Here is a 72089-nt window from a genome sequence, read left to right as displayed (position 1 = left end):
AGTACCCTACTGTACACCTATATTGCTCTGTCTCCCTCTTTCTGTGCCTCTCTTCTTTTTGTCAATATTCCTCTTACCCACCCCCTCTCCTTGCTCTATTTTTCTTTTTTTTTCTTATCACTCGGTCCTCCTTTCTTTCATCCCTTTTTTGCTCTTCAACCTTCTCACCCTTCTGGTTCTGTAACCCTTAGTCCACAGGCATGAGAACATAAAGAGCAAGAGGAAGTGAAAGGAAAATTAGGGCAAGGAAACAGATAAAAGAAATCACTCGTGAGGAAGAAACAGCAGAAAACTCCAGGCAACATGAAGAACCAGTCCAGAACAACCCTGCCAAGGGACTATAAGGTAGTTACTGCAGATGATTCCACCTATAAAGAAATGTTAGGAATGACAGAAAGGGAATTTAGAATACACATGTTGAAAACAATGAAAGAAATGATGGAAACAATGAAGGAAACTGCTAATAAAGTGGAAAATAACCAAAAGGAAATCCAAAACAGAATCAAAGAAGAGATGAACGATATGAAGAATATAAAAAGGATATAGCAGAGCTGAAGGAACTGAAACAGTCAATCAGGGAACTTAAAGATGCGATGGAAAGTATCAGCAACAGGTTAGACCATGCAGAAGAAAGAATTTCAGAGGTAGAAGACAAAGTTCTTGAGATAACTCAGACAGTAAAAGAGGCAGAAAAGAAGAGAGAGAAAGCAGAATGTTCACTGTCAGAATTATGGGACTTTATGAAGCATTCCAACATACGAGTTATAGGAATTCCAGAAGGGGAAGAAGAATGCCCCAGAGGAATGGAAGCCATACTAGAGAATATTATAAAAGAAAATTTCCCAAATATCACCAAAGATTCTGACACACTGCTTTCAGAGGGATATCGGACCCCAGGTCGCCTCAACTCTAACCGAGCTTCTCCAAGACACATTGTGATGAACCTGTCCAAAGTCAAGACAAAAGAAAAGATTCTGCAAGATGCCAGGAGTAAGCGCCAGTTGACCTACAGGGGCAAATCCATCAGAGTGACCACAGACTTCTCTACTGAAACTTTCCCAGCAAGAAGACAATGGTCATCTACCTTTAATCTACTTAAACAGAACAATTTCCAGCCCAGAATTCTGTACCCTGCTAAGCTAAGCTTAAAAATTGACAGAGAAATCAAATCATTTACAGATATACAAACACTGAGCAAATTCGCCAAAACAAGACCAGCTCTACAGGAAATACTTCAACCTGTTCTGCACACTGACCACCACAATGGATCAGCAGCAAAGTAAGAACTCAGAAATTAAAGGACAGAACCTAACCTCCACACTGATGCAAAAGATAAAACTAAGCAATGGACTCTCACCAAATAAGACGAATAGAATACTACCACACTTATCAATTATCTCAATAAATGTTAATGGCTTGAATTCCCCACTGAAGAGACATAGATTGGCTGACTGGATTAAAAAACACAAGCCATCCATTTGCTGTCTGCAAGAAACACACCTGGCTTCAAAAGACAAATTAAAGCTCCGAGTCAAGAGTTGGAAGACAATTTTTCAGGCAAATGGAATTCAGAAGAAAAGAGGAGTTGCAATCTTATTTTCAGATACATGTGGATTTAAAGCAACTAAAGTCAAAAAAGACAAAGATGGTCACTTTATATTGGTCAAGGGAAAAATACAACAAGAAGACATTTCAATTCTAAATATCTATGCACCCAATTTAAATGCTCCCAGATTCTTGAAACAGACCTTACTCAGTCTGAGCAATATGATATCTGATAATACCATAGTAACAGGGGACTTTAACACTCCTCTCACAGAGCTGGACAGATCCTCTAAATAGAATTTAAACAAAGATATAAGAGATTTAAATGAGACCCTAGAACAATTGTGCTTGATAGATGCATATAGAACACTCCACTCCAAAGATAAAGAATATACATTCTTCTCATCACCCCATGGAACATTCTCCAAAATTGATCATATCTTGGGACACAAAACAAATATCAACAGAATCAAAAGAATTAAAATTTTACCTTGTATCTTCTCAGACCATAAGGCACTAAAGGTAGAACTCAACTCTAACAAAAAAGCTCGACCCCACCCAAAGGCATGGAAATTAAACAATCTTCTGTTGAATAACAGATGGGTGCAGGAAGAAATAAAACAGGAAACCATTAACTTCCTTGAGCATAACAACAATGAAGACACAAGCTACCAAAACCTGTGGGATACTGCAAAAGCAGTTTTGAGAGGAAAATTCATCGCTTTAGATGCCTACATTCGAAAAACAGAAAGAGAGTGCATCAACAATCTCACAAGAGATCTTATGGAATTGGAAAAAGAAGAACAATCTAAGCCTAAACTCAGTAGAAGAAAAGAAGTATCCAAAATCAAATCAGAGATCAATGAAATTGAAAACAAAAGAATCATTCAGAAAATTAATGAAACAAGGAGTTGGTTTTTTGAAAAAATAAATAAAATAGATAAATTATTTGTCAGACTAATGAGGAATAGAAAAGTAAAATCTCTAGTAACCTCAATCAGAAATGATAAAGGGGAAATAACAACTGATCCCACAGAGATACAAGAGATCATCTCTGAATACTACCAGAAACTCTATGCCCAGAAATTTGAAACTCTATGCCCAGAAATTTGGATCAATATTTGGAATCACACCTTCTCCCTAGACTCAGCCAGGAAGAAATAGAGCTCCTGAACAGACCAATTTCAAGCACTGAGATCAAAGAAACAATAAAAAGTCTTCCAACCAAAAAATGCCCTGGTCCAGATGGCTTCACTCCAGAATTCTATCAAACCTTCAAGGAAGCGCTTATTCCTGTACTGCAGAAATTATTCCAAAAAATTGAGGAAGAAGGAATCTTCCCCAACACATTCTATGAAGCAAACATCAACCTGATACCAAAACCAGGAAAAGACCCAAACAAAAAGGAGAGTTTCAGACCAATCTCAGTCATGAATATAGATGCAAAATTTCTCAACAAAATCCTAGCCAATAGATTACAGCTTATCATCAAAAAAGTCATTCATCATGATCAAGTAGGCTTCATCCCAGGGATGCAAGGCTGGTTTAACATACGCAAGTCCATAAACGTTATCCACCATCTTAACAGAGGCAAAAATAAAGATCATATGATCCTCTCAATAGATGCCGAAAAAGCATTTGATAAAATCTAGCATCCTTTTCTAATTAGAACACTGAAGAGTATAGGCATGGGTGGCACATTTATAAAACTGATTGAAGCTATCTATCACAAACCCACAGCCAAAATTTTACTGAATGGAGTAAAACTCAAAGCTTTTCCTCTTAGAACTGGAGCCAGACAAGGTTGTCCTCTGTCACCTTTACTACTCAACGTAGTGCTGGAAGTTCTAGCCAATACAATTAGGCAAGACAAGGAAATAAAGGGAATCCAAATGGGAGCAGAGGAAGTCAAACTCTCCCTCTTTGCTGAGGACATGATCTTATACTTAGAGAACCCCAAAGACTCAACCACAAGACTCCTAGAAGTCATCAAAAAATACTAATGTTTCAGGATATAAAATCAATGTCCACAAGTCAGTAGCCTTTGTATAGACCAATAACAGTCAAGATGAGAAGCTAATTAAGGACACAACTCTCTCACCATAGTTTCAAAGAAAATGAAATACCTAGGAATATACCTAACGAAGGAGGTGAAGGACCTCTATAAAGAAAACTATGAAATCCTCAGAAAGGAAATAGCAGAGGATATTAACAAATGGAAGAACATACCATGCTCATGGATGGGAAGAATCAACATTGTTAAAATGTCTATACTTCCCAAAGCAATCTACCTATTTAATGCCATTCTTATCAAAATACCAACATCATACTTTCAAGATTTGGAAAAAATGATTCTGCGTTTTTCTGGTATGGAACCAGAAAAAACCCTGTACAGCTAAGGCACTTCTTAGTAATAAAAATAAAGCTGGGAGCATCAGCATACCAGATTTTAGTCTGTACTACAAAGCCATAGTGGTCAAGACAGCATGGTACTGGCACAAAAACAGAGACATAGACACTTGGAATCAAATTGAAAACCAAGAAATGAAACTAACATCTTACAACCACCTAATCTTCGATAAACCAAACAAGAACATACCTTGGGGGAAAGACTCCCTATTCAATAAATGGTGTTGGGAGAACTGGATGTCTACATGTAAAAGACTGAAACTGGACCCACACCTTTCCCCACTCACAAAAATTGATTCAAGATGGATAAAGGACTTAAATTTAAGGCATGAAACAATAAAAACCCTCCAAGAAAGCATAGGAAAAACACTGGAAGATATTGGCCTGGGGAAAGCCTTCATAAAGAAGACTGCGATGGCAATTGCAACAACAACGAAAATAAACAAATGGGACTTCATTAAACTGAAAAGCTTCTGTACAGCTAAGGAGACAATAACCAAAGCAAAGAGACAACCTACACAATGGGAAAGGATATTTGCTTATTTTCAATCAGACAAAAGCTTCATAACTAGGATCTATAGAGAACTCTAATTAATCCACATGAAAAAAGCCAACAATCCCATATATCAATGTGCAAGAGACATGAATAGAACCTTCTCTAAAGATGACAGATGAATGGCTAACAAACACATGAAAAAATGTTCATCATCTCTATATATTAGAGAAATGCAAATCAAAACCACCCTGATTTATCATCTAACCCCAGTGAGAATGGCCCACATCACAAAATCTCAAAACTGCAGATGCTGGCGTGGATGTGGAGAGAAGGGAACACTTTTACACTGCTGGTGGGACTGCAAACTAGTACAACCTTTCTGGAAGGAAGTATGGAGAAACCTCAAAGCACTCAACCTAGACCTCCCATTTGATCCTGCAATCCCATTACTGGGCATCTACCCAGAAGGAAAAAAATCCTTTTATCATAAGGACACTTGTACTAGACTGTTTATTGCAGCTCAATTTACAATCACCAAAATGTGGAAAGAGCCTAAATGCCCACCAACCCAGGAATGGATTAACAAGCTGTGGTATATGTATACCATGGAATACTATTCAGCCATTAAAAAAAATGGAGACTTTACATCCTTCATATTAACCTGGATGGAAGTGGAAGACATTATTCTTAGTAAAGCATCACAAGAATGGAGAAGCATGAATCCTATGTACTCAATCTTGATATGAGGACAATTAATGACAATTAAGGTTATGGTGGGGGGAAGCAGAAAGAGGGACGGAGGGAGGGGGGGTGGGGCCTTGGTGTGTGTCACACTTTATGGGGGCAAAACATGATTGCAAGAGGGACTTTACCTAACAAATGCAATCAGTGTAACTGGCTTATTGTACCCTCAATGAATCCCCAACAATAAAAATAAATAAATAAATAAATAAATAAAAATAAAAAAAAAATGGTGTGCTATTTAAAATTGCACATGAACTTTATGGCAACCCTGTATAATAAATATTTGATCAGGGCGGTGCCCATAGCTCAGTGGGTAGCACACCAGCCATGTACACCCAGGCTGGGGAGTTCGAGCCTGGCCCTGTCAGCTAAACAATAACTGCAACAAAAAAATAGCTGGGCATTGTGGCGGCTGCCTGTAGTCCCAGCTACTTGGGAGGCTGAGGCAAGAGACTCGACTAAGCCCACAGTTGGAGGTTGCTGTGAGTTGTGATGCCACAACACGGTACCAAGGGTGACATAGTAAGACACTGTCTCAAAATAAATAAACGAATAAATCCAATCAATAAACCTGTAGTAATTTATGTGTCTAAATTTAAACAGACTGAATGGTTCCAGCATAACTGAGAGAAAATAAAATATAATTTCTGACACCTGTGCAAAATGACTCTCTGCATATTTAATCTATACAGAGGTCAGTGAGACTCAGCTCAGCCATTGCTACCTTTGAGCATGTTTCCTTGATCATCCTCTGTGTCTTCAACTATGAAATTTAGGAAGTGATAGTATCAACACTGTGGGGTTTATGAAGATTAGATGAAGTAAACCTTACAAAATAATCAAACACATAGGCTGGCACGTAAGGTAAACTAAAAAATTGTTAACTGTTTTATAAATAATTATTACATAGAATCAATTTTAGGTTACTTCCCTATTAAAGAATTAGAGGGAAATTATAAAATGGTAACAACAACCTTTGTGTAAGTTTTTTCTCAGATTTCTTTAAGGCTATTGGAGCTTGGGAATGTATAAATTGTTTATTACTCAGTAAATGAGAGACCGGTCACAGAAGCTAAAAGGTGCGTTGGTTAGACTGATGACTTTAACTGTTTGGACTCTTCATCTGCCTGGGCACTGATGTGTCTTATTGTTATTACAGCATCCTTTTACTTCTTGCATTTCTTTTTCTTTGTACCACATTTTAGGAGCCAGTTTTGACCACAGAGTTTTACAATGTATTATTTTTGCCTAAAGGCCAAGAAAGAGCCTCAGTGCCCTTAGTGAAGCTAACCAGGCTTTGGACTTCAAGAAGTGACCAATCTGTCACCTTTGGTATGTTATTTTAGAACAAGAACCCACTGGCCACCCAGCAGCTCACCACACAGAAATAGTTTCCAGCCACAGCTCTCTCTGAGCTCTTTGCAGAGCTTTCATGAGGTTCCTACACCTTGCTTAGATCCCATGTGATGCATTAAGCTATTATTCAGAAAAGATGTCCAGGAAGGGCTGAAATTAAGAAACTTTGAAGCAAGTTATATGTTTTTTACATCTTGCTTTATAAACCTCTTTCTACCTTAAACAATCAGGGGGACTGCCAATTCTGTTAAAAATATATGCTACCACTATGTCACCACCATTTTGGACACTTCTTTTATTGTAGACATCTCTGTTTTGTAAAATAATTTTAGACATTGTCAGGTGCCATGAAAGACTTATGTATATTCATAACTTGCTTGTTTCTTCTTGAGCCTGAAAAAGCATTTCTGAACCACATTGGTTTTATTTTATTGTTTGTTTACCTACTTATTTCTTTTAATGAGAGGCAGTTGTCCTGGTACTTTTTAACTTGACGCAGAGGCAGAAAAGGGAAATTTTTTCTTGTCAAATGTCTCCGGTCAATCTCTATGAATGAGTTTGTAACTTTCAGTTATAATTGCAACTGTAAAATGATACCATATTTTTTAGAGCAACAAGGCAGTGTTCACAGCCCACAATATAATGACATAGGATAACATATCACAGATCAAACTAAAACAGTGTGATGTGTCTCAGGGAATAGGCAGGCCTGAGGAGGGGAGCGAGGCGGGGAATGATCAGTCAGTGGAAAGGTCAGAACATACACAGCACTGTCTTCTGTGGGTATGGTTCGTGGCATCTCAAAACAATTACAATAGCAGTGTCAAAGATCACTGACTACAGATGTCAATAAAAGGCCAGTGAGATTTGCGGAGGCAAAAAGGGAACTTTATTAGCTAAAAGGAATCTGCAAACTGGGGAGGCACAGCCTTCCATGTAAAACAAATGTGCTCTCCACGAGGGAGTTGTTGAGTTAGAGATTACTAAGGTGAAAATTATAGGAGGGGGAGGGGAGTCGGGACTGAGGAACAGAGTCCTGACTGGATGACATTAAAGCCCCAATTTACCAGTCACTCTTAATTGGCTTGTTCCAAGTGGTGGGTTGTTTGGCACCAGGTGGTCTGTTGGTGGTTGCTTGGGGAATTTCCAGTTACAGTCAACCATTAACAGGAACCAGTTTGGCTTGGTTGTAGAAAGGGAGGTCCTGTGAAACTTTTGCAGCATCTCTCTGAGAACACAGAGTGAGTGACCACTTTCTCACCCAGCCATGGCCACTTCCTTCTGTTTAAACACTGAGCACCTGGTTAGTCCCAGCGAGTCCACTGTTTCTGTGGGCTGGGGGTATAATTTCACACAGATCTCCAGAGCAGATGCAACAATGAAAACATCTGAAATAATGTGAGATTTACAGATGTGACAGAGAGACATGAAGTGAACACACGTTATTAGGAAAATGGCATCTATAGACTTGCTCCATACAGGGTTGCCCCACGTTGTATAAAATACTCTATCTGCAAAGCTCAACAAAGTGGTGTGCAATAGAACTAGGTGTGCAACAGAGGAAGGTGTGCAACAGAGCAAGGTGTGCCTCTGCTTATCCGTATAGTCTGGAGCTGGGTGGTCTTCAGGTGCTTACTCAGCTCCCACAGTGACTCAGGACAGTGTGGGAGGGAATCCCAGTGTGAGTGGCAGATGGGTCGTCCAAGGCTCCTCTCTTCTCACAGCACGTTCCTTTCTGTCAGAGGCTCTCAGTCCTGCTTCTCTGACGTCTCTTTTACCTGACGCCCCTCAGCCTCCATTACGCTTTTATAGTTATTCTCCTTTCCCTCATATCAGCGGAGTTTTTCCTAGTCTTGGGGATGAGAAACGACCTTTTCACATTGTAAGGGAGAGAGAAATGGCTTCTCCTCATGGATTCTTTGGCATAAAGCAGATCAACAGCAAGAAAGCCTGTTTGATCATGTGTGTGTACTCACAAGGGTCCCACAGAAACATGAGGTTCCAAGAAGGGCTAAAGTTTCTAAGGCATCCTGAGCTACTGAGAGGAATAGTGGAAGGGAGACGAGGGGTGGAAGGGGGAGGGCAGGAAATGCGCGGGGAATGAAGGTTTCCTTTTTCTTGCAGGCAAGAATCTCGTAGGCCATAAAATTTGTCTAGGAGAAGCCCCCTTGGGGATTCAGATAATTTTGCCAAGGTAGATTTATCTTATACATGTAAGGCAGTTTTTTTAAATGAGCTGCCCCTGTGCCATAGTGTCTCACAATAAAGCAGCTTGAAATGTGCCAAAGAAGAGTATTTTGGGATGGCATGTTCTGGTTTCCTACAGTCTTGGAGTGGCATGTTCTGCGCTACAACGGTGCCCTCCGTTTTTTAAAGAAGTGGTCTCAAATAGCCCTTGCATATTAGAAAAGCAAAAGAAGCTGAGATATTTATATATCAAGTCCTGAGATTCAGTGATGTGAGGGCAGCCAGGCTTCCATCAGCCCTAGGAGGATAAGAAGGTCTCAGTCACAGAGGTGCAGAAATTTGCCCAAGGACAACAGAGGTTTCTAGGGGCATGAGAGGGGCACTGGCAACTCCTGCTGTAAGTCGAGACACAGGTTTTTCATATGTTTGAGTGATTTGATAGTACATGTGCCACTGTATGCATACCTCTCATTATACATGTGCACAAAACTTACCAGTTTGTCCAGTATTTATCACAAATCGAATCGTCAAATCAGATTCACAAACATCTTCAGGGATTTCACCCAGTATCAGGCTTTGCTAATAATCTCTGTGCTGCAGTTATTGCAAAATAGAGCAAAACCAGTGAAAAGTCCAGGCCTGCCTTGGCTGTTACTCCAGTCTCCTTCATTTTCCCTTAGGACAGTGGTTCTCAACCTGTGGGTCAAGACCCGCAGGAACTGTATGAAAGGGCTGCGGCATTAGGAAGGTTAAGAACCACTGTGTTAGGACATGCTCTGGCCAAGATTAATAGATTAACATATGAGGTCTCTAAATGATGTTTGTGGCAGCATCACTTACACAAAAAAGTGTTTGGTCATGACACATCTCCATTTTATACTCAGATGATTACATACCTTATGAAACATTTTTAGGAAGATTTACCCAGTAAAGCAATAGATTCTGGTGTTATTTTTTGTTTTTACCTTAAATAAATTAGACAATCTAATACATCTCACTAAAAATATTCCATACGTAAAGGATTTTGGCAAGCAAAACCCATCAGGGTTTGCTAGTAGATTTGTTATTAGCCTATTTCCTGGGAGATTTTACCAGGTCAAAATCCTTTTCTTTTTTTTGTTCAGGGAGCCTTCTCTTTCTTTTAAAAAGGGACTTATTTACAGCATGATGTTAGCTATTTTCTTTTTTTTTTTTTTTGGTGAAAGTTTTTTTTTTTTTTTTTATTGTTGGGGATTCATTGAGGGTACAATAAGCCAGTTACACTGATTGCAATTGTTGGGTAAAGTCCCTCTTGCAATCATGTCTTGCCCCCATAAAGTGTGACACACACTAAGGCCCCACCCTCCTCCCTCCATCCCTCTTTCTGCTTCCCCCCCCATAAACTTAATTGTCATGAATTGTCCTCATATCAAGATTGAGTACATAGGATTCATGCTTCTCCATTTTTGTGATGCTTTACTAAGGATAATGTCTTCCACTTCCATCCAGGTCAATACGAAGGATGTAAAGTCTCCATTTTTTTTTAATAGCTGAATAGTATTCCATGGTATACATATACCACAGCTTGTTAATCCATTCCTGGGTTGGTGGGCATTTAGGCTGTTTCCACATTTTGGCAATGGTAAATTGAGCTGCAATAAACAGTCTAGTACAAGTGTCCTTATGATAAAAGGATTTTTTTCCTTCTGGGTAGATGCCCAGTAATGGGATTGCAGGATCGAATGGGAGGTCTAGCTTGAGTGCTTTGAGGTTTCTCCATACTTCCTTCCAGAAAGGTTGTACTAGTTTGCAGTCCCACCAGCAGTGTAAAAGTGTTCCCTTCTCTCCACGTCCACGCCAGCATCTGCAGTTTTGAGATTTTGTGATGTGGGCCATTCTCACTGGGGTTAGATGATATCTCAGGGTTGTTTTGATTTGCATTTCTCTAATATATAGAGATGATGAACATTTTTTCATGTGTTTGTTAGCCATTCATCTGTCATCTTTAGAGAAAGTTCTATTCATGTCTCTTGCCCATTGATATAAGGGATTGTTGGCTTTTTTCATGTGGATTAATTTGAGTTCTCTATAGATCCTGGTTATCAAGCTTTTGTCTGATTGAAAATATGCAAATATCCTTTCCCATTGTGTAGGTTGTCTCTTTGCTTTGGTCATTGTCTCCTTAGCTGTACAGAAGCTTTTCAGTTTAATGAAGTCCCATTTGTTTATTTTTGTTGTTGTTGCAATTGCCATGGCAGTCTTCTTCATGAAGTCTTTCCCCAGGCCAAAATCTTCCAGTGTTTTTCCTATGCTTTCTTTGAGGATTTTTATTGTTTCATGCCTTAAATTTAAGTCCTTTATCCATCTTGAATCAATTTTTGTGAGTGGGGAAAGGTGTGGGTCCAGTTTCAGTCTTTTACATGTAGACATCCAGTTCTCCCAACACCATTTATTGAATAGGGAGTCTTTCCCCCAAGGTAAGTTCTTGTTTGGTTTATCAAAGATTAGGTGGTTGTGAGATGTTAGTTTCATTTCTTGGTGTTCAATTCGATTCCAAGTGTCTATGTCTCTGTTTTTGTGCCAGTACCATGCTGTCTTGACCACTGTGGCTTTGTAGTACAGACTAAAATCTGGTATGCTGATGCCCCCAGCTTTATTTTTGTTACTAAGAACTGCCTTAGCTATACGGGTTTTTTTCCGGTTCCATACAAAACGCAGAATCATTTTTTCCAAATCTTGAAAGTACGATGTAGGTACTTTGATAGGAATGGCATTGAATAGGTAGATAGCTTTGGGAAGTATAGATATTTTAACAATGTTGATTCTTCCCATCCATGAGCATGGTATGTTCTTCCGTTTGTTAATATCCTCTGCTGTTTCCTTTCTGAGGATTTCATAGTTTTCTTTATAGAGGTCCTTCACCTCCTTCGTTAGGTATATTCCTAGGTATTTCATTTTCTTTGAAACTATGGTGAAGGGAGTTGTGTCCTTAATTAGCTTCTCATCTTGACTGTTATTGGTGTATACAAAGGCTACTGACTTGTGGACATTGATTTTATATCCTAAAACATTGCTGTATTTTTTGATGACTTCTAGGAGTCTTGTGGTTGAGTCTTTGGGGTTCTCTAAGTATAAGATCATGTCGTCAGCAAAGAGGGAGAGTTTGACCTCCTCTGCTCCCATTTGGATTCCCTTTATTTCCTTGTCTTGCCTAATTGTATTGGCTAGAACTTCCAGCACTACATTGAATAGTAAAGGTGACAGCGGACAACCTTGTCTGGTTCCAGTTCTAAGAGGCAAAGCTTTCAGTTTTACTCCATTCAGTAAAATATTGGCTGTGGGTTTGTCATAGATAGCTTCAATCAGTTTTAGAAATGTGCCACCTATGCCTATACTCTTCAGTGTTCTAATTAGAAAAGGATGCTAGATTTTATCAAATGCTTTTTCTGCATCTATTGAGAGGATCATGTGATCTTTATTTTTGCCTCTGTTAATATGGTGGATAACGTTTATAGACTTGCGTATGTTAAACCAGCCTTGCATCCCTGAGATGAAGCCTACTTGATCATGATGAATGACTTTTTTGATGATAAGCTGTAATCTGTTGGCTAGGATTTTGTTGAGAATTTTTGCGTCTATGTTCATGAGTGAGATTGGTCTGAAATTCTCCTTTTTGTTTGGGTCTTTTCCTGGTTTTGGTATCAGGGTGATGTTTGCTTCATAGAATGTGTTGGGGAAGATTCCTTCTTCCTCAGTTTTTTGGAATAATTTCTGCAGTACAGGAATAAGCTCTTCCTTGAAGGTTTGATAGAATTCTGGAGTGAAGCCATCTGGACCAGGGCATTTTTTGGTTGGAAGCTTTTTTATTGTTTCTTTGATCTCCGTGCTTGACATTGGTCTGTTCAGAAGGTCTATTTCATCCTGGCTGAGTCTAGGGAGAGGGTGTGATTCCAAATATTGATCCATTTCCTTCACATTGTCAAATTTCTGGGCATAGAGTTTCTGGTAGTATTCAGAGATGATCTCTTGTATCTCTGTGGGATCAGTTGTTATTTCCCCTTTATCGTTTCTGATTGAGGTTATTAGAGATTTTACTTTTCTATTTCTCGTTAGTCTGGCCAATGGTTTATCTATTTTATTTATTTTTTCAAAAAACCAACTCCTTGTTTCATTAATTTTCTGAATGATTCTTTTATTTTCAATTTCATTGATCTCTGATTTGATTTTGGATATTTCTTTTCTTCTACTGAGTTTAGGCTTAGATTGTTCTTCTTTTTCCAATTCCATAACATCTCTTGTGAGATTATTGATGTGCTCTCTTTCTGTTTTTTGAATGTAGGCATCTAAAGCGATGAATTTTCCTCTCAAAACTGCTTTTGCCGTATCCCACAGGTTTTGGTAGCTTGTGTCTTCATTGTTGTTATGCTCAAGGAAGTTAATGATTTCCTGTTTTATTTCTTCCTTCACCCATCTGTTATTCAACAGAAGATTGTTCAATTTCCATGCCTTTGGGTGGGCTTGAGCATTTTTGTTAGAGTTGAGTTCCACCTTTAGTACCTTATGGTCTGAAAAGATACAAGGTAAAATTTCAATTCTTTGGATTCTGTTGATATTTGTTTTGTGTCCCAGGATATGATCAATTTTGGAGAATGTTCCATGGGGTGATGAGAAGAATGTATATTCTTTATCTTTGGGGTGGAGTGTTCTATATGCGTCTATCAAGCATAGTTGTTCTAGGGTCTCATTTAAATCTCTTACATCTTTGTTTAATTTCTGTTTAGAGGATCTGTCCAGCTCTGTAAGAGGTGTGTTAAAGTCCCCTGTTATGATGGTGTTATCAGATATCATATTGCTCAGACTGAGTAAGGTCTGCTTCAAGAATCTGGGAGCATTTAAATTGGGTGCATAAATATTTAGAATTGAAATGTCTTCTTGTTGTAGTTTTCCCTTGACCAATATAAAGTGACCATCTTTGTCTTTTTTGACTTTAGTTGCTTTAAATCCACATGTACCTGAAAATAAGATTGCAACTCCTCTTTTCTTCTGAATTCCATTTGCCTCAAAAATTGTCTTCCAACCCTTGACTCGGAGCTTTAATTTGTCTTTTGAAGCCAGGTGTGTTTCTTGCAGACAGCAAATGGATGGGTTGTGTTTTTTAATCCAGTCAGCCAATCTATGTCTCTTCAGTGGGGAATTCAAGCCATTAACATTTATTGAGATAATTGATAAGTGTGGTAGTATTCTGTTCGTCTTATTTGGTGAGAGTCCATTGCTTAGTTTTGTCTTTTGCATCAGTGTGGAGGTTAGGTTCTGTCCTTTGATTTCTGAGTTCTTACTTTGCTGCTGATCCATTGTGGTGGTCAGTGTGCAGAACAGGTTGAAGTATTTCCTGTAGAGCTGGTCTTGTTGTGGCGAATTTCCTCAATGTTTGTATATCCGTAAATGATTTGATTTCTCCGTCAATTTTGAAGCTTAGCTTAGCAGGGTACAGAATTCTGGGCTGAAAATTGTTCTGTTTAAGTAGATTAAAGGTAGATGACCATTGTCTTCTTGCTTGGAAAGTTTCATTAGAGAAGTCTGCGGTAACTCTGATGGATTTGCCCCTGTAGGTCAACTGGCGCTTACTCCTGGCATCTTGCAGAATCTTTTCTTTTGTCTTGACTTTGGACAGGTTCATCACAATGTGTCTTGGAGAAGCTCGGTTAGAGTTGAGGTGACCCGGGGTCCGATATCCCTCTGAAAGCAGTGTGTCAGACTCTTTGGTGATATTTGGGAAATTTTCTTTTATAATATTCTCTAGTATGGCTTCCATTCCTCTGGGGCATTCTTCTTCCCCTTCTGGAATTCCTATAACTCGTATGTTGGAACGCTTCATAAAGTCCCATAATTCTGACAGTGAACGTTCTGCTTTCTCTCTCTTCTTTTCTGCCTCTTTTACTGTCTGTGTTATCTCAAGAACTTTGTCTTCTACCTCTGAAATTCTTTCTTCTGCATGGTCTAACCTGTTGCTGATACTTTCCATTGTATCTTTAAGTTCCCTAATTGACTGTTTCAGTTCCTTCAGGTCTGCTATATCCTTTTTATATTCTTCATATCGTTCATCTCTTATTTGATTCTGTTTTTGGATTTCCTTTTGGTTATTTTCCACTTTATTAGCAATTTCCTTCATTGTTTGCATCATTTCTTTCATTGTTTTCAACATGTGTATTCTAAATTCCCTTTCTGTCATTCCTAACATTTCTATACTGGTGGAATCATCTGCAGTAGCTACCTCATGGTCCCTTGGCGGGGTTGTTCTGGACTGGTTCTTCATGTTGCCTGGAGTTTTCTGCTGATTCTTCCTCCTGAGTGATTTCTTTTATCTGTTTCCTTGCCCTAATTTTCCTTTCACTTCCTCTTGCTCTTTAAGTTCTTGTGCCTGTGGACTAAGGTTTACAGGACCAGAAGGGTGAGAAGGTTGAAGAGCAAAAAAAGGGGATGAAAGAAAGGAGGACCGAGTGATAAGAAAAAAAGAAAGATAGAAAAAGGAGAGGGGGTGTGTATAAGGAATATTGACAAAAAGAAGAGAGGCACAGAAAGAGGGAGACAGGGCAATATAGGTGTACAGTAGGGTACTTTGACACAACCTTAAAAAACCCCACCTTCTGTTGCTGCCCAGTTGCGTGGTTCCCTTGAGGTCAGCAGCTCTTTGCTAACCTGATCAGACACAGTACCGCACCTCCACCAAGTAGAGAGGAAAGACAAAAATGCTATAAATCAAACCAAAAGAAGCAAACAGAAAACTTTACGGGGATAAAATTGGGTGAGAAACCAAATTATATCGGTAGAAACACTAGCAAAAATGAAGTTGAAGTTATTAAAAAAGGCAGCAATGGGAAATTATAATTAAACTAGGAAAATTGAGAAAGAAAAAGGGATCTGTGTGGAAAAGATTGAAATTAAAAAAACAAAAGAACATCAGCAACGTCAAAATAAAGAAACAAAAAAAAAAACAACCAAACAAAACAAAAAAAAAAAAAAGAAAAAAATACAGAACCAAAAACAAAGCAGTTTGTATATGTTATTGAATATTGTCTGGGCAACACGTGGTCTTCTGGGGTATGAGATGTTAGTCACAGTTCTGATACGACTGGAGGCTGCTGATTTCTCAAACCCCAGCAGGTAGACACCCTAAATCTCTCTTCAGCCTACTTAAAAGGCACTTTGAACTTGTAAACTTGCTGAGCAGAAGCTTTCCCAGCTTTCTCGCTGGAATCGCTGCTGAAGTGGCTATCCACTTACTCAGTGTGCCAAAAGCGGTCTCACTCTGCCCCTGAGGGTTAGGGCTGCAAGGCGGCTCAAACCCCACCCTTAGGCTACTTGGTTGCTGGGTTACCAGCTCCCACCCGATTCTAGCTCTGCGACCCTGAGGGCGGAGCTTGCCGGGGCAGATCACTGACAATGGATCCGTGTGACCCACCGCCAAACACTATTAGCTCCGTCTGGCTCAGCGGCTCAGACTGGGGCCCTAGACAATGGCCAAAGTTCTCCGCACTCCCGCTCAGGCCTTCCCCAAGGCAGTTCAACTCAGTGCCAAGTCCAAGGACATCAAAATAGTTCACAGGTAAGGCCTTTCTGGTTTGCAGTCTCGCTGCTACTGAACTTACAGTTGTGGGCGGGTTTAGACAGATTGAACACACGCGACCACTTGCCGGTTTTCCACTGTTTTAGTCCTCCTCTTGGGGTCCAGAAGTCTCTCGCTGACTCCCTGTATCTTCATAGGAGTGATGATAGGCAGTTCCCACCAGCCAGAGATGCCTGGAGTCCTATCTCCCCAGACTCACGGTGCCCAGATGCAAGGAAGCTGTTACTCGGCTGCCATCTTGCTCCGCCTCCGATGTTAGCTATTTTCTTTCCACTCAGGGAATGCACATATTTTCCAGCAGTAGGATCAAAATCAATTATGCATTTAGGGCTGTTGGAAAGTATATTATGTGAAACTAAGAATAAAATCCTAAGTCCCCTAAGGACTGAATAGAACCCTCTTGCTCACCAAGCCTTGATGGGATGGGAGGTAGAAAGCACAATTCCAATAACTATTTTTTTCTTTTTTAGTGACACAGTCTCACTATGTTGCTCTCGGTAGAGTGCTATGGTGTCACAGCTCACAGCAACCTCAAACTCTTGGGCTTAAGTAATTCTCTTGCCTCAGCCTCCCAAGTAGCTGGAACTACAGGTGCCTGCCACAATGCCTGGCTATTGTTTTTATTTTTTATTTTTATTTTTATTGTTAAATCATAGCTGTGTACATTAGTGCAATCAAGGGGTACAATGTGCTGGTTTCATATACAATCTGAAATATTCTCATCAAACTGTTCTGGCTATTTTTTTTTGTTGTTGCAGTTGTCATTGTTGTTTATCTGGCCCGGGCCGGGTTCGAACCCACCAGCCTTGGTGTATGGGGCTGGCGCCATAACCATTGTGCTATGAGCGCTAAACCCAGAATTACAGTTTTATACCTAAAAGTTCAAAGCAAAGATCACACCAATCTCTATTCCAGATAATAATCAGCATACTTCAGTGACCTATCACAACATTCCAATTCAATGGTTAATCTCCTAAATCAATTCACCTAACCTACTCAACAAAGGCATCTTCAGGGTCGGAGCTGTATTTACAAAACAGTAAGAACAGGAGACAAGGGTGAAGGTCAGGCAGGACCTACAGCACCTGACCAGCTGTGTCATGTCTGCCCTAGCCCTGCCTGACTCCATCTTATTCTCACTGCATGTGCTTTCAGTTTCACTGTGAAAAAGCTGGAGGAGACAGTTGCCAATAAAGCCATGTAGTTTTAAAGGCAATTAACAAGAGTTGTTTATGGCAGATGGTTTTATCTCTAGAGGATTGTTTATTTTTTGTGTGCATCTGGATATAAAAGATGTGTTTTGGCTCGGCACCTGTAGCACAGTGATTATGGTGCCAGCCACATACACTGAGGGTTGTGGCTTCGAAACCCGCCCAGGCCTGCTAAACAACAATGACAACTACAACAAAAAAGTAGCCAGGTATTGTGTCAGGCAGCTGTAGTTGGGGCTGCTAAAAAAACAACAATGACAACTGGAATAAAAAATAGCCAGGCATTGTTGTGAATACCTGTTGTTGTAGTCCCAGCTACTAGAGAGGCTGAGGCAAGAGGATTGCTTAAGCCCGAGAGTTTGAGGTTGCTGTGAGCTGTGATGCCATGGCACCCTACTGAGAGCGACATGGTGAGACTCTGTCTCAAATAAATAAATAAATACATAAATAATATGTGTTTTAAATACTTAGAGTAATGTCTTTGTGAAAAAATGTGTTATAAAAGCATTGCATGATGAGATCCCATGGCATCTCCCTTCCCTTCCACTGCCCTCCCTTCCCTTCCCCTTCCTTTCCACTTCCCTCCCTTCCCTTCCCTTCCACTTCCCTCCCTTCCCTTCCCCTTCCCTTCCACTGCCCTCCCTTCCCTTCCCCTTCCTTTCCCTCCCCTCCCTTCCCTTCCACTGACCTCCCCTCCCTTCCCTTCCCTTCCACAGCCCTCCCTTCCCTTCCCTTCCACTGCCCTCCCTTCCCTTCCCTTCCCTTCCCCTCCCCTCCTTCCACTTCCCTCCCTTCCCTTCCCTTCCCTTCCACTGCCCTCCCTTCCCTTCCCCTTCCTTTCCCTCCCCTCCCTTCCCTTCCCTTCCACTGCCCTCCCCTCCCTTCCCTTCCCTTCCACTGCCCTCCCTTCCCTTCCCTTCCCTTCCACTGCCCTCCCTTCCCTTCCCTTCCCTTCCCCTCCCCTCCTTCCACTTCCCTCCCTTCCCTTCCCTTCCCTTCCACTGCCCTCCCTTCCCTTCCCTTCCCTTCCCCTCCCCTCCTTCCACTTCCCTCCCTTCCCTTCCCTTCCCTTCCACTGCCCTCCCTTCCCTTCCCCTTCCTTTCCCTCCCCTCCCTTCCCTTCCCTTCCACTGCCCTCCCCTCCCTTCCCTTCCCTTCCACTGCCCTCCCTTCCCTTCCCTTCCCTTCCACTGCCCTCCCTTCCCTTCCCTTCCCTTCCCCTCCGCTCCTTCCACTTCCCTCCCTTCCCTTCCCTTCCCTTCCACTGCCCTCCCTTCCCTTCCCCTTCCTTTCCCTCCCCTCCCTTCCCTTCCCTTCCCCTCCTTCCACTTCCCTCCCTTCCCTTTCCCTTCCCTTCCACTGCCCTCCCTTCCCTTCTCCTTCCCTTCCACTGCCCTCCCTTCCCTTCCCCTTCCTTTCCCTCCCCTCCCTTCCCTTCCCTTCCACTGCCCTCCCCTCCCTTCCCTTCCCTTCCACTGCCCTCCCTTCCCTTCCCTTCCCTTCCACTGCCCTCCCTTCCCTTCCCTTCCCCTCCCCTCCTTCCACTTCCCTCCCTTCCCTTCCCTTCCCTTCCACTGCCCTCCCTTCCCATCCCCTTCCTTTCCCTCCCCTCCCTTCCCTTCCCTTCCACTGCCCTCCCCTCCCTTCCCTTCCCTTCCACTGCCCTCCCTTCCCTTCCCTTCCCTTCCACTGCCCTCCCTTCCCTTCCCTTCCCTTCCCCTCCCCTCCTTCCACTTCCCTCCCTTCCTTTCCCCTTCCCTTCCACTTCCCTCCCTTCCCTTCCCTTCCACTTCCCTCCCCTCCCTTCCCTTCCCTTCCACTGCCCTCCCTTCCCTTCCCTTCCCCTCCTTCCACTTCCCTCCCTTCCCTTTCCCTTCCCTTCCACTGCCCTCCCTTCCCTTCTCCTTCCCTTCCACTGCCCTCCCTTCCCTTCCCCTTCCTTTCCCTACCCTCCCTTCCCTTCCACTTCCCTCCCTTCCCTTCCCTTCCACTGCCCTCCCCTCCCTTCCCTTCCACTGCCCTCCTCTCCCTTCCCTTCCCTTCCCTCCCTTCCCTCCCTCCCCTTCCACTTCCCTCCCTTCCCTTCCCCTTCCTTCCTTTTCCTTTTCCCTTTGCCTGTCCCTTTCCCTTTCTTTTTGAGGCATAAGATACAACGTTACCTATCTAAACAAAGTTGGTCTCTTTATAAGTCCAAAGATAAATTCCTATTGATACAGGGTTCTCCCCATTCAAGGATAGACAGGGCACCCCAGTTTTCTTAGGTTTGGGCAAGTTCATGAAGGGAACACCCTGACCTTTTGCCCTGAGCTGGAGGGACTTGGTCAATAACACTCATTAACGTTGAAAACGTGCTTCTATTTGCTAAGTCCTGGCCAAATGTAATTCTCAAGAGCTCATACCCCTAGATAAAAGAGCCCACATAAAGACTCCCCAGTTAGTTTACTTTTTCCCCCTTTCTAGAAGCTCTGGTGCTTTTTACTTCTTCTGTATTCCTTTCTAACTTCCAATAAAAATCCTATCTTACCACTGATCTGTGGTCTTTGGGTTCATTCTTCAAATCCCCGAGACTAAGGACCTACTGAAGAACGAAATTCTGGTATCACTAAGAGTTCATCTCCTAACATCCATTTTTGTCTTCCTTCTAACATACCCAATCTCCTTTATAAATAGGCTTAGATTTCTCTCTTTCTCTCTCTGTTTTGAAATAGAGATTGCCACCCTGTTTTCTCTGTAAGAACTTGAGCTACATGTAAAACAAGTACATTCTGAATTGTTTTATTTTCAAGACATGGTTTCAATGCAGCTGCCCTTTTGGACTGGTGAGTTTGGCCAGTCTCATGCCTAGAGTTTTATTTATTTTATTATTATTTTTTATAGTTTGGATTCATTGAGGGTACAAAGAATTAGGTTACACGGACTGCATTTGTTAAAGTTCCTTTTACAATCGTGTCCCACCCCCAAGAGGTGTGCCATATACTGTGACCCTGCATCTCCTCCCCGCCCCCTCTCCTTGCTCCCTCATTCCTCTGCCCCCCACTTTGTATTAGATCATTTACTGCCTTCATATCAGAATTAAGTACACTGGATTCTTGCTTCTCCATTCTTGTGATGATTTACTAAGAAGAATGTGTTGGCGGTGCCTGTAGCTCAGTGGGTAGGGTGCTGGCCACATACACTAAAGCTGGCGGGTTCGAACTGAGCCCAGGCCAGCTAAATCAACAACGACAACTACAATAAAAAACAAAAAAATAGCCAGGTGTTGTGGTAAGTGCCTGTAGTCTGAGCTACTTGGGAGACTGAGGCAAGAGAATCACTTAACCTATAAATATGAGGTTGCTGTGAGCTGTGATGCAACACATAGTGAGGCTCTGTCTCAAAAAAAGAAAAAAAAAGTGTTCCCCTTCAATCCAGGTTAATATAAAAGATGTAAAGTCTCCATCTTTTTTAGTGGCTGAATAGTATTCCATGATATACCACAGCTTGTTAATCCATTGCTGGGTTGGTGGGCATTTAGGTTGTTTCCACAATTCAGTGACTATAAATTGAGTGTAACAAACAGTCTAATGCAAATGTCCTTCTGATAAAATGATCTTTCTTCTTCTGGATAAGATGCCTAGTAATGGGATTGCAGGGTCAAAAGGGAGGTCTAATTTGAGTTCTTTGAGAGTTCTCCATACTTCCTTCCATGGCTAGAGTTTTAAAATCAAAACTATTGAAAATTCATTATGTTTGTTTCTATCTTTTTATATATATACATACTTGTATCTTGTTTATGGCGTTACCACCCAGCCAGATTCATCTGCCCACTGCCCAGGAGACAAAGCCAATACCCAGAGACACCAAGGTTTACAGCAGAGAAAGAGTTTATTCCACATAGCACTAAGTGGAGGAAATGGGAGGAATTTCTCAAATCCACCTCTCCAAGAATTCAGAAGACAGGGTTTTTAAGAAAAGTTTGATAGCCAGGGGGTTAACAAATTTTCTATTTGGCTAAGTTTGGGGCAAAATTACAGTGGTCTGCAAATCATCTTGTTTTGCTTCAGTTTGTGAGGGTCATGATTCAAATAGAGGTTGTTTCTTGGTCAGTTTAGCCAATGCACTAGAATGTGGGACATGGAAAATATCTTTTAAACTAATGACCTTTAACATTTCAAAAGGTGATGTTATCTACAAAGAAAAGTTAAGAATGGTAACTATCAGCTAGAGTAGCAATTATAGAGAAGCAAACAAGGGGACAGTGACTAACTGTGATCAAGTAAACAAGGGGACAATGGCAGATTTTTATCATTATTTCAGCTAAGCCTATGCCTGTACAGTTATTTTGTGGCCCTTATTCTAGTTGTTGCCTTGAACCCCTTTATCAATCTCCATGAACAGTTTCAATGGGGCCAACTTAACTTATAAATGAGTACTCATTAAAAAAAAAATCTAGCCCCAATGATTTTCAAGTTCATGTGACCTTAATAATCTTTAATAAATATAGTTAATTTTAAAATCATTGGAAAAATAAGATTAAAAACATTTTCAAAATTTTATTTACTTTACCTAAGGAATGCAATCAGTGTAACCTGGTTATCTGTACTCTCAATGAATCCTCAACAATAAAAAAATAAATTAAAAATTTTTTTATTTAGACATTTTGAGCTGAACCTGTTGATCATGTAGTTCAAGTAAGTCGGTTGGTCAAATTATTTTGTCTGAAGGTCAAATTATTTTCCTCCTAATTTTTTTTAGCAAAATTAGGATTCCTAAGAGTCCACATGGTAATTAACATATGTAATTAAAACTACTAGATATAAAAGAAACAATTATATATACAAACCATATGAAGAAAATAAAATTTTGTTTTGGTAACAAGGGTTACAAAAACATAAAAATTTGTTTTCGTTGAAAAAATAATTTTGCCCAATTTAAAGTTTTTAAAATAGGTTCAAATTAAATGAATAAAATGATAGAAAAAGTGAATAGATATAAAAGTAGAGAAAAATTGTAAAACTTCATACAAATCTCATTCTACGGTTTAATGAAGATTAAATGGATTTGTTTGTAAATTTTTATTAAAATTAGACTTCACATTGCATACACTACTGCAAAAATGAAAATTGATTTTCTTTTTTAAACAAAATTTTTGAGTAAGATGAATAGAGATAGTAAAAATTTTATTCATCCTTTTGAGTAAACTGAAAAAAAAAAGGGTGAGATAGTTTTCTTTTTTTCCTTTATTGGTTTGTTTTGAGTTTGTCTTTACGAGGTCTTACTTATCTGGAACTCAGTTAAAGAGTAAAATTTTTGCCCTTAAAATATTTAAATTATTACTTTGTTTGAATAAATGACATTTGTTTTATAGTAAACTTATGATCTGGTTTTATGACAAGTGGTTTAGACCTTTGATATTTGATAAACTTCCTGAGATAAAAATTCTAAATTCAGTCTTTTTGACCTCAGACTAGGTTTTTTAAAAAAATAGAGCCATTGAAAGTCTAAGAGAGGAATATACAGCTTATTTGGTATGTTAAAAGTATATTGGAAATAGTCAAATATGAAATGGTGTTTAATTGTTTTTGAGTTATGTTTATATAAGCATATTTTTAATATGCATTCCAAAATTGTATGAGATTCCTAAAATTATGATGTTTTGATGTATGTTATCAAAAATAATTATGGTTATTAAGTTAAAGTGTTATATGCCCTGCCCCAATTTTTTTTTTTTTTTTTTAGAGACAGAGTCTCACTTTATTTCACTTGGTAGAGTGCCATGGCGTCACAGCTCACAGCAACCTCCAAATCTTGGGCTTAGGCAATTCTCTTGCCTCAGCCTCCTGAGCAGCTAGGACTATAGGCACCCACCACAACGCCCAGGTATTTTTTTGTTGCAGTATGGCCGGGGCTGGGTTTGAACTCGCCACCCTCAGTATATGGGGCTGGAGCCCTACCCACTAAACCACAGGTGCTGCTCCAGCCCTGCCCCAATTTTTAACCAAATTTCTTTGTCCATTTTCTCTTTAACCATGACAATTCTAAAACTTTTCTCATCCACAGACAATTATTGTTTTACTTCAGTTCCTCTGAAAAAGTGATTTTTAACTGACTACAATCTAAAATTTGCTTCTTTAAGGAAATTTATAGAAAAAGACTTTTGCAGGTTCCTTTAAATACACATGCAGACAATAATTTAGGATATCATGCCAGGAGAAGTAAGAAAACTTCCAAGACTTTATTTAAAAGGTGATGCATTCCTGAGGATTACTAACCGAATCTCAAGTAGAAAAAAAATTAATAACATGGATCTAAACTACATTTTTATGACTTTTGCTTAAACATTACTGATTCTTTTGGTATTTCATTTTCCAGAAGGCCAAAAAACTTTTTCCCCTTCTTTTGAGCTATTTACACCTTACAAGAAATTGGTAAAGTATAATTCTGTAAGCAATTAGAAATACGAATTTTCCCTTTACTTGATTTCTCCAACATTTGTGAACAATTAATACATATCATTATTACATTTTGTAATAACGTAATAATAATTTTGTGGCGGGCAGTGCCTGTGGCTCAGTGAGTAGGGTGCCAGCCCCATATGCCAAGGGTGGCGGGTTCAAACCCAGCCCCAGCCAAACTGCAACAAAAAAATAGCCGGGCGTTGTGGCGGGCGCCTGTAGTCCCAGCTGCCTGGGAGGCTGAGGCAAGAGAATCGCGTAAGCCAAGGAGTTAGAGGTTGCTGTGAGCCGTGTGACGCCACCGCACTCTACCAGAGGGCGGTACAGTGAGACTCTGTCTTGACAAAAAAAAAAAAAAAAAAGAAAAATGGGAGGGGGGAGGTCTTGGTGGAGAGAGGGTAATGGGTGGGGCCACATCTATGGTGCATCTTAGAATGGGTACAGGTGATTGCACTAATGTACACAGCTATGATTTAACAATAAAAAAAAAGAAAGAAAAAAAGACTACATTAGGACAGTACTGGTAAGAATACCAATGATTGCTAATAAAAAGAATGAGTGATAAAAAAAATAAAAATAATAATTTTGTGGCAATATAATGTAATTATGCTGTAATGTAATGTAATTACATTTTATTATTGTATTAACAATACAATATTATTGTATTATCTATTATTGTATTGTTAATTATTATATTTATTATTATATTATTATTATATTATTAATTACTAATCATATTATTGTATATCCTGTTTTATAAAAGGATGCTATATGCAGATGCTATAATAGTATATTTTCAGGAAGGAACAAACTGCTTTAAAGAACCAGGTCGACTTCATAAGGTTCCTGAAAGCTCTCTGAATAATTTGGCCTGATACCTCAATTGTAACATTTCCTGATGTGCGATAAGTAGAATATCACTTCCTGACAAGTTACTTTGGGACCTCTAGAAAAAATGAATTAAGCCAGTTCATATAGGTATCTACAGGCAGTTAAATCTTTGGCTTTGCTCAAGAGGCTTTAAGTCTAACCTTAGATTCCTTATTTAAAAAGTATTGTAACAAAGCTCATTTTTTGTTTATTTTTTTCTTTTGCAACTTACCATTTATTTATTTTAAAGCCATATTTTTTAAAGGAAAACCTATATGACCTATGATTAACAATTGTTATTATGTTCTGCAATATTTTAGTTACAAATTTCTAGATAAGAAAAACGACTTCATTGTTCATATCTTAAGTGGATATTGGTTTCTATCTGTGGCATTTTGCTCAGTTTTAAAGGTGTTTTAGCCGTTAAAGTCATCACTTGCTTGGAACAAGCGCACTGGTAATTACAGGGGAGGAAGAGGGTGGTTGTTCACAGTGGACACTGTGGGAGGAGAGGCCCTGTAAAGAGAAGATGTTCTTCTGGATGAATACCTAACTTTTCTTTTTTTTTGTTTTTTTCTTTTTGCAGTTTTGGGGGGGGTTGGGCTTGAACCCACCACCCCTGGTATATGGGGCTGGCGCTCTACTCCTTGAGCCACAGGCACCACCCGAATACCTAACTTTTCAAAAGTAAATTTATATAAGTGAAGCTGAACATGGTGGTGGAATAATCTGGTTGGTTTCTAAAGCAGATGCTGAGAATGGTTTTGACTGTTATGTTTGTTTGGAATGTGTACTGAATGAAGGTAGGAAAGGGAGTGTTAATATGGGAAAGGAAGGCAGTATGTGACAGAAGTTTTCTTGACTTAGTGTAGGCAGCTGGAGCTTAACATTGTTGAGTGATTCTGGGAAATAGGGCAGAATACAATGTTTAGAACTGCCTCCCTGTAGGGCTGAAATTGCTGGATTATACTAATACTACATCCAGAGATTCCTTGGTAGAGGCCCATCCTGCTGACAATTATTCAGATAATTCTTGACTGCCATGTATAATAGAAGCAAAATATTCTAGGAGAAAAATGTCCCGTAGATAGGGATGCAGATACTGGTTGTCCACAGTTCAGCCAGTATTTCAAGGGACAAGGGCAGGGCAATAATGACCTTGCCTGAGAGTGCAGATGAGTGGAAGGGACTCTGTGTGTAATAAGTGAAATCCATTCGCCTACCTAGGAACAAAAAGGAATCAAAGCATCAACCAGGCTTAGCAGTTCAGAAAGAAAGGGAGGGGTTATATATAGAGAATTACACATGCGCTACATTTGTGTTTATGTATGTGTAGGGTGTGCTCGGTTTTTGACTTGAGTCTGGAATTCTGTGTTGGGGAAGGTCGTCCTTTTCCACTGAGCACACAGGTGCACAGCTGCGAGAGGGATGCCCCTGGAGCATTGAGGGAGGAAGGGGACACCTGTCAGCCAGATAAACTCAGGTGATCAGTGGGGTGGCAGCTGTTTCAACCAGATTGCCTCCACATCCATGCATCTTCATTTTGAAGCCATTTTTAAGAAATAAACTGACATATGCCAAGTGCTTTAAATTGTGTTGTTCACAAGGTAGATAATAAACGTTCGTTACTATTTAAGGAGGAAAATTCCGCGTGGAAGTTTGTTATTCTAAATAAATATACCTTTGGTTTGCTCATTTCTCCCCATTTTTCACGTAACATTTCAAGATGACTCTGATATTCAAACACTAAAAAAAAAATATCTCCCTCTCACCTTTTTTAGTGCTGGCCAAGGTGTTAATATTACAAAAGTACTGTGAGCCACCTTAGGCCCCAGCTGACTGGGGAATGTGAGGCAGCTCAGAAACACTACTGCAACTACCTGCTCAATAAAACGCAGTGTGGAAAAAAAAAAAAAAAAAAAACGTACTGTGAGGATTTCCTGTGATTTAGTTCCTGGAACAAGGTGAAACTTAGAATTTGATTGCTTTGCTGCTGCTTCTCTGTGCCATACCAACATATGTCGCCAGTAGATGACTAAAGAGCACAAACTTTTCTTTCTCTTTCGAGGTTGAATTTTTTCGCGGTCAACATTAGGATTCCTTGACATGCAGCTCAGCTCCAATGCTCTGACCCGGTTCTTCCTGAACAAGCAGACATCGTGTCTTCTCTGCAGTGACCTTGGTACATCATTTCTCATGGCAGGTATGTGTGACCCTAGTCACAAAATTTAAAAAAAGGTACCCAGAAAAGATATTTCATGGATTGACTAGTTCGGGGGCAGTGTTTTAAGAGAAAAGGACATTGCTAACAGTGGGTATTTTTAGGCTTTTCATGTATATCAGCACTTTCCACATTCATCTTATTTTCCTGATTCTTGATTCTGTAAGTTAGACATGAGTTTGTGAAACTTTTCCAACGCTTTCAAAAAGTGACTTCAGGGCTATCTCTAAATTCTGAGTGAGAATCAAAGTGACCTGGTTTTGTGAGCAACATAATCACAGCATGTAAATAAATAGAGAATGCCGAATATTAATGATACAATGCTTAAAAGTTTTGTAAAGTTTTTTCTTTGTGTTATGACATCCAAAAATTACACTGATTAACAGTTTGATACATTACACTGTTGTTAGCAACAGCATCACTTCTTGAGTGTGCTAACGTTAATGTAGAATCTCCTAATGTTGAAATGTTTTAGGGAAAAAGCCTTTAAGCAAATAATTCTGAATATGAGTAAATGTAATGTTCTTGGAAAAAAACTGTTTATGTATCGTAAGTTAATGTAGTCTGAAGTGAGCCCAGGTCCCCAAGATATTACCCATACGTTGGTTGTAGAACCAGTCATCACTCCAATTCCATAATGTTCCTATGCTGTGTCTTCCCTGTAATAATTCAACAAACCTGTTGGCATTTAGACATTTACCAGAGCAGAGCCTGTTGAAGATTGGGAGAAGGCACACTCCTAAGTAATATTATTGTAAAAATGATAGCATATGTTAAGTGTAAGAGTCTGGGCCAAAGCATACTCACTTGATTTCTGGCTTGGATACATACTAGATTGATACCTTGAGAAAATAAGATTATTATTGGACTCTATGTTTTCTCATCTACCTAGTGGTTTTATATTATCATCTGAGTCTGCTGAAAGAATATAAGTAAATATCTGTTATGTAAGTCCATTTAACGCAGATTGGTGCTTCTTGATTTCTTCTCACCCCAGATCGTATGTTTCTCAGACAATTTAAAAACTAGTTGTACGCTGGGTGCCGAGGCCCATGCTTGTAATCCTAGTACTTTGGGAGGCCAAGGCAGGCAGATGGCCTGAGCTCAGGAGTTCCAGACTAGGCTGAGCAAGAGTGAGACCCCTTCTCTATTAAAAATAGAAAAACTAGCCAGGCATTGTCGTAGGTGCCTATAGTCCCAGCTTCTCAGAAGCTGAGGCAAGAGGATGGCTTGAGCCCAAGATTTTGAGGTTGCTGTGAGATGTGAGGCCACGACACTGTACAAGGGTAACTGAGTGCGATTCTGTCTCAGAAAAAAGAAAGTTGGTAAATCTACATTATTGAGGCAGAGCTGAGACAGAAGAAAGTGTATGGATAATCACACTGAAGAACAAGGTACACGGCAGAAAAATGTTGATAGTGGGTGAAGTCCTGATGGAACGTCTTCATGTTGTAGAGTTTTATTGATGAGATAGCTAGTATCAAATGCAAGAATGTTTTGGATGCTACTCACTGAGTTCTGCTTTTGAGAACTTCAGCCCCTGTGTTTGTCCTTTAATTCATTGTTCTGTTTGTCTTTCTCTACAGTGTTTCAGACCACTCCGTGGAGGTTGATTTCTGGGACCTTAGGACTAATATGTCTTTTGTTGGCGGCTACTTTGGGAATTTTGTTCAATTGTAAGTTTTTCTAGAGAAGTCTATGCAAAAATCTAAAGTTTAAGGATATAATTTAATAATAAAAATTTCATTTTATTAATACTAAGTATGTACTATTTTATTATTTCATAAACATATACCTAATTAAGAACATTTCTCATCATTTCTATAGCATTTACTGAACCACATAATGAATCAACCGTGTCTCCAGGCCCCAACAAAGAACTCCAGGAAGGTAGGTTTGATAGTCTTATGTGTTTTACATGAAAGAGCAAGATGAAATAAATATTATACTTGGTAATATACATTTTCCTATTAACCTCATTTTATTGTTTTCTACTGTAAGAATGATTACACTACATTGAATGTGCATCATTTATATATTAATAAGGAAATAATTAATATATAATTAATAAGAAAAAAGTAGCCTGAAATGACAGCTCTGTTTCCTATATAAGTGCTCATGATTAAGAAACAAAATCTACAGTAAATATTACAGCTTATCCTAATTACCTGTGTATAACCTCTGCTTTCATATCTCTTTAACTTTCTTTTGCTTCTTTAATGACTCAGAATACAATGCACAGATTTCTGCAATTCTAAGTCTTTCTTATCCAGTGAATGCAACTCAAAGTGCGATTTTTAAAGTATATTTTCCCCCAATTCTCCACATGTTTTCTCACCATCTTCTTTGACCCCACAGGACTTCATTTATATTTTTTATCTTATCTCAACACCTCACCAACACTTACAAGGCAAAGATTTGAGTGACTGCCATGTGTCATGGCTGGTATCACTGGACAAGTAGTGATGAAGACATCACTGATAAACTGTCTAATCAGATCTTAAGCTGAATAATTGGCTTATCTTTTTTTTTTAATAGCAAAATGTCCAAATCTGTATCAGAATTGTTCCATTGTACAATATTCCTGTCTGACATGGGAACTATTCTAAAATATTTTCCTCCTTTAAATCTTTCTTTCATTTGTTTAACTCCTATTTATAGGACAGTGCTCAGCTTTGGGTCGTTTCTTTCAAAAAAGTTTCCTCAAATGCCCCCATTGTATATGCTACCATGTGCTGTTTTAACATACCGATTTTTTGTAAACTCACCTAAATTACATTATAATTAAGTTAACGAATAATTGGAAATTATATAATTTTGAATCTATCCTTGAAACATATTCTTCATGAGGAGAAAGTATCATACATAATCTGTTCATATTAAGAGCCTGAACAGGGTGGCACCTGTGGCTCAGTGGGTAGCGTGCCGGCCGCGTATACCGAGGGTGGCGGATTCAAACCCAGCTCCAGCCAAACGGAACAAAAAAATAGCTGGGCATTGTGGCGGGCACCTGTAGTCCCAGCTACTCAGGAGGCTGAAGCAAGAGAATTGCCTAAGTCCAGGAGTTGGAGGTTGCTGTGAGCTGTGGGACACCACAGCACTCTATGAAAGGGCGATAAGGTGAGACTCTTGTCTCTCCAAAAACAAAAAGAAGGGAAAAAAAGCCTGAACAGTAGTATATGTAGTAGATTCTCAAAGAATATTATAGAAAAAGTAAATAAATAGAAAATTATTTTTAAATAATTAAATATTAATAAAAATTGAAATATCCAATATTATTTGTGATTTTTTTTCTCTTAGCCTCTGACTGCTGTCATTGTCCAGAGAAGTGGGTTGGGTACCGAGGCAACTGTTACTTCATTTCTACTGAAGAGAAAACTTGGGAAGAAAGTAGGAAATTCTGCGTTTCTCAGGATTCCAGTTTGCTTCAGCTTCGAAACAAAGATGAACTGGCAAGTACTTGATTCTAGCTTCCTGTATTTTCTTTGATCTGGATAGCAAAGTATCTAAATAAGTTAAACTCTTTGACTCAAGTCTGTAGTCATATTATAGGCGGTCTCTATAGGTTATGAACGAGATAGGTTCTGTTAGTTTGTACTTAGTTGAACTCGTTGCAAGTTGGAACAGGTACCTATTATACCCATTTGTAAGCGAGCCGCACGTCCTCGGGATGTTTGTAGCTCAGGGACTCTCTGTAGTAAGTAGAACTAATGACCTATCAATTCCATGTACCTTAAAACGATCCTTGTAAAACCTACATAAAATTCCTCAAAGATTTACATCTTAGAGATAAAAATTAAGATAAGTGACAGATAAAGTGTAGAAACTTTTCAGGGAAAATTCAAAGAAGAAATAACAGGTCATTATTTTGGACTTTGCAATTTTTAGTTTTTTTTAATGGAATTTATAATTTCTCTTGTAACTATATACCTTTTGGCATTTTTCTAGCTTATATGTAACAAGTGTAAAAAGGATAATCATAATAATTACCCACTTCTTAAGAAAAAGTGAAAAATGTCTCCAGTTTCATTCAGTGTCTGTGCTGAGTTGAGGTTGAGTAGGTTATAACCATGGGATTCATCCTTCATGATAGTGTTAATTTGGGATCAAATTTGATCATGGATCCCCTGCGAAGGAAGCTACCATGAAAACTATCTTCCTTTAAGCTCTTTTATTCCTTCAAGAAATAAGAGTTTATGGTATTTTTTCCCATAAATAAATGAGCCTGATAAATGAGCAATTTCAGGCATTTGACTATACTTTCTAAATTGGCAATTAAAAGTAATTTGTACGATGGACAAGCTGAATCTTATTCTGAACACTGATGTCCTTAAAAAGACGTTGTACCCAGAAAATATTCAAATCAGCTAATATGGTTGTCTCTGATTCTAAACAGGCTTTTATGCCCTCCAATAAACGCTTTTACTGGACTGGACTCTCTTACAATGAAGAACGTGCTGCCTGGTTTTGGGAGGATGGCTCTCCTTTATCACGGGATTTGTAAGTTTCTGATAGTCAAGGCCTTTTTTGATCTTTGGAAATTTATTTCTAGATTTGACTAGTGAAGGTAGCATCTAGGAGCACTGAAACTAAAATTACCTGCCTAGTGCATGAGCATACAGAAAAAAGAGAAGGTGCAACAGAGAACGATTTTTGCTCCCCTATAATATCTAAGTTTATGTTCAAGGACATGAACATGAGTGTGGTTGTGATCATAAAAGAACTTTCGACATAAGTTTTAGTTTTGTCTTAGTAAAACACTTGGAGATACATGTGCATGTACAGACAGGTGCTCACGAGCATAGGGGCAGTCCAGAGAAAATGGTATGTCCATTATATTTTATTCTGGAGCACAATATTCTCAGCATCCTCTCATCTGTTAAATATTCTGGGCTTATTTTCTATATTTTTATGATATTTAAATCTCATTTTCTTTTCTTTCCTTTTTTATTTTTTGAGGCAAGAGTCTCAAGCTGTCACCCTGGGTAGAGTGTTGTGGCATCATAGCTCACAGCAACCTCAGGCTCGAGCAATCCTCTTGCCTCAGCTTTTCTACTTTTTAATAGAGACAGGGTCTTGCTTTTGCTCAGGCTGGTCTTCAACTCATGAGCTCAAGTCATCCAATTGCCTCAGCCTCCCAGAGTCCTATGATTACAGGCATGAGCCACTGTGCCCGGACTGAATCTCATTTTCACTCATAAATGTGAGATATTCAGCATCACACAATATCAGAGTTTATGCTCTGATTATTTTCCTACATGTTAAATAAAATGAAAATGAAGCATTGCACACATCAATACCATAATGACAACAGCGAAACTAAAACAATCCCTGGCCTCAGTGCTACTGATTAGTAAGGGAATAATGGAGTGCTTTGGAATATTTTATTCTTGGCACCATGAAAATTGTGGTTATTGAAAGAACAACAAAACTCAATATGTTAGTATCTCATTTAAGTGCTTTTAAAAGTTCTATACTTTGGCTCAGTGCCCATAGCTCAGTGAGTAGGGCACCAGCCACATACACTGAGGCTGGCAGGTTCGAGCCCAGCCTGGGCCTGCTAAACAACAACAACTCCAACCAAAAACAAAAAAGAAAAAGAAAATAGCCGGGCGTTGTGGCGTGCGCTTGTAGTCCCAGATACTCAGGAGGCTTAGGCAAAAGAATCACTGAAGTCCAAGAGTTTGAGGTTGCTGTGAGCTGTGATATCACAGCACTCTACCAAGGGTGACATAATGAAACCCTGTCTCGAAAAGAAAAAGGTTCTATACTTTAATAATAATAAAAAGTCCCTGAATATTCTCACTTCCTTTCCCCATATGTGAATATCTTCTTCTGCATTACAGATTTCCATTGATTAAAAGCCCAAATCCAAAGAAATGCATAATATATCGTGCAACAAACAGTGGTATGGATGAGTCTTGTGAAGAGGAAAATCTTTATATCTGTAAACAAGAACTTATTTGTTTCTTGAGGCAGAGTGGGGACTAAGGATCCAGGATTACTAAGAATGGTACTTTTACGTGATATTACTACTAATTATCTATTTCTTAGCTCTGTAAAAATGCTTCATACTGTCTTTTCCTACCATTTTCATACATTTGAAGGCATTTGTTTAAAAATTGATGAAATTTGTATACCTAAACCTGAAATTATAAAGTATAAAGAATTTTATGAATATTTGGATATAAGGCATATAGTTAACATAAAATTCAGTGTAGTTTTATTGCATATTTATGTGATTTTGCTTACATTCTTATAAAAATTCTTTTGGCAAAAATGTAAATAAAATTTTATTCACACTAAATAATATGTATCAACCTTACTTCACTCCTTAGTGTGGCATACTCAATTGGGAAGTTGTAATTGCAGAAGTTATCTTTCTGGAATGCTAATGTTCTTTATTGATATCTCTATGTTTTTATATAGAGCTGAAAGTGCCAGATGACGATTTCCTTGTATCATCTTGCTCCAGAGGGGAACACATTTGTAAGCTTGTGCATCAGTAAAAGGGTCATTGCCATGTACAAAAATGATCTCATTCTGTTTCTAAAAGTTATGTGTTTACTACTGAAAAATTCCTTTCATAGAGGGAGGGGGCACTAGACTTCACTGAGGGGGTTTGGAACCTGTGAAAGAGGGATCAGGACAACCATGAGTTCCAACGGTTACCTGTTACTTGGATGGGGTTTTCCTGCCCTCACAGCTATCAACTTTTATAACTGTTTCATATATATTTAACATACAAAGACCCAGAAGAGGAGAAGCCCTTCTAAATTTTATTTATCAAAATATAAATAGGACTATGAACTGAACACTTCACATTCTTGTATGAAGATTGACTTAGGAAAAAAACGCGCTTACGTTACATACTGACATGTACAGGATAGAACATAACTTTGAAGTGTTTAACTAGAACTAAGACATTTCATGCTGCCCTTTCTGGAGACTTGATATGCTTTGGTTTTGTTTTTCATGTGATTACAAAAATAATATATTTTTAATTAAAATTTAAACATAATAGATACGTTTATAATGAAAATCAATAATTTTTGGTACCACCTAGCTCGTCTCCCTCTTCTCTACCCGTGAGGGAATTTCTTCTGTTTGGGTTTTGACACTTGGAGTGGTTGTCTCTGTAATGAACCAAAGCTGTTCAACTTCCATCATTTTTGCCAACAATGAATCTCAGCTATTTTCATTTAGATACATACAAATATAGATAGGTTCTATTTGTTATTTTTTACATCATTAGCCCATGAGGCTTCCAGGGTCCAATTTTCCCCTTTCCCCTTGTTAACTCAAAACTGTTGATTACAGTTTCAAGAGTATGGAGCAAACAGGAGGTGTTAAGTATGATGAATGATGTCTAATTTTGGAGAGAAATTTAGGTCAAGAATATTTTCCATTGGGAGAATAAAATTTCTGTTGCCTCCCAATTATAGTCCATATGTTATTTTTCAGTTCCCACATAATTTAAGGGCATTTTGACAGGTGTCGGCTTGCATGGAGGATACTGTGATCCAAGGCTGTATCTTTCTCACAGCCTGGTACCACCCATTAGTCACACTCAGTCCAGGACCTTCTGATCTGTTTCATTTTTAGTATTCTCCCTCCCAGTCTTACCTGCATTCTGCCTTTCTTCATCCTGCAAATGTCTTTGTAGTTTTGGGGATGCGAAAGACTTTTTTTCATATGTAAGACTTTGTACCAAATATTCTCTGGGGATAGACACATTAATTTTCTTTTACTTTCCGAAATTAGGGAATGCAAATGAAAGAATCTAGTAGAATGACACCCTATATGTTAGATATAGAACAGGAAAGGAAAAGTAAATATACAACATGCAAGATAGTTATGTCAAGAGTCAATTTATAATTTTTATGCATTTTTAATTTTTGTACTTTATTACTTTAAAAAATCTATTTTTAAAAGTATACCTTTTGGGGGTGGAACATAATTATAAGAAGGTCTTTATCTAACAAATGCAATCAATGTAACCTGGTTCTTTGTATCGTCAATGAATCCCCAACAACAAAGAAATTCAATGTATTAGGGGTACACATGTTTTGTTTATATGCTTTGTTTTTGTACAGATTGAGTCAAAGTTACAGATATGCCCTTCACCCAGTGTGCACCCAATAGGTGTGAATTTACCCACTCTTCCTACCCTATTCCCTCTCAATGATATTCATTGAGATTTACTTTCATATGTGGACTTAAGTGTTGATCAATTAGTTCCAACTTGGTATTGAGTACATGTGTTTGTTTCTCCATTCTTGTGATGTTTCACTTAGAAGAATGGTTTCCAGTTCCCTCTGGGTTACCACAAAAGATACTAGATCACCATTTTTCTTTTTTCCTTTTTTTTAGTTTATTGAGACAGAATTTCACTAGGCTGCCCTGGGTAGAGTGCTGTGGTGTCACAGCTCACAGCAACCCCAAAATCTTGGGCTTAAGTGATTCTCTTGCCTCAGTCTCCCAAGTAGCTGGGACTACAGGCACTTGTCACAATGCCGAGCTATTTTTTTGTTGCAGTTGTCATTGTTGTTTAGCTGGCCTGGCCTGAGTTCAAACCCATCCGCCCCAGTGCATGTGGCCAGCACCATAACCACTGTGCTATAGGCGCTGAGCCCCATTTTTCTTTTCTGTGGATAGTTGTGTAGTACTCCATGGTACACATATATCACATTTTTATTATCCTTTCATGTGCTGGTGGGTGCTTGGGTTGTTTCCATGTGTCTCTATTGTGAATTGTGCTGCCATAAACATTCAAGTGCAGGTACCCTTTTCATAGAATGACATTTTTTCCTTTGGGTATATATCTAGCAGTGGTATTGTTTATCCAATTGTAGGTCTACTTTAAGTTCTCTGAGGTCTCCGCATAGATGTTGCACTTGTTTGTCGTCCCACCAACGGTGTATAAGAGTTCTTTTCCTTCCACATCCTTACCCACATCTGTTGTTTGGTACTTTTTAATGCCTTTCTGATCCTATGTCATCTGACATAATGATATTTTCTGCTCATGTCTTTTGCGCCCTATGGATCAGAACAGAGATCCCTAAGATGAAATAATCCTCATATTACCATCTGATTTTTGACAAAACAGATAAAAACCTACAGTGAGAAAAAGAATCCCTGTTCAACAAATGGTGTTAGGAAAACTAGATAGCCACATGTAAGACTGAAACAGGCTCCACATCTCTCACCATTCACAAAAATTAACTCACCACGGATAAAAGACTTAAATGTAAGTCGGGAAACTATGAGAATCCTAGAAGAATATATTAGAAAAACTCTTATAGCTATCAGCCTATGCGAAGAATTCGTGAAGACCCCAAAAGCATTTCAGCAACAGCAAAAATAAGTAAATGGGACCTGATCAAAGTCCCATTTGGATTTTGCAAAGCCAAGGAGACAAAACAAAAGAGCAAATAGACAACCCACAGAATGGGAGAAAATATTTACATGTATACAACTGATAAAGGAATGATAACCAGAATCTACAAAGAACTTGAGCAAATCAGCAAGAAACATAACCAAGAGTCAGTTTATAGTTCCTTAATTTCGCCTTGATGCCTTGAATGTATTATTCTAAATATATACAATAGTTTCTATGTATTGTTACATAACATATTACCATAAAGTTACAGACTTAAAATAACACATGTTCATTATCTCACAGGTTCAGTTGTCAAGAATCTGTAATAGCACAAGTCTGTTTCTTTGTGTAGGGTCTCACAAGATGGGAATCAGGTCTTGGCCAGGCTGCATTCTCATTCAAAACTCGAATCTCTCTTCCAATCTTATATTCAGGTTGTTGACAGAATTTAGTTTCTTGTGATTATAGAACTGAGATGACCTCACCTCCCAGAGGTTGCCTTGTCCTGAGGCAGTCAACAGACATGTGAATGAGCCTTCTTGGAAGCAGACTTTCCAGCCAGGGTTCAGCCTTCAGGTAACTACAACCCAAATTCACATTTTGATGGCAACCTGGTGAGCAATCCTCAGCCCAGACACCTGCTCACCTGTTCCTACTTTCTGACCCTCAGAAATTGGGTGATGTGGTAAATATTTGTTGTTTTAGTTAATAAATTTGAGACTGATTTGTTATGTATGGTAATTAGCGAATATAAGATAATTTAATTTTCATTACCCTATGAATAGAAAATGTCTTAAAGTACAATGGTAAGCTAGAATTATATGTCCTTCTTTGAGTTTCTATTGTTATAGCAACCATGACATAACAAGCAAATTCTTCTGTCAAATTGAAGGTTTTTTTTTTTTTTTCTTAAGTCCTCAATCATATTGTACAATCCATAGGTGTCATTTTGTTTTCCTTCAAAATATCCTTCCAGGGGCCTCTATCCACCTGCTATTAATGAACTGGCTCCTCACTGGACTGGTTCATAAACTATTCTCATGAAATTATTCTTCATTCATCTCCTAAAGTTACATTAAATATTTCATTGGTTATAGCTTATCTCTTTATATATTTATAATTGAGAGAAAACACAATACAGTATACTTATCTGAAATTTACATCTAATTTTTAACCTATGTCTACACTGATACAATAACCACCAGACTGAAAGACCATCTACGTCCACCAAGACTCTCTCATGCTCTTTCTCATTGACACTGTCTCCCTTTTCCAAGAAAACCCTCATTCACATAAGTTTGTTTTGCCTGTTTTTGAATTTGTATAATTGAAGGTTAGCATATATATTTGTGGCTTCTATTTTGTGTGTTTGTGAGTGGAATGGTCTTGCTCTTTTGCTCAGGCTAAGGTGCAATGGTGTCATCATAGCTCACAACAACCTCAAAATCCTGGGCTCGAATAATCCTCTTGCCTCACCCTTCCATGTGGCTGAAACAACAGGTGTGTACCGTCATGTTCAGTGAATCCTTCAACGTTTTGCAGAGAAGGGCATCCCACTTTTTCTTAAGCTGATACTGAACAGCTGGCTTCAAGTTATCCTCCCTCTTTGGCCTCCCAGTGTGCTAGGATTATAGGCATGAGCCACTGCTCCTGACCTGTGGCTTCTAAACTAGGGGGTATGTTTTTGAGATTCATCCATATTTTTTTGTATGTAGCAGTAGCTCATTATTTTTATTGTCACGTAGAATTCATAGGAATATACCATAATTTGCTTATCCATTGTCATGTTTCAACATTTGGTTTGTTTCCACTTTTTGAATATTATGAACAAAAATACTGTGAACATTTTTGAACATTTCATTGTTGGACAGTTGCCCTCAAATATTTTCTCTCTTTTTTTATATCTGGTTGGTATGTAAGTACATATGATTAGGGCACATAATTTGTGTTTGCAAGGTATAGTCCAAAGTCCAAGTTGCAGTTGTGTCCTTCATCCAGAAAGTGTGCCACATACCCCTACCTTTTACCTGAGAGGTGGGAATTTATGGAGCCCTCTTCCCCATTCCCGTTGTTTGAATTTAATTGTATTTTTCTCTGGTGTGGGCCTGTAGTTGTTAATCTACTATTTTCAGATTAGAACTGAGTACATGGAACCATTGCTTTTCCATTCTTGAGACACTTGACTTAAGAGAATGATCTCCAAATCCATCCAGTATTTACCATGGCTAAAAAGTATCCCATGGTATACATATACCACAGTTTATTGATTCATTCAAGGGTTTATGAGCACTTAGGCTATTTTCACATCTTTGTAAGTGTGAATTGAGCTGCTATAAACATTCCAGTGCAAATGACTTTATGGTAAAATTTCTTTTCTTCTGAGTAGATACCTAGTAATGGAATTACAGGATCAAATGGGAGGTCTAGTTCTTTTAAGATTTCCCATACTTCTTTCCATAAGGCTGTACTAGTTTGCAATCCCACCAACAGTGCATAAATACAGCCTTCTCTCCACACCTCTGCCAGCATCTATAGCTTTGGGACCTTGTGATGTGGGTTATTCTCATTGGTGTTAGACGATAGCTGAAAGTGGTTTTGCTTTGCATTTCTCTGATTATTAGAGATGAGCATTTTTTCATGTGTTTGTTGGCCATTCATCTATCTTCAGGAAAAAGGCTCTGTTCATGTAACTTTTCCATCGATTGATGGGGTTTTTTGCTCTTTCCTTATTGATTTGCTTGAGTTCATTGTATATTCTCTTCACTACCCCCTTTGTCCAATTTATAACATGTGAATATTTTCTCCCATTCTGAAGGTTGTCTATTTGCTTTGTTGACTGTGTCCTTAGCTGTGCAGAAGTTTTTATGTGCCTAAATGTTGAATTGCTAAAGTCATAGGTTGGCATATATTTATTTCCTTTAGAAAATAATTGAAACATTTTGGAAACTTATATATAAAATTTGTTTATAATCCCATCAATGTTTATATAAGTGTGTTAGTATAGTTAGTATCCTTGCCCAGCACACAGTATTATCATTTATTTTGTCTAAAGACCATCTAGATGGTATGTATTTGTATATAATTGTGCATTTAATTTTCCATTTCCCTGATGACTAATGATGCTTCTCCCTATTTTTTTTTCATTTTTTATATCCTTTCCTCAGTAGGGCTTGTTTTTATGATTTTTAGAAATTATTTATTTTTAATAGTTTTATTGTAGTATAGCTGATATACAATAAAGTTCACATACTTGAGCTGGACGTGGTAGCTTATGCCTGTAATTCTGGTTTTTTGGGGGGCAATGTGAGAGGATAATTTGAGGTCAGTATGGGCAACAGAGCAACATTACAAAAATTAAATAAAAAAATAAATAAATAAGAAAAATTAGCTGGGTGTGGTGGTGTGCACCTATAGTCCATGCTGCTTGGAAAGTTGAAGCAGGAGGAGTGTTTGAGCCCAAGAGGAGGAGCTTTCAGTGAGCTCTGATGGTGCCACTGCACCTCAGCCTGGGAACAGAGTATGACCCTGTTTCTGACAAAAAGAGAAATTTAATGTATTTCCACATCTACCTATATGTGAAACCACCACATCAACAATATAGAGGACATATGTCACCTCCAAAAGTGTCATTTTACCTCTGTAATACTTTCTTCTTGCTCCCTCATTACCCATAGGTAAGTAGTACACTGTATTCTATTACTATAGCTGCCTATTTTCTACTGTTTTATACAAAGTCACACAGTGTGTACATCTGTCCTTTGGATTTTTCACTCGACATAATTGTTTTCATATCCATCCATGTTTTTAAGTGTATTAAATAGTTAATTCCTTTTTATTTCTGAGTCTTTCTATCCCTAAGCAAAGTACATGTCTTGTACCTCAATATAGTTAAATTAATTTCAGCAATATTTTATAGTTTTTAGCATTCAGGTTTATATTTTTATGCGATTTCCTGAAGTATTCTGCTTTTTTAGCTATTATACATCATATTTCTTAATTTAATTTTTAAATTTTTTATTTGCAATTACAATTGATTTCCTATGCATCTTTAATCTTGCAACTTATTTTAGATTCCATTGGATTTTCTGCATAGATGAATAAAGACAGCTTTGTCTCCTTCTTTTAAAAACTGAATGCCTTTGTTTCTTTTTCTTGCCTAAACATAGTCGTTAGAAAATTCAATACAAAGTTGAATACCAGTAGTAAGCATAAACATCATTGTCTTGCTACTTATCTTACTGCATAAACTTTCAAGTTTTCACCTTGGTACTTAATTTTTGCTCTTATATTTTCATAAATGCCCTTTACCAGGTTGAGAAAGGTCTCCTTCTATTCCTAATTTGATGAAAAATTTTATCAGGGTGGGCATTATTTTTATCAAATGCTTTATTCTGTCTCTATTGAGATCGTATCCTTTCACTGTCATGGTTTATAAATATGTCGATTTACTTTCTAATGTTAAATAACCATTATTGGTATAAACATCAGTTGTTCATGATATGTGTACTTTTTATGTATTTTTTTATTAATTTATTTTTATTGTTAAATCATAGCTGTGTACATTAGTGCAATGAAGGGGTACAATGTGCGGGTTTCATATACAATCTGAAATATTCTCATCAAACTGTTCAATGTAACCTTCATGGCATTTTCTTAGTTACTATATGTAGGCATTTGTATTCTGCATTTAGTAAGTTTCGCCTGTACCCATTCTAAGATGCACCATTAATGTGGCCCCACTCCATCACCCTCCCTCCACCCTAACCTTCCCCCTCCCTTCTCCTTCCTTGGCCCTTTCCCCATAGTCTTATGCTATAGTTGGGTTATAGCCTTCATGTGAAAGCTATAATTTAGCTTCATAGTAGAGCTGAGTACATTGGATACTTTTTCTTCCATTCCTGAGATACTTTGCTAAGAAGAATATGTTTCAGCTCCATCCATGTAAACATGAAAGAGGTGAAGTCTCCATCTTTCTTTAAGGCTGCATAATATTCCATGGTATATGTGTACCACAATTTGCTAGTCCATTTGTGGGTTGATGGACACTTGGGCTTCTTCCATGACTTAGCAATTGTGAATTGGGCTGCAATAAACATTCTGGTACAGATGTCTTTGTTAGATTGTGACTTTTGCTTTTTATGTATTTTTGCACCCAATTTGATACTTTTTTTTTTTTTTTTTTAATTTTGCCGGGGCTGGGTTTGAACCCGCCACCTCCGGCATATGGGACCGGCGCCCTACCCGCTGAGCCACAGGCGCCGCCCAATTTGCTACTTTTAAATAGTTTTATTATAGTAAGAACATTTAACATGAAAACTATCCTCTTAACAATTTTGAAGTATAGAATAAAGTATTATTAACAATAGGTACAATGTGGGCTTGGTGCCTGTAGCTCAGTAGTTTAGGGTGCCGGCCACATATATGGAGGCAGGTGTGTTCGAACCAGGCCTGGGCTTGCTAAACAACAATGACAACTGCAACAAAAAAATAGCCAGGCTTTATGGCAGGCGCCTGTAGTCCCAGCTACTTGAAGGCTGAGGCAAAAGAATTGTTTAAGCCTAAGAGTTAGAGGTTGCTGTGAGCTGTGAAGGCCTGGTACACTACCAAGGGCAACACAGTGAGACTCTGTCTCAAAAACAACAGCAACAACAACAACAAAACAAAACAAAAACCAAACCAGAAAAACATTATGTGCAATGTATTATGATAGATCTTTAAAATTTATACAACTTGCATAATTGAGACTTTATGCCCTTTGTCTAGCTACTTCCCATTTTTTGCCTCTTTTCAACCCTACTGATCATCATTCTATGCTATAATTGCATAAGCTTGACAACTTCATGTACCTTGTATAAGTGGAATCATGCAATGTTTATCCTCATGTGACTTGCTAATTTCATTTAGCATAATGTCCTTGAGTTTCATCCATGTTGTTATGTATTTTAGGGTTTTATTTTTTAAGTCTGAAAAACATTCTATTGTATGTATATACACACAATACTCTGTGCTTACAGCATCTCCAGGAAACACAGAATACCACAAACCCTCAAATTACCTGTACATAGAGGAAAAAAAAATTCAACAGAACTCTTGCTTCAAGCCTACCCTTGAATACTTCTGGTGCAGGGTAGGAGATTCGTCCTTAAAATATCTGTGAATAAGAAAAGAATAAAGGCATCAATTGACTCACAGACATAAATGCCAGAATGCTGAATACTGTTTAGGAGTTGGTAGTTCACAACACTGGGAAAACATTGAAAATGTAAGATCAAGTGTGGGAAACTTGCCAAAAAATTGTTTTTGTGGGAGAAGCAGATAATAAAGAGAGATGGCACCTCTTAGAAATGCGACTATGAAAGCAAATAATTAAAGAACTTAAGAATCTTGCAGAAAGCAAAGAAAATAAAGGCATTCCAACTCTTTGCCACATCCTTCAGCCACCATCAAAACCACCTATTTAGGAATCTGCACAAAACTGGGCAGAATGGACAGAAGAGGGAGCTCTCGAGCTAGAAACCTTGTCCACAAGAAAAAATGAGAGTTGGAAAAAACACACCTACATGAAACCTCGTTAAAAATTCAATGAATGTAAATATATATATATGTTTTGGTATAAAAAGTCATGCACTCAAGAATGAAATAACCATAAAACTGATGAGGAGTGTAATAAGCATGGCAAACTGAAGTTAACATCCTAACACAATCATAGAAAAGACCAGAAATGAAAAAACAAACAAAAAAGTTGACACGAAGCAAGATTCAAACAGTATGGAACACAACAGTCCGGGACAGGAGAAGAGGCAGAACTGAGGATGAAGCTGGGGTGCAGGGCTTTGAGGGAAGGTGATCAGGTCTAGTGTCTAAACAGCCTTGATCTTTCTTCCTTCTTCCTTCACCCAGGGCTGGGCCACCTTCTCCTCGCTTCCCCTCTGTTTCTGCAGAGTAGTCAGAGGTGAGAAGAACAGGCTCTTCACCTTCACACCCTGCACTGTCTGGTTCTGGCCTTAGCTGTGTGGCCTTGGGGACTCATTTACCCACCCTCTGCTTCACTCTTCTCTGAAAAAATGGAATGAAAATAGTGCCTGGCTTATCCAGTCGTGTTCATAAGTGAGTGAGAACACTTATTAAGTGCTTGACTCCTAGGGGCAAGATGCAGCTTTCAGTAATTTGCCCAATTTTAAATTGGGTTGTATTTTCATGGATTTGACTGACTGAATGCTAATGCCAATGTGATACTTTGCCTTTCTCTTGAGTGTCCTGCTCCTCCATTTTCATATGAAAGTTCAGGTTTCTTTGGACTTGTTTTGGAAGTCAGGGTAGAGATCACTGAGGAATATAGTCAAAGTATTCTGTTTGTAAGTTAGCTAATTATCTCCTGTGTGGTGATAGTATCAAATTGATATACTTTAGATTTATTTGTGATAAATTTTAGGGTTTTAATTTAATTGAAGATTTTGATAATGTCAGGATTTACACAATTAAGACCAAAGTCTTCCTCAATGCAGTCTTACTCCCATCTAGCCTCTTAACCTCCTTCCCACTCACTCCCTAGAGATAACCATTTGCCGTAGCTTTTGAGTTGTCCTTGCTGTTTCTACTATAGAAGAAGCAAATATGTGTTTATGGTCCGTTCTTGCTGGCAGAGGTGTGGAGAGAGGGGTGTATTATGCACTGTTGGTGGGATTGCAAACTAGTACCACGGGCCTTACAGAAAGAAGTATGTCAAGCCATTGACATTTATTGAGATCATTGATAAGTGTGGTGGCATTCTGTTCATCTTATTTTGTGAAAGTCTGTTGCTTAGTTTTACCATTTGCATCATTGTGGAAGCTAGGTTCTGTCCTTTAATTTCTGGGTGATTACTTTGCTGGTGGTCTATTATGATGATCAATCTGTAGAACAGGTTGAAGTATTTCCTGTAGAGCTGGTCTTGTTGTGGCAAATTTCCTCAATGTTTGCATATCAGTAAAAAATTTGATTTCTCCATCAATTTTATTTTATTTTATTTTTTTTGTTAAGACAGAGTCTCACTGTACCGCCCTCGGTAGAGTGCCATGGTGTCACACAGCTCACAGCAACCTCCAGCTCTTGGGCTTACGTGATTCTCTTGCCTCAGTCTCCCAAGCAGCTGGGACTACAGGCGCCCGCCACAATGCCCGGCTATTTTTTTGTTGCAGTTTGGCCGAGGCTGGGTTTGAACCCACCACCCTCGGCATATGGGGCCGGGGCCCTACTCACTGAGCCACAGATGCCTCCTTTCCATCAATTTTAAAGCTTGGCCTACTGGAATATAGAATTCTGGGCTGAAAATTTTTTTTTTTTTTAAAGTAGATTAAAGGTAGATGACCATTGTCTTCTGGATTCAAAGGTTTCATTAAAGAAATCTGTAGTCACCTGATGGATTTGCCCCTTTAGGTTAATTGGCGCTTACTCCTGGCAGCTTGCAAAATCTTTTCTTTTGTCTTGACTTTGGACAGGTTCATCACAATGTGTCTTGGAGAAGCTCTATTTGAGTTGAGGTGACCTGGGGTCCAATATCCCTCTGAAAAGAGTGTGTCAGAATCTTTGGTGATATTTGGCGAATTTTCATTTATAATATTCTCTCGTATGGCTTCCATTCCTCTGGGGCATTCTTCTTCCCCTTCTAGGATTCCTATAACTCATATATTTGAATGCTTCATAAAGTCCCATAATTCTGTCAGTGAACGTTCTGCTTTCTCTCTTTTTTTCTGCCTCTTTAACTATCTGAGTTATCTCAAGAGCTTTGTCCTCTACATCTGAGATTCTTTCTTCTGCATGGTCTAATCTGTTGTTGATACTTTCTATTGCATCTTTAAGTTGCCTAATTGACTCCTTCAATTCCTTCAGCTCTGCTATATCCTTTCCATATTCTTCCTATCATTCATCTCTTATTTGATTCTGTTTTTGGATTTCTTTTTGTTTATTTTCCACTTTATCAGCAGTTTCCTTCATCGTTTCCATAATTTCCTTCATTGTTTTCATCATCTATATTCTAAATTCCCCTTCTGTCATTTCTGACATTTCTTTGTAGGAGGAATCCTCTGAAGTAGCCACCTCATTGTCCCTTGGAGTGGGGGGAGTTGCTCTGGACTGGTTTTTTATGTGGCCAGGATTTTTCTGCTGATTCTTCCTCATGAGTGCTTTCTTTTATCTGTTTCCTTGCCCTAATTTTTCTTCCACTTCCTCTTGCTCTTTAAGTTACCGTGTCTCTGACCTAAGATTTCAGTGAGTCCTTTTGGTATAGGATGAGAAGGATGAGAAGACTAAAGAGCAATAAGGGAAAAAAGATTAACAAAAAGAAAAAAGAGACAGGAGAGGGAGTGAGTAAAAGGGAACATTGACAAAAAGAAGAGAGGTACGGAAAGAGGGAGACAGGAGTAATAATGGTGTACAGTAGGGTACTTTGTCCACCATCTTAACCCTCCCCAGCCTCTGGGGTGCTGAGTTGGGTGATTCCCTTGAGGTCAGTAGCTCTTTGCCAGCCTGAGCAGACATGGTACCCCACCTCCACCAAATAGAGACGGAAAACAATAATACTACAAATTAAACCAAAACAAACAAACAGAGAAGATTACAGGATAAAATTGGGGGGAAAACCCAAATAACAGGGGCAGAAACACTAGCAAAAATGAAGTTCTTATTATTAAAGAAGGCAACAATGGAAAATTATATTTACACTAGAAAAATGAAGGAAGAAGAAAAAAAAGAAAAATCTAGGGGGGGAAGTAGAAATTAAAAAACAAAACAAACAAACAAAACCCAAATTAAAGCAGTACATGTATCTTGCTGAATATCGTCTGGGCAACAGGTGATCTTCTGGGGTTTGGGATGCTAATCACAAAGCCGATACAGCTGTATAAGAAGGAGACTAGAGGCTTCTGTTGACTGCCTTACCTTCAAACCCCAGAGTCAGGGCGGCGCCTGTGGCTCAAATGAGAAGGGTGCCAGCCCCATATACCAGAGGTGGCAGGTTCAAACACAGCCCCGGCCCAAAACTGCACAAACCCCACAGAGTTGAGAGCCTGAATCTCCCCTCCACCTGCCTTAAAAGACACTTTAAACCAGGCATCTTCAAACTTTTTAAACATGGGGCGAGTTCACTGTCCCTCAGACCGTTGGAGGGCTGGACTATAGTTTAAAAAAAACAAAAAAAAAACTATGAACAAATTCCTATGCACACTGCACATATCTTATTTTGTAGTAAAGAACAAAACGGGAACTAATACAATTCACATTGCCTCATGTGGCCTGCAGGCTGCAGTTTGAGAACCCCTGCTTTAAACCGTTAACGTTGGCTAAACAGAAAAGCATGTATCCCTGGGATCTCTCCTGAAGTGGCTGCCTGCTTATCAGGTGCACCCAAACCAGCCTCACTCTATGTCCCTGGGGACTGAGGCTGCAAGGCAGCTCTCCTACCAAACACTGAAAGCTCCACTCTCACCTGGCAGCTTGGTCCTGGCCTTTGACACTGTTCACAGTCAATAGATCACTCACCCAAGGTCTCCCAACCCCGGCCTCACTCTGCGACCTTGATGGCAGAGCCTGTAGGGCAGTTCTTCCACAATGGCTGCATGCAGCCCCTAGCCAAACAATGTTAGCTCTGTTCCGGCTGGCCCAGTGGCTCAGTCCCAGACTCTGGACAACATTTAAAGTCACCCACACTCTCTCCCAAGTTCTCCCAAGGTAATTCAACTGAGTGCCCAAGTCAAACACAAAACAAAAGAAAACAACCCACAGGGAAGGCCTTCCCTGTCTGCAATCTTGCTGCTGTTGTAGCTACAGCCATAGCAGGTGCCATGACTTCAGGCTGAATGAATGCAACCACTTGCCAATCTCCACTCCTCTTGTCCTCCTCCTGGGGTTCAGAAGTCTCTCACTATCTCCCTGCATCCCCAAAGGGATATTTCTTGGCAGAGCCCACAGGCCAGAGAGGAACCTGGAGTCTTCTCTCCCCAATCTCCCTACCTGGTTGCAAAGAAGCTGTTACTCGGCCACCATCTTGCTCCACCTTGGCCTATTTTACTTTTATTGTTTGGATTCATTGAGGGTACAAAGAATTAGGTTACATTGATTACATTTGTTAGATAGAGTCCCTCTTATAATTGTTTCCACCCCCAAGAGGTATGCCATATATCATGATCCCTAATCCCTTCCCTCCCACATTCCCTACTCCCCCATTCCTTGGCCCCCCACTTTGTATTAGATCATCTACTGCCTTCATATTAGAATTAAGTACATTGGATTCTTGCTTCTCCATTCTTCTGATGCTTTACTAAGAAGAATGTGTTCCCACTCAATTCAGGTTAATACAAAAGATGTAAAGTCTCCATCTTTTTAGTGGCTGAATAGTATTCCATGGTATACATGTACCATAGCTTGTTAATCCATTGCTGGTTTGGTGGGCATTTAGGTTGTTTCCACAATTTGGTGACTGTAAATTGAGCTGTGGTAAACAGTCTAGTGCAAATGTCCTTATGATAAAATGATTTTTTTTTATTCTGGAAAAGATGCCTAGTAATAGTATTGCAGGGTCAAAAGGGAGGTAATTTGAGTTCTTTGAAAGTTCTCCATACTTCCTTCCATGGCTAGAGTTTTAAAATCAAAAGTATAGAATCTTCATTATGTTTGTTTGTATCTTTATTTATGTATACATACTTGTCTCTTGTCTATGGTGTTACCACCCAGCCAGATTCATCTGCCCACTGCCCAAGAGACAAAGCCAATACCCAGAGACACCAAGGTTTACAGCAGAGAAAGAGTTTATTCCACATAGCACTAAGTGGAGGAAATGGGAGCAATTTCTCACATCCACCTCTCCAAGAATTCAGGAAACAGGGTTTTTAAGGATAGTTTGATAGGCAGGGGATTAATGAATTTTCTATTTGGCTAAATTTGGGATAAAATTACAGCGGTCTGGAAATCATTTTCTTGTTTTGCTTCAGTTTGTGGGGGTCATGATTCCAGTAGAGGTTGTTTCTTGGTCAGTTTAGCCAATGCACTAGAATGTGGGACATGGAAAATATCTTGTAAACTAACGACCTTTAACATTTCAAAAGGTGATGTTATCTACAAAGAAAAGTTAAGAATGGTAACTATCAGCTAGAGTAGCAATTATAGAGAAGCAAACAAGGGGACAGTGACTAACTGTGATCAAGTAAACAAGGGGACAATGGCAGATTTTTATCATTATTTCAGCTAAGCCTACGCCTGTATAGAGTTATTTTGTGGCCCTTATTCTAGTTGTTGCCTTGAACCCCTTCATCAATCTGCATGAACGGTTTCAATGGGGCCAACTTAACTTATAAATGAGTACTCATTAAAAAACAAAAAAATCTAGCCCCAATGATTTTCAAGTTCATGTGACCTTAATAATCTTTAATAAGTATAGTTAATTTTAAAATCATTGGAAAAATAAGGTTAAAAACATCTTCAAAATTTTATTTACTTTACCTAAGGAATGCAATCAGTGTAACCTGGTTATCTGTACTCTCAATGAATCTTCAACAATACAAAATAAATTAAGTAATTAAAAAAAATTTTAAAGACATTTCAGCTGAACCTATTGATTATGCAATTCAAATAAGTCTGTTGGTTGTCTGAAGGTCAAATTATTTTCCTCCTAGTCTTTTTTTAGTAAAATTAGGATTCCTAAGCGTCAACATGGTAATCAATATATGTAATGAAAACTACTAGATTTAAAAGAAACAATTGTATTTACAAACTGTATGAAGAAAATAAAATTTTGTTTTGGTAACGAGGGTTACAAAAACATAAAAATTTGTTTTTTGTTGAAATAATTTTGCCTAATTTAAAGGTTTTAAAATAGGTTTAAATTAAATGAATAAAATTATAGCTATAACTGGATATAACAGTAGGGAAAATTTGTAAAACTTCACACAAATCTTATTCAACGGTTTAATGGTTTAATTAAGATTAAATAGATTTGAAAAAACAAACAAACAAAAAAAGATTAAATAGGTTTGTTTGTAAATTTTTATCAAAATTAGCCTTAACATTGAATACTCTAATGCAAAAATGAAAATTGATTTTCTCTTTTAAACAAAATTTTTGAGTAAGATTAATGGAGATAGTAAATATTTATTCATCCTTTTGAGTAAACTGAAAAAAAAAGGGCGAGAGTTTTCTTTTTCTTTCTTTATTAGCTTGTTTTCAATTTGTCTTTATTAGGTCTTACTTATTTGGGGCTCAGTTAAAGAGTAAAATTTTTGCCTTTAAAATATTTAAATTATTATGTTACCTGAATAAATAACATTTGTTTTATAGTAAACTTATGATCTTGTTTTATGACAAGTGGTTTAGACCTTTGATATTTGACAAACTTCCTTAGATAAAAATTCTAAATTCAGTCTTTTTGACCTCAGGCTAGGTTTTAAAAAAAATTAGAGCCATTGAAAGTCCAAGAGAGGAACATCCAGCTTATTGGTATGTTAAAACTATATCGGAAATAGTCAAATATGAAATGGTGTTTAATTATTTTTGAGTTACATTTATATAAAATATTTTTAATATGTGTTCCAAAATTATATGGGATTCCTAAAATTATAATGTCTTGATGTATATTATCAGTAATAATTATGGTTATTAAGTTAAAGTGTTATGTTCCCTGCCCCAATTTTTAACCAAATTTCTTTGTCCATTTTCCTTTTAACCATGACAATTCTTTTGTCATCCACAGACAATTATTGTTTGACTTTGATTCCTCTCAAAAAATGGTAACTGACTACAGTCCAAAATTTTCTTCTTTGAGGAAAATTATAGAAAAAGACTTTAACAGGTACTTTTAAATAAAAATGCAGACAATAATATAGGATATCATACCATGAGAAGAAAACTTCCAAGACTTTATTTAAAAGGTGATGCATTGCTAACCCAATGCGTTTGTGAGGATTACTAACCCAAGCTCAAGTAGAACAAAAATTATTAACATGGGCTTGGTGCCTGTACCTCAGTCTGTAGGGCGAACCCGAAGCTGGCGGGTTCGAGCCTGTTTTGAGCTTGCTAAAAAAATAACAATGACAATTGGAACAAAAAATAGGGGCGTTGTGGTGGGCACCTGTAATCCCAGCTACTCGAGAGGCTGAAGCAAGAGACTCCCTTAAGCCCAAGAGTTTGAGGTTGCTGTGAGCTGGGATACCACTGCACTCTACCCAGGGAAACATAGTGAGACTGTCTCCAAAAAAAAAAATAAATAAAATAAAATAAATAAATAAATAAAAATAAAAACAAAAAATTAAGAACATGGAACTAAATCACGTTTTTCATGACTTTTGCTTAAACATTACTGATTCTTTTTGTTTCATTTTCTAGAAGTCAAAACACTTTTTTCCCTTCTTTTGAGCTATTTATATCTTACAAAAAATTGGTAAAGTTTATTTGCGTAAACAATTGGAAACATGAATTTTCCCTTTACTTGATTTCTCTAACATTTGCAAATTATCATATTATTATTACATTTTATGGTAGTATAATGTAATTATATTGTATATAATGTAATTTTAAAGAGTAATTATAAAGTATGGCTATAATGTAATTATACTGCCATAAAATGTAATAATACATTTTATTATTGTATTTATAATACAATAATATTATTGTATATTCTGTTTTCTAAAAGTACAGAATTGGAGATGCTGGAATTGCATATTTTCAGAAAGGAACAGACTGCTTTAAACAACTAGTTTGACTTTATAAGGTCAATAAAAGCTCTCTGAAAAATTTGGCCTGATACCTCAACTATAACATTTCCTGATCTGTGGTAAGTAAATAATGTCACTTTCTGACAAGTTACTTTGGGACTTCGAGAAAAAAGGAATTAACCCAGTTCACATAGGCATCTACAGGCTGTTAACTCTTTGGCTTAGCTCAAGAGCTTTAAGTCTAAACTAAGATTCTTTATTTAACTAATATTCCAACAAAGCTTATTATTTATTTATTTATTATTTTTAAACTTACTATTTATTTATTTATTTTAAAGCGATATTTTCTTTTCTTTCTTTCTTTTTTTTTTTTTTTTTTGTAGAGATAGAGTTTCACTTTATGGCTCTCGGTAGAGTGCCATGGCCTCACACAGCTCACAGCAACCTCCAAGTCCTGGGCTTAAGCGATTCTCTTGCCTCAGCCTCCCGAGTAGCTGGGACTACAGGCGCCCGCCACAAAACCCGGCTATTTTTTTGTTGCAGTTCAACCGGGCCGGGTTTGAACCCACCACCCTCAGTATATGGGGCCGGCGCCCTACCGACTGAGCCACAGGTGCCGCCCTAAAGCGATATTTTCTAAAGGAAAATCTACATGCCTATGATTAACAATTGTTATTACGTTCTGCAACATTTTAGTTACAAATTTCTAGATAAGAAAAATGACTTCACTGTTCATATCTTAAGTGGATATTAGTTTCTTTCTGTAGCATTTTGCTCAGTTTTAAAGGTGTTTTAGTTATTAAAGTCATGGCTTGCTTGGAACAAGAGCACTGGTAATTACAGGGGAGGAAGAGGGTGGTTGTTCTCAGTGGACACTGGGGGAGGAGAGGCCCTGTAAAGAGATATTTTCTTTTGGATGAATACCTAACTTTTCAGAAGCAAAAATTTTTTTCGCTTTTTTTATTTTGGGGGATTCATTGAGGGCTCCAGAACAAATTTATATAAGTGAAGCTGGACACTGTGGTGGAATAGCCTGCTTTCTCTCTACAGCAGATCCTGAGAATGGTTTTGAGTGTTATGTTCGTTTGGAATGTGTACTGAGTAAAGGTAGAAAGAGACTGTTACTATGGGAAAGGAAGGCGGTATGAAGTTGAAGTTGTTTTCTTAACTTAAGAGTAGGCAGCTGGAGCTTAACATTGTTGAGTGAATCTGGGAAATGGGGCAAAACATGATGTTCAGAACGGCCTCCCTATGGGGCTGAAATTGCTGGATTATACTAGTACTACATCCTGAGATTCCTTGGTGGAGGCCCATCCTGGTGATAATTATTTAGATAATTCTTGACTGCCATGCATAATAAAAGCAAAACGTTCTTGGAGAAAAAAGTCCCATAGGTAGTGATGCAGATACTGGTTGTCCACAGTTCAGCCAGTATTTCAAGGGACAAGGGCAGGGCAATAATGACCTTGCCTGAGGGTGCCTATGGGTGGAAGGGACACTGTGTGTGAAATGTGAAACCCATTTGCCTACCTAGGAATCAAAGCATCAACCAGGCTCAGCAGTTCAGAAAGAATTAAAGGAAGGGGATCTATCCATCTATCTATCTATCTATCTATCTATCTATCTATCTATCTATCTATCTATCTATCATCTATCTATCTATCTATCTGTAATTATACACACACAACATTTATGTTTATGTATGTGTAGGTGTGTGTTCAGTTATTTTATTTTGGCTTCAGTCTGGAGTTCTGTATTGGGGAAGGTTTTCCTCTTCAACTGAGTGCACAGGTGCACAGCTGCGAGAGTGATGCATCTGGAGCATTGAGGGAGGAAGGGGACACCTGTCTAGCCAGTCAGTCGACTCAGGTGATCAGTGGGGTGACAGCTGTTTCAGCCAGATTGCCTCTACCACCATGCATCTTCATCTCGAAGCCATTTTTAAGAAAAATGAACTAACATACTCCAAGTGCTTTAAATTATGTTGTTCACAAGGTAGATAATAAACATTCGTTACTATTTAAAGAGGAAAATACTGCATGGAAGTTTGTTATGCTAAATAAATTTATCTTTGGTTTGTCCATTTCTCCCCATTTTCCAAGTAACGTTTCGAGATGACTTTGATACTCAAACATAATAAAAAACCTCCCTCTCACCTTTTTTTAGTGCTGGTCAAGGTGTCAGCATTACAAAAGTACTGTGAGGATTTCCTGTGATTTAGTTCCTGGAACAAACTGAAAGCTTTGTAATTTGACTGCTTTGCTGCTTCTTATCTGTGCCATACCAACATATGTCGCCAATAGATGACCAAAGAGCATCATTTAAATACACAAACTTTTCTTTCTCTTTCGATGTTGAATTTTTTCACGGTCAATGTTAAGATTCCTTAACATCCAGCTCAGCTCCAATGATCTGACCTGGTTCTTCCTGAACAAGCAGACATCGTGTCTTCTCTGCAGTGACCTTGGTACATCACTTCTCATGGCAGGTATGTGTGACCCTAGTCACAAAATTAAAAAAAAAACAAGGTAACCAGAAAAGATATTTCATGGATTGGCTAATTTTGGGGCAGTGCTTAAAGAGAAAAGGATTTCCTTGTTAACAGAGGGTATTTTTAGGCTTTTCATGTGGATCAGCACTTTCTACATTCATCTTATTTTCCTGATTCTTGATTCTGTAACTTAGACATGAGTTTGTGGAACTTTTCCAATAGTTTCAAAAAGCAACTTCAGGGCTATTTCTAAATTCTGAGTGAGAATCAAACCGACTTGGTTAAATTGTGAGCAACGTAATTCTAGCATGGAAATAAATAGAGAATGCCAAATAGTAATCACATGATGCTTAAACGTTTTGTAAAGTTTATTCTTTGTGTTATGATATCCAAAAATTACACTGATTAACAGTTTGACATATTATACTAACAACAGCATCACTTCTTGAAAGTGTGCTAATGTTCATGTAGAATCTCCTAATGTTAATATGTATTAGGGGAAAAGTCTTTAAGCAAATAATTTTGAGTATGCATAAATGTAATGTTCTTGGAAAAAACTCTTATGCATCATAAGTCAATGTACTCTGAAGTGAGCCCGGGTCCCCAAGATATTACCCATACGTTGGTTTAGAATCAGTCATCAAATCAGAATGTTCCTACACTTTCTCTTCCCTATAATACCTCAACAAATCCGTGGGCATCTAGACATATACCAGAGCAGAGCCTGTTGAAGATTAGGAGAAGGCACACTCCTAAGTAATATTATTGTAAAAATGATAGACCATGTGAAGTGCAAGAGTCTGGGCCTAAGCATACTCACTTGATTTTTGGTTTGGATACATACTAGGTTTGACACCTTGAGAAAACAAGATTATTATTGGACTCTATGTTTTCTCATCTACCTGGTGGGAATTATACTATCATCTGATTCTGTTGAAAGAATATAAGTAAATATCTGTTATATAAGCCCATGTAACACAGATTGGTGCTTCTTGATTTCTTCTTACCCCAGATCTTATGTTTCTCAGACAATTTAAAAAACATTTGTAAACTGGGTAAAGTGGCACATGCCTGTTATCCTAGCACTTTGGGAGATCACGGCAGGCAGATGGCCTGAGCTCAGGAGTTCCAGACTAGCCTGAGCAAGAGTGAGATCCCTTCTCTACTAAAAATAGAAAAATTAGCCAGGTGTTGTGGTAGGTGCCTAGCTACTCCGGAAGCTGAGGCAGGAGGATCACTTGACCCAAGAGTTTGAAGTTGCTATGAGCTGTGAAGGCACAGCACTCTACCAGGGTGACTGAGTGAGATTCTGTCTCAGAAGAAAAAAAGTTGGTAAATCTATATTATTGAGGCAGAACTGAGACAGAAGAAAGTGTATGGGTAATCACACCAAAGAACAAGGTACACGGCACAAAAATGTTAATAGTGGGTGAAGTCCTGATGGAACGTCTTCATGTTGTAGAGTTTTATTGATGAGATAGCTATTATCAAATGCAAGAACTTTTTGGACGCTACTCCCTGAGTTCTGTTTTTGAGAACTTCAGCCCCTGTGTTTGTCCTTTAAGTCATTGTTCTGTTTGTCTTTCTCTACAGTGTTTCAGACCACTCCGTGGAGGTTGATTTCTGGGACTTTAGGACTAATCTGCCTTTTGTTGGTGGCTACTCTGGGAATTTTGTTGAACAATATTTGTAAGTTTTTCTAGAGAAGTCTATGCAAAAATCAAAAGATTAAGGATATAATTTATAATAAAAATTTCATTTTATTAATATTGAGTATGTACTATTTTATTATTTCATAAACATATACTTAACTAAGAAAATTTCTAATCATTTCTTGTAGCATTTACTGAACCTCATAATGAGTCAACTGTCTCTCCAGGCCCCAACAAAGAACTCCAGGAAGGTAGGTTAGACAGTCTTTTGTTTCTTACATAAAAGAGCAAGATGAAATAAATATTATACTTGGTAATTATACTTCTGTAGGTTTATTCTTAGTTGAACCCGTTGCAAGTTGCACATTCTCCTATTAATTGTAGGGTAGTCTCATTTTATTGTTTTCTAATGTAAAAATGATTAAACTATATTGAATGTGCATCATTTGCGTATTAATAGGGAAAATTTATTAATATGTAATTAATAAGAAAAATAGTAGCTCAAAATGACAGCTATGTTTCCTAAGTGCTCATGATTAAGTAACACATAAAAACCTACAGTAAATATTACAGCTTATCCTAATTACCTGTCTGTGTATAACCTCTACTTTCATGTCTTTTTAACCTTTCTTTTGCTTCTTTTATGACTCAGGAAACAGTACACAGATTTCTGCAATTCTAAGCCTTCCTTATCCAGGGAACGCAACTCAAAATCCATTTTTTAAAGTGTATTTTTCCCCAAATTATCTCCATGTTTTCTCACCATCTTGTTTGATCCTGTAGGACTTCATTTATATTTTTTGCCTTGTCTCAAAACCTTCACCACCACTTACAAGGCAAAGATTTGAGTGACTGCCATGTGTCATGACTAGTGTTACTGTGGCCAAGTAGTGATGAAGACGTCACTGATAAACTGTCTAATCAGACCTTAAGCTGATTAATTGGCTTATCTTTTTTTAATAGTAAAATGTCCAAATATGTATCAGAATTCTTCCATTGTACAATATTCTCTTCTGACACAGTAACTATTCTACAATATTTTCCTCTTTTAAATCTTTCTTTCATTTGTTTAACTCCTATTTATACTACAGTGCTTAGCTTTGGGTCAATTCCTTCAGAAAAGGTTCTTCTAATGCCCCATTGTATATGCGGCCATATGCTGTTTTAACATACTGAATTTCTTTTGTAAACAAACCTAAATTACTTTCATATATAGTCAGTAAATAATTGGAAATTATATAATTCTGAATCTATCCTTGAAACCTAACCTTCATGAGGAGAAACTATCATATATCATCTGTTCATATTCATAGCCCTTGAACAGTGGTATATATAGTAAATTCTCAAAGAATATTTGTAGAATAAAATGAATAAACAGATAATTAAATGATTAAATAATAATAAGAAATTGAAATATCCAATGTTATTTGTGATGTTTTATTTTTTTTCTCTTAGCCTCTGACTGCTGTCATTGCCCAGAGAAGTGGGTTGGGTACAAATGCAACTGTTACTTTGTTTCTACTGAAGAGAAAACTTGGGAAGAAAGTAGGAAATCCTGCATTTCTCAGAATTCCAGTTTACTTCCGCTTCAAGACAAAGATGAACTGGCATGTACTTGATTCTAGCTTCCTATGTTTTCTTTGCTCTGGAAATCAATGTGTCTAAATAAGCTAAACACTTTGACTCAAGACTTTAATCAGATTACAGGTGGTCTCCAGGTTATGAAGGAGATAGGTTCTGTAGGTTTATTCTTAATTGAACCCGTTGCAAGTTGGAACAGGTACCTGTCATCCCCATTTGTAAGCGAGCCGCACGTCAGCGGGATGTTTGTAGCTCAGGGACTCTCCGTGGTAAGTAGAACTAATGACCTACCAATCCCATGTACCTTAAAACGATCATTGTAAAACGCACATAAAATTCCTCAAAGATTTACATCTTAGAGATAAAAATTAAGATAGGCGACAGATAAAGTCTGAGGAACTTTTCAGGGAAAATTCAAAGAAGAAATAACAAGTCATTATTTTGGACTTTGCAATTTTTACTTCCTTTAACGGAATTTATAATTTCCTTTGTAACTATGTAGCTTTTTTATTGGATATAATATGAAACAAGTATAGAAAATATAATCACAAAAATTACCCACTTCTTTCTTTTCCTTTTTTGAGACAGAGTCTCACTTTATCGCCCTCAGTAGAGTGTTGTGGCATCACAACTCACAGCAACCTCCAACACCTGGGCTTAGGTGATTCTCTTGCCTCAGCTTCCTGAGTAGCTGGGACTACAGGGGCCCGCCACAATGCCCAGCTATTTTTTTGTTGTAGTTTGGCCGGGGCCGGATTCAAACCCGCTACCCTTGGTATATGGGGTTGGTGCCCTACCCACTGAGCCACAGGCACTGCCCAAATTACCCACTTCTTTTTTTTTTTTCCCCCCAGTGGTAAGATAGGATTTTGTTAGACAGAAAGGAATACAGAAGGAGTAAATAGCACCAGAACTTCTGGCAAAGGGGAAGACCCAAGTCAGAAGTCTCTCCAATTACCCACTTCTTAAGAACAAGTGAAAAATGTCTCCAGTTTCATGCAGTGTCTGTGCTGAGCTGAGGTTGAGTAGGTTATAACCCTGGGATTTATCCTTCATGATAGTGTTAATTTGGGATCAACTTTTACCATGGATTCCCTGTGAAGGAAGCTACCACGAAAACTATCTTCCTTTAAGCTTTTTTATTCCTTCAAGAAGTAAGATTTTATGGTATTTTTTTCTCTTAAATAAATGGGTCTGATAAATGAGCAATTTGAGGCATCTGACTATACTTTCTAAATTGGCAGTTAAAAGTAATTTGTATGATGGACGAGCTGAATCTTATTGTAAACACTGATGTCCTTAAAAAGACGTTATACCCAGAAAATATTCAAATCAGCTAATATGTTTGTCTCTGACTCTAAGCAGGCTTTTATGCACTCCAATCAACACTTTTACTGGATTGGACTCTCTTACGATGAAAAACATGCTGCGTGGTTTTGGGAGGATGGCTCTCGTTTTTTGCAGGCATTGTAAGTTTAGCCAAGGCTTTTTTTTTTTACCTTTGTAAATTAATCCTTAGATCTGATTAGTGAAGGTAGCATCTAGGAGAACTGAAACTAAAATAACCTGCCTAAGGCATGAGAAGCTCCACCTATAATGTCTAAGTTTGTGTTCAAGGACATGAAAGTTAGCGTGGTTGTGATTATAAAAGAACTTTTGACGTATTCTTTAGCTTGCCTTAGTAAAACACATGGGGACATGAGCATGTACAGATAGGTGCTCACATGCACCAGGGGCAGTCCAGAGAAAATGGTATGTCCATTATATTTTATTCTGGTGGAGCCCAACTTTCTCAGCATCTTCTCCTCTGTTAAATATTCTGGGCTTATTTTCTATAAATTTATAATGTTTGAATCTCATTTTCACTTATAAATGTGGGATTTTCAGCATCACACCAATGTCAGAGTTTATGCTCTGGTTGTTTTTCTAGACTAGATCAGATACTACATTTTAAATAAACAGAAGTAAAGCATAGCACACATCAAAACCATTAATGACAAAAACAAAAAAATCCCTGGCCTCAGCACTTACTGATTAGTAAGGGAATAACTGAGTGTTTTGGAATATTATATTCTTGGAAACATGAAAATTGTGATTATTGAAAGAAAAAGTTACTCAATGTGTTAGTATCTCATTTAAGTGCTTTTAAAAGTGCTATACTTTAATAAAAAAAAATCATCCCTGAACATTCTCACTTCCTTTTCCCATATGTGAATATTTTGTTCTGCATTACAGATTTCCATCAATTACACCTTCAGATCCAAGGAAATGCATAATTTATTGCGCAGTGAACAGTGGTACTCATGAATCTTGTGAAGAGAAAAATCCTTATATCTGTAAAAGACATCTCATTTAAGTGTTTCTTGAGGGAGAGTGGGGACTAAGGATCCAGGATTACTAAGAATGGTACTTTTACCTCATATTATTACTAATTATCTATTTCTTAGCTCTGTAAAATGCTTCATATTGTCTTTTTATACAATTTTCATACATTTGAAGCCATGTGTTTTAAAATTGATGAAATTTGTGTACCTATACCTGAAATTATAAAGTATGAAGAATTTTATGAGTATTTTGATGTAATGCATATGGTTAACATAAAATTCAGTGTCGTTTTATTGCATTTTCATGTGATTTTGCTTACATTCTTATAAACTCTCTTGGCAAAAAATTAAATAAAATTTAAATAATTTTAAATTATTAAAATAATATGTATCAAATAATAATATGTATCAACATAATATGCAGCAACATCACTTCAGTCCTTAGTGTGGCATACTAAATTGGGAAGTTACAATCTCACCTCACTTTTCTCAAAGTAAAAATAATGCTAATCTTCTTTATTGATATCTATATGTTTGTATAGAGAGCTGAAAGTGCCATATGATGATTTTCTTGTATCATCCTGCTTCAGAGGGGAACACATTTGTAAGCTTGTGCATTACACAAGCTTGAGTCATTTACATATAAAACAACGGTCTCATTCTCTTTCTAAAAGTTATGTGTCTACTACTGAAAAATTCCTTTCTTAGAGGGAGGGGCCACTAGATTTCACTGAGGCATTTTGGAAATGTGAAAGAAGGGATAGGGACAACCATGAGTTCCAATACCTGTTACTTGGATGGGATTTTCCTGACCTCATGGCTATCAGAAACCAACTCCACTTTATAACTATTTCATTATATACATCCTAAGAAATTTATATTGACATCTCTATTTGCTTTATAGCTTTATATTTCAACTAAATGATAATGTTAAGAACAAAGTTGATTTTTAATATACAAAGACCCAGAAGAGGAAAGGTCCTTCTAAATTTTATTTGTCAAAATATAAATAGGACTGTGAACTGAACACTTCACATTCTTTTTTTTTTTTTTTTTTATGTAGAGACAGAGTCTCACTTTATGGCCCTCGGTAGAGTGCCCTGGCCTCACACAGCTCACAGCAACCTCCAACTCCTGGGCTTAAGCGATTCTCTTGCCTCATCCTCCCGAGTAGCTGGGACTGCAGGCGCCAGCCACAACACCTGGCTATTTTTTTGTTGCAGTTCAGCCGGGGCCGGGCAGGAACCCGCCACCCTCGATATATGGGGCCGGCGCCTTACCGACTGAGCCACAGGCGCCGCCCCACTTCACCTTCTTGTATGAAGATTGACTTAGGGAAAAAATGCACTTATGTTACATAATGAAACATACAGGATAGAATATAATAACTTTCAAATGTTTGACTAGAACTAAGACAGATTTTGTGTTGCACTTTCAGGAGACTTGTTTTTGTTTTCCAGGTGATTACAAAATAATGTTTTTGTTTTTTCAGACAGAGCCTCAAGCCATTGCCCTTGATAGAGTGTGGTGACATCACAGCTCACAGCAACCTACCACTCCTGGGCTTAAACGATTCTCTTGCCTCAGCCTCCCAAGTAGCTGGGACTACAGGTGCCCGCCACAACACCTGGTTTGGTTTTAGTTGTCATTGTTTGGCATTGTTTGGATTCAAACCCGCCAGCTCTAGTGTATGTGGCTGGCACATTAGCCCCTTGAGCTACAGGTGCCAAGCCAAAATAATGCTTTTAATTAAAATTTAAATATAATAGATACATTTGTAATGAAAATCAGTTAACTTTTGGTACCAACTAGCTCATCTCACTAGTCTCTACGTATAAGGGAATTTCTTCTGTTTGGGTTTTGACACTTGGAGTGGTTGTCTCTGTAATGAACCAAAGCTGTTCAACTTCCATCATTTTTGCCAACAATGAATCTCAGCTATTTTCATTTAGATATATACAAATATAGGTTCTATTTGTTACTTTTTACATCATTAGCCCATGAGGCTTCCAGAGTCCAATTTTCCCCAGTTTCCCCGATAACTCACAAAGGTTGATTACAGTTTCATATGGAGCAAAAAGAAGGTGTTAAGTATGATGAGTGATGTCTAATTTTGGAGAGAAATTTCGGCTAAGAATATTTTCCACTGGGAGAAAAAAATTTCTGTTGCCTCCCAATTATAGTCCATATGTTATTTTTCAGTTCCCACGTAATTTAAGGGCATTTTGACAGGTGTCGGCTTGCATGGAGGATACTGTGATCCAAGGCTGTGTCTTTCTCACAGCCTGGTACCACCCCATTAGTCACACTCAGTCCAGGCCATTCTGATCTGTTTTATTTTTACTATTCTTCCTCCTGGTCTTATCTGCATTCTGCCTTTCTTCATCCTGCAAATATCTTTGTAGTCTTTGGGATGGGAAAGACTTTTTTCTTATGTAAGACTTTGTACCAAATATTCTCTGGGGATAGGCACATTAATTTTCTATTATTTTCTGGAGTTTTTCTCTGAAATGTGCAAATGCAGATGGAAGGATCTGGTTGAATGACACCCTATATGTTGGATATAGAACAGGAAAGGATAAGTAAATACGTAACACACCATAATAGCAAAATAGTTATGCCAAGAGGAAATTTCTGTTTCTTTTTTATACATTATTAATTTTTGTATTTTTTCACTTTAAAAAACCTACTTTTAAAAAAATTCAGTATATTGGGGGTACACATGTTTTGTTTACAGGCTTTGTTCTTATACAGACTGAGTCAAAGGTATGGCTATGCCTTTTACCCAGACAGTGTGCACTGTACCCAACAGGTGTGAATTTACCCATCCCCTCTTACCCTATCCCCCTCTCTATGATATTCATTGAGGTTTACTTCCATATGTGGACATAAGTGTCAATCAATTAGCTCCAACTTGTTATTGAGTACATGTGTTTGTTTCTCCATTCTTGTGATGTTTCACTTAGAAGAATGGTTTTCAGTTCCCTCCAGGTTACCACAAAAGATACTACCACCATTTTTCTTTTTATGGATGGCTGAGTAGTACTCCATGGTATGCATACATCCCATTTGGTTAATCCTTTCATGTGCTGGTGGGCACTTGGGTTGTTTCCATGTCTTTGTAATTGTGCATTGTGCTGCTATAAACATTCAGGTGCAGGCGCCCTTTTTACAGAATGACATGTTTTCCTGTGGGTACATACCCAGCAGTAGAATTGCTGATTCAATGGTAGTTCTACTTTAAGCTCTTTGAGGTATCCCCATATGATTTTCCATCAGGAAAATAGTTGCACTAGTTTGCACTAGTTTGCAGTGTATAAGAGTTCTTTTCTTTTCACATCCTCACCAGCATCTTTTGTTTGGAAATTTTAAAAACCTTTCTGATCCTATGTCATCTGACATAATGATATTTTCTGTTCATGTCTTTTGCCCACTATAGATCAGAACAGAGAATGAACCCAGAGATGAAATAATCCTCCTATTCCCATCCAATTTTTGGCAAAACAGATAAAAACCTACAGTGAGAAAAAGAATCCCTGTTCAACAAATGGTGCTGGGAAAAGTAGATAGCCACATGTAAGACTGAAACAGGCTCCACATCTCTCACCACTCTCAAAAATTAACTCACCATGGATAAAAAGACTTAACCCTAAGTCAGAAAACTATGAGAATCCTTGAAGAATATGTTAGAAAAACTCTTATAGCTACCAACCTATGTGAAGAATTCGTGAAGACCCCCAAAACATTTCAGCAACAGCAAAAATAAGTAAATGGGACCTGATCAAAGTTAGAAGCTTCTGCAAAGCCAAGGAGACAAAACAAAAGGGCAAATAGACAACCCACAGAATGGGAGAAAATATCTGATAAAGAAATGAAAACCACATCTATGGTGCATCTTAGAATGGGTACAGGCGATTGCACTAATGTACACAGCTATGATTTAACAATAAAAAAAAAAAGAAAAAAAAATGAAATGATAACCAGAATCTACAAAGAACTTGAGAAAATCAGCAAGAAACATAACCAAGAGTCAGTTTATAGTTCCTTAATTTCATCTTGATGCCTTGAATATATTATTCTAAATATATACAATAGTTTCTATGTGTTGTTACATAACAAATTACCATACAGTTATAGACTTAAAATAACACATGTTCATTATCTCACAGGTGTTGTGGTCAAGAATCTGTGATAGCACAGGTCGGTTTCTTTGTGCAGGGTCTCACAAGAAGGGAATCAGGTCTTGGCCAGGCTGCATTCTCATTCAAAACTCGAATCTCTCTTCCAATCTTACATTCAGGTTGTTGACAGAATTTAGTTTCTTGTGATTATAGGGAGATGACTGAGATGACTCCTCACCTCCCAGAGGTTGCCTTGTCCTGAGGCAGTCAACAGACATGTGAATGAGCCTTCTTGGAAGCAGACTTTCCAGCCAGGCTTCAGACTTCAGGTAACTACAACCCAAATTCACATTTTGACTGCAACCTGGTGAGCAATCCTCAGCCCAGACACCTGCTCACCTGCTCCTACTTCCTGATTTTCAGAAACCGGGTGATGTGGTAAATATTTGTTGTTTTAAGTTAATAAATTTGAGACTGATTTGTCATGTATGGTAGTTAGCCAATACAAGATATTTTATTTTCATGACCCTATGAATAGAGGATGTCTTAAAGTCCAATGGTAAAGTAGAATTATATGTCCTTCTTTGAGTTTCTATTGTTATAGCAACTATGAAATAAAAAGCAAATTCTTCTGTCAAATTGAAGGTTTTTTTTTTTAAGTCCTCAATCCTATTGTATAATCCATAGGTGTCATTTTGTTTTGCTTTAAAATATCCTTCCAGGGGCTTCTATCCACCTGCTATTATTGAACTGGCTCCTCACTGGACTGGTACATAAACTATTCTCATGAAATTACTCTTCATTCATCTCCTAAAGTTACATTATAATGTAACTTTATATAACATTGGTTATAGCTTATCTCTTTATATATTTTTAATTGAGAGAAAACACAATACAGTATACTTATCTGAAATTTACATCTAATTTTTAACCTATGCCTACACTGATACAATAACCACCAGACTGAAAGACCATCTACGTCCACCAAGACTCTCTCATGCTCTTTCTCATTGACACTGTCTCCCTTTTCCAAGAAAACCCCCACTCACATAAGTTTGTTTTGCTTGTTTTTGAATTTGTATAATGGAAGGTTAGCATATATATTTGTGGCTTCTATTTTTTGTGTTTGTGTGTGTGGAACGGTCTTGCTCTTTTGCTCAGTCTAGGGTGCAATGGTGTCATCATAGCTCACAACAACCTCAAAATCCTGGGCTCGAATGATCCTCCTGCCTCACCTTTCTATGTAGCTGAAACAACAGGTGTGTACCATCATATTCAGTGAATCCTTCAACTTTTTCTTAGGCTGATATTGAACAGCTGGGCTCAAGTTATCCTCCCTCTTTGGCCTCCCAGTATGCTAGAATTTTAGGCATGAACCACTGCTCCTGGCCTATGGCTTCTAAACTAGGGGGTATGTCTTTGAGATTCATCATATTTTTTTTGTATGTAGCAGTAGCTCATTATTTTTATTGTCATGTAGAATTCATATGACCATAGCACAGTTTGCTTATCCATCCTCGTGTTGTTCAACATTTGGTTTGTTTCCACTTTTTGACTATTATTAATAAGAATAATATGAACATTTTTTAATATCTCATTGTTGGAAACATGCCCTCAAACCTTTTCTTTTTTTAAATTTCTGGTTAGTATCAAGGTACATATGATTAGGGTACATAATCTGTGTTGTAAGGGTATAGTCCAAAGTTTAAGTTGCTGCTGTGTCCTTCATCCAGGAAGTGTGCTATATAACCCTACATTTTACCTGATAGGGGGGAACTTATGGAGCCCTCTTCCCCACTTCCCCTTGCTTGACTTTAATTGTGTTTTTCTCTTGTGTGGGCCTGTAGTTGTTAATCTACTATTTTCGGATTAGAACTGAGTACATGGGATCCTTGCTTTTCCATTCTTGAGACACTTGACTTAGGAGAATGATCTCCAAATCCATCTAGTATTTACCATGACTGAAAAGTATTCCATGGCATACATATACCACAGTTTTTGATTCACTGAAGGGTTTATGGGCACTTGGTTGTTTCCACAATCTTTGCAATTGTGAACTGAGCTGCTACAAACATTCTGGTGCAAATGACTTTATGGTAAAATGATTGTCTTTTCTTCACCTAGTAATGGGATTGTAGGATCAAATGGGAAGTCTACGTTTAGTTCTTTTAATATTTTCCGTACTTCTCCATACTTATTTCCATAAGGCTGTACTAGTTTGCAGTCCCACCAACAGTGCGTAAATACACCCCTCTCTCCACTCCTCTGCCAACATCTACAGCTTTGGGACCTTGTGATGTGGGTTATTCGCGTTGGTGTTAGGTGATAGCTGAAAGTGGTTTTGCTTTGCATTTCTCTGATTTTTAGAGATGAATGTTTTTTCATTTGTTTGTTGGCCATTCATCTGTCTTTAGGAAAAAGGCTCTGTTCATGCAGCTTGCCCATTGATTGATGGGGCTGTTTGCTCTTTTACTGTTGATTTGCTTGAATTTTGTATATTCTCATCACTACCCCCTTGTCCAATGTATAACATGTGAATATTTTCTCCCATTTTGAAGGTTGTCTGTTTGCTTTGCTGACTGTGTCGTTAGCTGTTCAGAAGCTAAGGGTTGAATTTCTAAGTCATAGGTGGGAGTATATTTAGTTCCTTTAGATCAGTGGTTCTCAACATTCCTAGTGCCACGACTCTTTAATACAGTTCCTATGGGTGGCGACCCACAGGTTGAGAACCACTGCTTTAGATAATAATTTAAAAATTTAAAAAATTTACATATAAAATTTGTTTATAATCTCACCAGTGGTTTATATGAGTGTGTTAGTACACATCCTTGCCCGGCACACATTATTATCGTTTATTTTTGTCTAAAGACCTTCTAGATGGTATGGATTTGTACATTTAATTTTCCATTTCTCTACTGATTAATGATACTTCTCCCTGTTGTTTCATTTTTCATATCCTCTCCTCTGTAGGGCTTGTTTTTATGATTTTTAGACATTATTTATTTTTAATAGCTTTGTTGTGGTGTAACTGACATACAATAAAGTTCACATACTTAGACTGAATGTGGTAGCTTATGCCTGTAATCCCAGTACTCTGGGGGGCCAATGTGGGAGGGTCATTAGAGGTCAGCCTGGGCAACAGAGCAACATTACGAAAACAAATAAAGAAAGAAATAAGAAAAATTAGCTGGGCGTGGTGGTGTGCACCTGTAGTCCCTGCTGCTTAGAAGGTTGAAGCAGGAGGAGTGCTTGAGCCCAGGAGGAGGAGCTTTCAGTGAGCTATGATGGTGCCACTGCACCTCAGCCTGGGGAACAGAGCATGACCCTGTTTCCTACAAAAAGAGAAATATGGGGCGGTGCTATGGCTCAAAGGAGTAGGGTACCAGCCCCATATATAAGAGGAGGTGCGTTCAAACCACGCCCCGGCCAAAAACTGCAAAAAAAAAAAAAAATAAATAAAAAAAAAATAAATAAATAAAAAAGATAAATATGGGATATTCCTTATCTACCTATATGTGAAACCACCACCTCAACAATATGGAGAACATACGTCACTTCCCAAAGTGTCATTTTGCCTCTGTGTAATACTTTCTTCTTGCTCCCTCATTACCCATAGATAAGTAGTACACTGTATTCTATTACTATAGCTGCCTATTTTCTACTGTTTTATACAAAGTCACACAGTGTGTACATCTGTCATTTGGATTTTTCACTTGACATAATTATTTTCATATTCATCCATGTTAAGTGTATTAACTAGTTAATTCCTTTTTATTTCTGAGTCTTTCTATCCTTAACCAAAGTATATGTCTTGTACCTCAATATATTTAAATTACACTCAGCAATATTTTACAGGTTTTAGTATTCAGGTTTACATTTTTATGAGATTTCCTCAAGTATTCTTTTTTTTTAGTTATTATAAATCATATTTCCAGTTTCAATTTTTTATTTGCAATTACAATTGATTTCCTATACATCTTTAATCTTGCAACCTGTCTAAACTCACTTATTTTAGATTCCACTGGATTCTCTGCAAAGATGAGAATTCTCTGCTTTGTTTCCTTTTTTAAAAAACTGAATGCCTTTCTTTCTTTTTCTTGCCTAATCACGGTCACTAGAACATTCAATAGAAATTTGAATATCAATTTTAATTGCAGACATCTTTGTGTTGCTATTTATCTTATAGCATAAATACGCAATTTGTCATCTTTGTACTTAATCTTAGCTCTATTATTTTCTTCTTCTATTTCTTTTCTTTCTTTTTTTTTTTTTTTTGTAGAGACAGAGTCTCACTGCACCGCTCTCGGGTAGAGTGCCATGACGTCACATGGCTCACAGCAACCTCTAACTCTTGGGCTTACGCGATTCTCTTGCCTCAACCTCCTGAGCAGCTGGGACTATAGGCGCCCGCCACAACGCCTGGCTATTTTTTTTGTTGCAGCTAGGCTGGGGCTGGGTTTGAACCCGCCACCCTCGGCATATGGGGGCGGCACTCTACTCCTTCTATTTATAATTTGATGGAAAATATTATCGGGGTAGATATATATTTATACCAAATGCTTTATTCTGTCTCTATTGAGATCCCATCCTTTCACTGCCATGGTTTATAAATATGTTGATTTACTTTCTAATGTTGAGTAACCATTATCGGGATAAATGTCAGTTGTTCATGATATGTGTCCTTTTTATGTATTTTTGCACCCAATTGGCTATTTTAAAATAGTTATATTATAGTAAGAACATTTAACATGAAAACTGCCCTCTTAATAATTTTGAAGTATAGAATAAGTATTATTAATGATAGGTGCAATGTATTATGATAGATCTTTAAATTTTGTTTAGCTTGCATAATCGAGACTTTATGCCTTTTGTCTAGCTACTTCCCATTTTTCACCTCTCCTCAACCCTACTGATCATCATTCTGTGCTATAATTCCACAAACTTGACAACTTTATATACCTTGTATAAGTGGTATCATGCAGTGTTTATCCTCGTGTGACTTGATAATTTCATTTAACATAACGAACTTGAGGTTCATCCGTGTTGTTATGTATTTTAGGATTTTATTTTTTAAGGCTGAATAACTTTCCATTATGTATATACACACAATACTCTGCGCTTTCAGCATCTCCAGGAGACACAGAGCACCATAAACCTCAAATTACCTGTACATAGAGGAAAAAAAAATTCAACAGAACTCTTGCTTCAGCCTACCATTGAATACTTCTGGTGCAGGGTAGGATATTAGTCCTTAAAACATCTGTGAGAAAGAAAAGAATAGGGGCAGCGCCTGTGGCTCAGTGAGTAGATAGCTGGCCCCATACACGGAGGGTGGCGGGTTCAAACGCCGCCCTGGCCAAACTGCAACAAAAAATAGCAGGGCATTGTGGCGGGCACCTGTAGTCCCAGCTACTCGGGAGGCTGAGGAAACAGAGTCGTTTAAGCAGAGGAGCTGGAGGTTGCTGTGAGCTGTGATACCATGGCATGTACCGAAGGCGACAAAGTGAAACGCTGTCTCTAAAAAAAAGAAGAAGAAGGAAAAGAATAAAGGGCATCAATTGACTCAGACATAAATCTAAAACTGTAACGATAAATGCCAGAATGCTGAACACGGTTTAGGACTTGGTAGTTCACAACACTGGGAAAACATTGAAAATGTAAGATCAAATGTGGGAAACTTGCCAAAAAATTGTTTTTGTGGGAGAAGCAGATAATAAAGAGAGATGGCACCTCTTAGAAATGCGACTATGAACAAAAAAAAAAAAAAAAGAAAAAAGAAATGCGACTATGAAAGCAAATAATTAAAGAACTTAAGAATCTTGCAGAAAGCAAAGAGAATAAAGGCATTCCAACCCTTTGCCACATCCTTCAGCCACCATCAAAACCACCTATTTAGGAATCTGCACAAAACTGGGCAGAATGGACAGAAGAGGGAGCTCTCGAGCTAGAAACCTTGTGCACAAGAATAAATGAGAGTAGGAAAAAAAACAATACACTCTACATGAAACCTTGTTAAAAATTCAGTGAATGTAAAAAAATATGTTTTGCTATACAATTTGCGCACTCAAGAATGAAATAACCATAAAACTGATGAGGACTGCGATAATCACTGCAAATTGAAGTTAACATGCTAACACAATCATAAAAAAGACCAGAAATGAAAAAATAACAATAACAACAACAACAACAAAAACCTTGAAGCAAGAATCAAACAGTTGGGAACAGAACAGTCTGGGATTGGAGAAGAGGCAGAAAGAAGGATGAAGCTTGGGTGTAGGGCTTTGAGGGAAGGTGATCAGGTCTAGTATCTAAACAGCCTGATTTTCTCCCTTCCTTCTTCCTTCACCCAGGGCTGGGCCACCTTCTCCTCACTTCCCCTCTGTTTCTGTAGAGTAGTTAGAGGTGAGAAGAACAGGAGTTCTACCTGTGGGTACACTCCACACCCTGCACTGCGTGGTTCTGTCCTTAGCTGTGTGGCCTTGGGAATTCATTTACCCACCCTCTGCCTCACTCTTCTCTGAGAAAATGGAATGAAAATAGTGCCTGGCTTATATAGTTGTGTTGATAAGTGAGTGAGAACATTTATAAAGTGCTTGACTCCTAGGGGTAAGATGCAGGTTTCAGTAATTTGCCCACTTTTAAATTGGGTTGTGTTTTCATGAATTTGACTGACCGTATGCAAATTTCAATGTGATACTTTGCCTTTCTCTTGAGTATCCTGCTCCTCCATTATCATATGAAAATTCAGTTTTCTTTGGACTTGTTTTGGCGGTCAGGATAGAGATCACCGATTAATATAGTCAAAGTATTTTGTTTGTAAGTTAGTTAATTATCTCCTGTGTGTTTATAGTATCAAATTGATATACTTCAGATTTATTTGTGTTACATTTTAGAGTTTCTGTTCTTTTAATTTAATTGAAGATTTTGATAATGTCAGGATTTACACAGTTAAGAACTTAAAACCAAAGTCTTTCTCAATGCAGTCTTTCTCTTATCTAGTCTCTTAACTTCCCACTCATTCCGTAGAGATAACCATTTGCCTTAGCTTCTGAGTTGTCCTTCCTGTTTTTACTATAAAAAGAAGCAAATACATGTTTATGGTCTGTTCTTGTTTCTCTTCTTTCTGAGATAGTAGGAAGTACCTTCTCTCCAGTGCCTGGAACCTTAAGCACATAGACACAGTCCTTATTATGTTTTCATGGTTGCCACCAGGGCAAAGTGGGATGTATTATGGTTCAGTGACTCGCCCTATAGGTAGATGTTGGGCTGTTTCCAATCTTTTGCTGCTACTTTTCTTCTTAACTTTTTATTTGAAATGATTCTAGATTCACCTAAAGTTGTAAAAAGCAGAAAGAGTCTGTTGGTGAGTCTTCCACTCAACTTTTCCTATTGGTGACACCTCATATAACAGCAATACATTATCAAAACCATGGAATTGGCACTGAGCACTATTGCTAGACTATAGACCTTATTCAGTTTTCAAATTTTTGACATGTATTCATTTGGTGTGTGTGTGTGTGTGTTCTCTGCAATTCGACCTCATGTGTACTATGGTGTAATCGCTACCATCACTACTGTAGAGTGTTTCACCATCCTGACTTCTACCGGGCCCCTGCTAGCAATCACTAATCGGTCCTCCAGTTCTATAGTTTTGTCATTTTGAGGAAGTTATATACATAGAATCCTCGTATGAGATTGGCTTTCTTTCACTAAGTTTCATGCTGTTAAGATCTTCCAACTTGTGGACCCTTGGCTCCAACTGAGCTGTTGGAGACCCTTGGTTCCCTCTCTGTTGAGCAGGGTTTATACTGCCCAAGACAGTTTGATTGGAACTTGCATTTGGGGTTGTCCACCCAGGGACAATCTGAGGTTGATCGTGGAAGTTATGCAGCAGAAAAGAACTGAAGAGTAGGGGTGGGGGGCCACAGCTGTCTGTACCTCTCCATAGCCAAGATTTAAACCTAATACCATGGCTTCTTAGGATAGGGTAGAGGTTGGATGATTTTAAAACAGAGCCAGTTCATGCTAGCTCACCAAGTAGGTCCTCAGAGTCTCTGGCAAAAGCTCTGAAATGGGCCTTTGTAAAGTGGTAGGGGATAAGCCACAGTTACAAAGCTTAGCACTTTGGGTAGGGGCTGATTATATCTACTACCGGGCAACCCCAACTCAATCTCATCCTACCAGTTCTAATAACAAAACTTTTGGAAATAAACATGGGGTGGAACCAACTGAAGAACTCTGGCAATGTGAATAATCAGAGTAGATCAATCCACCACCCCAAAGAATGACAAAGGAGATACATCTGAAGATTCCATGCATAGACAAAGGGTTGAAATGTCAGAAATCGAATTCAGAATATGGCTGGTAAATAAGATAAATAGAATGGAAGAAAAGATAGAAATTGAATTCCAAAGCGTAGTTCTAAAGTTGTCTCAAGAAATTAATGAATTCAAAGACAAAGTCACCAAAGATATGGACATAATGAGAAAAGAGATAGCAGAGCTCAAGGCAATGAAAAAGTTATTCAAGGAGCTCCAAAATACAGTAGAATCCCTCAGTAATAGAGTTGACCAGGCAGAAGAAAGAATCTCTAAAATTGAAGACAAAGCTTTTGAACATTCCCAAATGCTCAAAGAGACAGACGAATGGAGAGCAAAACTGATCATTCCCCGAGAGAGTTGTGGGATCACTCCAAAAGGTCAAGCATTCATCTAATAGGGATTCCTAAAGGAGAAGAGGATGGTCCTAAAGGTATAGATGCTCTATTCCAGGAGATTATGGAGG

At 38.1% G+C, this 72089-nt stretch overlaps 2 protein-coding genes across 5 annotated transcripts; both read left to right on the top strand.

Moving 5' to 3' along the window:
* Positions 1 to 26772: 26772 nt before the first annotated feature.
* Positions 26773 to 51419, top strand: LOC128562462 (natural killer cells antigen CD94-like). Of its 3 annotated transcripts, XM_053557425.1 has the most exons (8): positions 26773 to 26819; positions 26951 to 27058; positions 28663 to 28752; positions 28904 to 28966; positions 30377 to 30528; positions 31473 to 31576; positions 32923 to 33089; positions 33506 to 33670. In XM_053557425.1, the coding sequence occupies exons 2-7, from the start codon at positions 26962 to 26964 to the stop codon at positions 33065 to 33067; spliced, it is 651 nt and encodes a 216-aa protein (XP_053413400.1). In that variant the 5' UTR covers positions 26773 to 26819; positions 26951 to 26961; the 3' UTR covers positions 33068 to 33089; positions 33506 to 33670. The 3 variants fall into 3 exon arrangements, with proteins under 3 accessions (XP_053413400.1, XP_053413402.1, XP_053413401.1); XM_053557427.1 differs by lacking the exons at positions 32923 to 33089; positions 33506 to 33670 and adding an exon at positions 51115 to 51419; XM_053557426.1 differs by lacking the exons at positions 26773 to 26819; positions 26951 to 27058 and adding an exon at positions 28325 to 28470.
* Positions 51420 to 53399: 1980 nt separating this feature from the next.
* On the top strand, positions 53400 to 59678 carry LOC128562463 (natural killer cells antigen CD94-like). 2 transcript variants are annotated; one of them, XM_053557428.1, is made up of 6 exons: positions 53400 to 53624; positions 55221 to 55316; positions 55468 to 55530; positions 56735 to 56886; positions 58226 to 58329; positions 59096 to 59678. In XM_053557428.1, exons 1-6 carry the CDS (start codon positions 53510 to 53512, stop codon positions 59214 to 59216), a joined length of 651 nt encoding a protein of 216 aa, XP_053413403.1. In that variant the 5' UTR covers positions 53400 to 53509; the 3' UTR covers positions 59217 to 59678. The 2 variants fall into 2 exon arrangements, with proteins under 2 accessions (XP_053413403.1, XP_053413404.1); XM_053557429.1 differs by lacking the exon at positions 53400 to 53624 and adding an exon at positions 54906 to 55028.
* Positions 59679 to 72089: the final 12411 nt, after the last annotated feature.

Source organism: Nycticebus coucang, chromosome 12 (assembly GCF_027406575.1).
Source record: "Nycticebus coucang isolate mNycCou1 chromosome 12, mNycCou1.pri, whole genome shotgun sequence".
Lineage (NCBI taxonomy): Eukaryota > Metazoa > Chordata > Mammalia > Primates > Lorisidae > Nycticebus > Nycticebus coucang.
Note: the sequence above shows the minus strand (reverse complement) of the source record. Positions and strands in the feature narration are given on the sequence as shown.

Coding starts and splice junctions, on each gene's coding strand:
- LOC128562462 (XM_053557425.1), top strand. CDS start 26,962: ATGCAGCTCAGCTCCAATGCTCTGACCCGGTTCTTCCTGAACAAGCAG. Junction 30,529..31,472: donor TTCGAAACAAAGATGAACTG/GCAAGTACTTGA, acceptor GATTCTAAACAG/GCTTTTATGCCCTCCAATAA. Junction 31,577..32,922: donor TCTCCTTTATCACGGGATTT/GTAAGTTTCTGA, acceptor TCTGCATTACAG/ATTTCCATTGATTAAAAGCC.
- LOC128562463 (XM_053557428.1), top strand. CDS start 53,510: ATGTTAAGATTCCTTAACATCCAGCTCAGCTCCAATGATCTGACCTGG. Junction 55,317..55,467: donor AATTTTGTTGAACAATATTT/GTAAGTTTTTCT, acceptor CATTTCTTGTAG/CATTTACTGAACCTCATAAT. Junction 55,531..56,734: donor CAACAAAGAACTCCAGGAAG/GTAGGTTAGACA, acceptor TTTTTCTCTTAG/CCTCTGACTGCTGTCATTGC.